The sequence below is a fragment of the Silurus meridionalis genome, chromosome 7 (genome assembly GCF_014805685.1).
Source record: "Silurus meridionalis isolate SWU-2019-XX chromosome 7, ASM1480568v1, whole genome shotgun sequence".
NCBI lineage: Eukaryota > Metazoa > Chordata > Actinopteri > Siluriformes > Siluridae > Silurus > Silurus meridionalis.
This window is the reverse complement of record NC_060890.1, coordinates 4853155-4907630: the sequence shown is the minus strand read 5'-3', so window position 1 is coordinate 4907630 and position 54476 is coordinate 4853155. Positions and strand designations below refer to the sequence as shown.

The window sequence follows — 54476 nt, the reverse complement described above, 5'->3', positions numbered from 1 at the left end:
ATCAATAAACCGGAAAGTAGCCGTGTATATCAAAACAGTTGTGTTCCTCGTTCATACACAATGTCATCATAAAGCTATTAGCATCCTACCACCAAATAACCAAGTTTCTCCATTATCCTTATACATAATTTAATGACTGATAATATAATCTGCATTTTTTAATTTAAACTTTAACGTATAATAACTAACAGTAGCGTCACCCTTAGGCCTTCAGTGATTTCCTATCTAAATCGGTCCACCTCTAAAAGGTGAATTTAAAATTTCAATTTGAATAATACTATAATTATGATGCCACAGCTACAGAAACCATCAATATTATAGATAAACGCAGTATAACACTGCGCTGCATCACAGACAGTGAGAATGAATGCCATTACTAAAGCAAGAAACCCAATGAACACAATTTAACAAGTATCCTTTCACTGAAACCTCTAGCAGAAGCATCGATATTAATCTTATAAAATGATTGAGAATAATGAGATGTTTTTCTTTTTTCCTTCTTTATATAAAGGCAAATTGTGTATTTTGGTGCAAATTCTACAGGAACGCAAACGCAAAAATATAAACCGTTCTTGAAAAACCCATCTTGTAAATGTCTTTGTAAGTGTATCTGGGCCCGAATCAGTTTCTTCTCCTCTGTCAGCCATTGTGAAATGAAAAAAAAAAACAGCTTTTAAACTCTATTATATTTCAGCTTGTGCAGTTTGCTACAGATGCTGGTTACGAGCGCTAATTAGCGCACTTTCAGACCATCTAATCAAAGAACCTAAAAAAATGCCAGCGTTGGACAGCTGCTAGAGGGCCCTGGAGTGACCGAATCGCAATCTGATTGGTTAAGGCCAAACATGGAATTTATTGTGAAAATTTTTTTTTTTTATAAAAAAGCCGATCCTGAAGGCTCTTTGGCAAAACCTGATGTGCCAAATCCGATCGGATAGAAACTCTTAACAAATTTCTTAACATTTCTTAAAAAAATCGTTGATGAACATTCCTCAGGACGACCGTGACACTTTTTATAAAAGGATTTTTAGAAGTAGCACGAGTTATAGTAAAAAAAAAGTGTTGGAAAGCTGTTATATTTGTCATCTAGATAGTAAATAACTAGTAAAAGCTATTTTAAAAGTACAATGAAGAGTGACTACAAATAAAAAAATACAATATTGGAATGTGAAAGAAAAAAATATATATAAGAGCGGAATAAAGTCTCCCAGTCTTATATAAATTTACCGAGTAATTTTTCCAAAGATGGTGACATTTAACATGCATTTAAAATACATACAATAATTATCCGACATCCTGCAAATAAAAACTGTTTCATCACCATGAGCATCAGAAAGGCGCCTACCAGACTCTTGATGAACAGGTTGTTCTGAGCTGGATGAATGCGTTCTCAGTTGTGTGAGACGTCCTCAGGCAGCATGTTTGGTAGTCTGCTAGATGTCCTCAAAGTTCTCAGAGTTTGCTGCCTGTAATTCGCTCGGCTGCCTTTTGCTGCTCGGGGCCTCGTGATTGGCTGCAGAACCAGACAGCAACACAGCCACTCATGGGCTTTTGGTAGTGCAGTACTGGAAGTTTGCGAGGATGTTGCAAGGCAGACCAGGATTCTTGAGAGATCCTTCTAGGCTGAATGGTCAGGATGGAGATTTTTTTAGGTGAACCTAAATCTTCGAATGGATATAAAGGAGCATGTGCATAAAACGTGCATACTATTATTAATACTAATACACACAATAATAATAGTAATAATAATAATAAAATCCAGACACCTGCTTATCATCCTAGAACATCTCGTTTCATACCATGGACATGTAGAACCTCCACAGCTTTTTACTACAAGCATAGGATTTGTGCTTATTCTTCTCCAAGAGCATTAGATATGTGTGCTTCACGTGTTCATTGGAAAGGTGGTCAGGGTTCTTTGCACGGTTCTTCCACGGTTTTCCATCCACAGACTGAACAGCGGCATAATCAGACCGGGACAAAGATTTTAATTTTGCGAAATTACAGGAATTTTTAAGACTAGAAACTTTACATGGGATTTAATAGCAATATATGGGAATTAATATGTGAATTACAGGTTAGCCTCTAACTAGCAACTCAAATGTAGTTTAAAAAATCTTGCAGTATAGTCTTGGTTAAAACAACCAGATTTAATGCAATTTCAGTCTAATTTTTACACTGCATATTTATCAAACACATGCACACTTACTGCAGAGATACTTAGGCCACACCCCCCTACATGCACTGCACTGTGTCAAGCTATTGTGCAACAAAATTATACTAACAATTAAATCAAAGTCAAACACTATTGCAGTCAGTTGCTTCCATATTGGCACAAGTAGGGTTGAAAAATTCCAGGAGTTTTCAAGACTGGAAACTTTTCTTTTTGTGAGAATCAATGTAAAAATGTAGGAATTAACAGGAATTAATAGGAATAAACTGGGAATTTACAAAATTGCAGGTTAGCCTATGATGGGGAACTTAACTTGAATATGTTCTTTATAAGTGTAAGTTTGTCCCTGATGAGCGAGCCGGTGGCGACTGTGGCAAGGAAAAACTCCCCGAGATGGCATAAGGAAGAAACCTTGAGAGGAACCAGACTCAAGAGGAAACCCATCCTCATCTGGGTTGCACCGAATGTCCATTTATTTCAGATATATGATGTTGAAGGGTACAGTGATGATGATCAGAAGCGTACTGTAGTCCTGAGTCAGTGTAGGAGACTGTTGACATTAGCTACAGTCCAAATCCATCCTCAAAGCTCCCGTTCTTACTCCAGAATTTCATGGAACCACCCAAGGCGTTAATGAGAAACCGTCCCCAGCTGCACAGAGTGGCCTTCAGATGAAGAGAACACTATCCAGAGGCAGGCCTGGACGAAGTGGGAAGATCCCCTCTGCTGTCCGATACTATATTATACTCGACCAAGAGAGAGAGAGAGAGAAGAGGGGTGACAGGAAGCAAGCTATTGTGAATGAATTTATACAACTACATATACAAAAAACAAATACACTGATTGAGCAGATATTTAATTCAGATTATAAATTTAAAAAACTGTCGAAAAAAGTAATCCCCTACAAGCAATCCCCAGTTGTCATAAATGCTATGCTAAATGTAAGCGAACACATTTCATCGTCAATTTATGAAGTTAGCTAGCTCAAGCTGTGATGCTCTTTCTTCTACCTTCTGCTTGCCAGGTTTCTGTTTTCATACAGAACTACAGTACTGGTCAAAATGTTAGACATATTACTATTATTTTATGTTTTTGAAGGAAGTCTCTTCAAGCCTGCATTTAGAAAATTAATTTAGAAAAACTGATCGAAAATACTGAACAAAACAACAATATTGTGAAATTTACATTAAGAAATATCTATAATTGTTCTACAGTATTTAAAACTGAATCAAACAAAAAAATTTCAATTTTCTAAATTTGTATTCCTTTGCATGTCAGCTTGTGACCAAACAATATATCAATGTTTATGTTTGTACATGATACAGTTTATATAAATTTCCCGAGATTTCTGATAAATTTCAATAAATTCTGGGTAAATTTTCAACTTGGAATATTTTTTAAAAATTCTTCAGATGAAATTCCCATAGAAATTTTCCAGAAATTTACTGCGCCTATATGCAACCCTATATTCAACCATCTTCAGCTGCACGGAGTGGCCTCCAATGAAGAAGAAACTATCTAGAAAGAAGAAAGGAAGAACCACTGATACATCAAGAGCATCCAAATATCTCAAAACTTTAAATCCATGACCCCTTCAGATCTGCTCCTTTACCTCAGAGGAACCTTCTCATAAAAGACTTGACTAAATAAATCTGGATTTAATCTAAACATTGAGACTGAGTCCTGAACACCGATTGGATGGTGGATTTATAACAAAGGTTTTAAAAAAAATTTCACAATAACTTAAAATTTTTAAATGTTTATTATATTAGAACCGTGTTTCCCCTTTACAACATACGCTTTAGTGAACTTGTGGTTCTGGTATACGGAGAACGAAGAAATGAAGAAGAGGAGCATGCACATGCGATATTCTGAAGGTCGTTCCAGAAGAGAAGGTAAAACCTGAAGCATCAGGTATTAACTGTTGGTGAACTGGGATTGAAGAACCAGTGATCCATGTTGTCTTTTGTTTGGGATGCACCTGATTCCCTCTCAATGAGTTCTCCTCTTAACTTGGTAGTTACTCGGATTAACTTGGGACCTTTAAATTTTTATTTTAGAAACGATTCATTTCTATGTGGTACAAATGCATAATAAGTTGGTAATAACACAAACAGAGTAGGTTCTTCGGGCATGCATGAAGCTGCACCAGAAACCTGGTTGCTACCAAACATCTACAGCACTTCCAGGTAGATACATGCACAAGTGGCCGTGGTGAGTATTACTCAGAAGGGTAGGTGTTGCATGTGGTTTTTGCACTTCCTCTATCGACCTAGGGCTGACTGATACCCGGCTCTTTCTGTGGAAGGGCTTTTGGGGGAGTTGCATGCAACAAGCAGGGCACATCGACTTGGAGCACGAGCGCACGAGGGGCGGGAGGGTAGGAAGGAGGAGGAGGAGGATGGAGGAGGAGTAGGGGGAGACGAGCTGCAAGGCCGCCTTCAAAAATGGCGTCTTCGAAGGGGGGAAAATGACTAATATTATGAAAACATTTTTTAAACCAAGCAGGCCCGAGGTATTGACGTGAAAACCGAAACCGGCCATTTTTTGTTGTTGTTGTCGTGCATATGTATATTTTATTTATTTAACGAAACGAGCCTGAGCAGGAGCCTTTTTGGGTTTTTTTTGGAGGAAACCGTGTTAATTTTTTTTTTTTGGATGTTGCGTCGACGGGAGCTAGCTTTAGCCTCGCGCGCCGCTCACGAGCCTCGCGTTTTCTCTTCGCTCCTCTCTTTTTTTTCCTGCTCGTGAAAAGCGCGAGCTAAATGCGCGTCGCGCGCGCCTTCTATTCTTCGTGTCGTCGTTGCTATTATTATTATTATTATTATAATAATCATTATTATTATAATTAACGGGGGCGGAGGAGGAGGGGGTGAAACGAAATGTAGCGCGCGCGCACCGCGGACGTCGGTGTGCGCCTCCATTTTTCTCTTTTATTTCTTTCTTCTCTCCCTTTTTTTATTCCAATAACCCGAACGAAAGGGGTGAAAAGGGGGAGGAGAAGAAGACAACCGAAAGGACGTGTACGGTCACCCGCGTGCATCATCCCTGCGTCTACAATCCGGTAAACCGACTGTCCTTCTTTAATTTCTCATTCTTTCTTTTTTTTGCGTTACTTCGGCTTGTCGTGTGTGTGTGTGTGTGTGTGTGTGTGTGTGTGTGTGTTGAGGGGGGGGAGGCATTAATTAGGCTGATTTTGAAACCGAAAAGGAAGTGAGGTGCGTGCGCGCGCGCGCGCGTGAGTGAGTGTGGTTTGCTTTTTTTTTCTCTTTTTTTTCCTCTCTTTTATTTTTTTGGAGGTGGTTTGGTGAACACCCCCCTGTATCACGCACTCTCACTCTCCTCCCCTCCATTTCTCTCTCTCTCTCTCTCTCTCTCTCTGTCTCTCTCTCAATATGCTATTTTTCCCTCCTCTCCTCTCCTATCAAGGTAGAATGATGAAGGCACATTAAGCAGCGATCGCGTCGTTGCACGAACACTTTCTGGATCTCTACATAGATATCTGTTATTTATTAGTAGTACTGCCCCATCATCCTCTTCCCCGGGGGGCAGAAATGGACAGGAATTACCCCGGTGCAGGATTCGGGGATTTGGGCGCAGGAGCCGGATGGAGCTACGAGCGATCGGCGAAAGCGAGGTAACAAAATATATATGTATATGATAATAATAATAATAATAATAATAATAATGCATGCATTTACAAGCGTAATGTCGGTGTGTGTGTGTGTGTGTGTGTGTGATCGGTCTTGATAATGAACTCGGCGCTGTGTCTGACGACGCGTTTGCGTGGGATGTCACAAGCCGCCCGGTGTTTAGTGTTGTGCACGGGGTGGGGTGGTGGGGTGGTATTGTGTTAGTATGGGGATGAGAATAGAATAATGCATATAAATGTATATATGTATATATTTGATGGAGGAGGAATAGGGGTGAGAGGAGAAAAAAGATTAGGGGGGGTCTGGTCCTCCTGGATTCATGAGTGATCGAAATGTGTGTGTGTGTGTGTGTGTGTGTGTGTGTGTGTGTGTGTGTGGGGGGTTGTGCAAAGCAATGCAATGCATTGGTGATGCACCGTGCATGGAAATGCATGAAAAGAATGTTGAACCTGCACGAGAACCAAGCCGCATTATGAAACATGATATTTCTTGAAGCATGATGATTATTATAATTGTTTCCCTTTAATTGCAATCAAGCACCGTTTCATCACATTTAAACCAGAATGCATCCGAGCTAGCATAGCTGTCCTGCCTCGGTGTAGCCATCCAGCTGACGTTAGCCTTTGCTAACAAACATCATGGTGGCCGCTGTCGCATATAGGCCTGCAAGAGGAGCATCGCACGAGCCTTTTGTTCGTGCCGGACGAATCGTGCGCACGCGACGTGTTAAAAACCGTGTGCATATCATTTATTTCCATAAAGAACTCGAAATTAACTAACCAATTTTTTTTTTAATTATCATCCTGATTTGGACATGCTAAGCTGCTAAGCTGCTAGCCATCAACCTCCATTCCAGTGTTAGCTCCTCTGTGTGTGTGTGTGTGTGTGTGTGTTAGGCCATCTGCTCGTAGGATATTCGATTGAATGCAAATATTCAGGATGCAGCCATGTTTGGGGATACACGAGATCCTTCTTTAGGAGGATGCTGTGCAAAAAATAATAATAATAAATGAAATGCTGATGCAAATGCATTGGACGAGTTCCTGTTCCCAGGCTCTATTCAGGTCATGTATGAATATTGCCAGGGTTTCAGACAGGAATCTGCTCAGCATGAAGTGCCTGGTTTGCTGGCTGAAAGTTGCATAGTCATAGAACAATAATAACACTTTTGGAGATCAGCGTTCCCATGACAGAAACCTGTGAGATTGTGCATCATCTGGTGTGCAAACATGCACTTTTTAAAATTTTTTTGCCCACAAATTTGTTTCGGAGACACGTTGGCTTTCAGTATTATGGATAATCGCTGTGCAAAAGTTTGGGAACATGCCCACCACATTGGTATGTCCCAGTTACTGATTATGTCCCCACTTTGCTGTTATTAATCCGATTTTACGACCCTGAAGGTTCAAGGATGTTGGGTGTCCATTATTGTGATTCTGGAACTGGATCGGACCTCCTATTGGAGGAAAAAATACAAGGATATGGCACATATAGCTGAAATAAGCAGGCGTTCATAAACTTTTGCTGTATATAGCTATATACAGTAATAGTATCTGTATTACCTGTATTTCTATCTGTTGCAATTATTATGTAAGCAAAATAACTTAATAACATAAGTTTTGTGAGTGAATGTGGTTAATGAGCAGGTTTAACACACACACACACACACACACACACACACACATATATATATATATATATATATATATATATATATATATATATAGTGTATATAGTGTATTTCAGTAAGTTATACAGTATAATAATGCAATTCGAGATTCTTTGTTATAATTAACCTTGGTCATAATAATAACGAGGGGTGAAACTTGAAAATGTGTGTGTGTGTGTGTGTGTTTGTGTGTGGGCATACTTTTATAAGTTTAAAATTGAAGTGAATCGGACATTGTTGCACAAATTGCATGACATTAGAACAAATTGTTTAGATGTATGTCAAAATTATATCATACTTTTTTCCCCCTCTGCAGTTTAGTGTATGGGAGCTCCAGATCTTCCCATCCGGAGTCTGAACTCCTCCACAGACAAGCCTATGCCACTCCTCATCCCCTACAAGGTTATGCAACCAATCACCACCCCGGCAGCTCTGGACAGGGCGGGGCGTGGGGAGCGGCCGGGAGGAGCTTGGGTGAGTGACATTGCATTTATACTTGTCGAGCATCGTAAGTACCCTTGGAGAATGGGGTTACTCTTGATGGCCAGGTGTGGTGAGGGTGGAGGCAGGACATAGAGGTGGAGAATCTGATTAATGTCTCGGGGGTGAACTGGTGTAATAAACAGGATAATGATTGAGGAAAGAAGACTAGTCAGGACACACAAGAGCACCGCCGTTTGAGTTTCAGCAACAGATTCGTGGCATCCTTTATCCAGAGCAACTTACAACGATCTCCTCATACCACTGAGCAGTTGAGGATTAAGGTGCCTTGCTCAAGGGCCCAGCAGTGGCAGTTTGGCGGTGCTGGGATTTGAACTAACGACCTTCTGATTAAAAGTCCAAAAAGTTTTTTTATTCACGTATATCGGCACATGTCAGTGGACATTCAGCCATTAAATATTTATGACATTTGGCAGAGACCCTTCTCCTGAGCCGGTAAGGGTCAAGGACCTATCAGTGGGAGCTTGATGGTGGGGCTGGGATTTGAACTTGTGACCGTCTGTGCCAACTTAACCACTTGTCTACCACTTCCGACTCTGGGCCGCAGGTGTTACATTTTTTTAAAATTATTATTATTAACGTATATTGGCACACGTCGGTAGATGTTCACATTTACATTTATGCCTTTTGGCAGACGCCCTTATCCCGAGTGACTTCACGATGAGCAGTTGAGGGTTAAGGTGGTGGTGCTGGGATTTTAGCTCACAACCTTCTAATCCAAAATCTAGTGCCACCTCCAAACATCTAAATAAACGAACATCTTAGACTGCTGACTAAAAGTGAAATTTCTGTTGCTTTGTTTTTTGGGTGTGTGTGAATTTCCTCACGCTTACTAATTCTTTTAAGTGGAAATTACACATCAAATAAGAGTTTTGTTTTTCTTTTGACGGTAGCTGAGAGGTTTATGTAAGCAAGAGTAAATATAATTAATAGAGACCAATACAATATAACAATGTAATAAAAAAAAAAAAGATACCTGATAATAAACGCTAAGAATATTACAGGGGAAGCGCAAGATGAATGTAATAAAATAAAAACAATAATAGAAAGAATATGATATATATATATATATATATATATATATATATATATATATATATATATATATATATATCGAGAGAGAGAGAGAGAGAGAGAGAGAGAGAGAGAGAGAGAGAGAGATAGGTAGTGCCAGAGGCTGAAGAAGGAGCAGAATAGGGCTGCCATGTGCAAGCAGGAGTGGTGATGTGTTGTGCGATGAGTACTATTTAGTCAGGAACATTCAGAGGAACCTTGTTATATTATACACGTGTTGCCTGGACGGATAGTAATGGGTTTGTGAGACTACAGTTTCACAGTGCCATGTGCAAGCTACTTTTGTTGTTGCATTGGCTTTTTTTTCTGTTATTTGTGGGAGGTGATAGCTCAGTGGTTAAAGCTTTGGGTTGCTGATCAGAAGTTCATGAGTTCAAATCCCAGCACCACCAAGCTGCTGGGGCCCTTGAGCACAACCCCTAATACTCTGTGTTCCAGAAGTGCTGTATCATTGATAACCCTGTGCTTTAAAAGTGCATGTGACAAGCATAAAAATCTCATGTTTTTTTTTTTTTTTTTGTGACTCATCCAATTACTGACAGCAACAGTGATGTTGTCAGAAAATTTGTAATTGTGCAGTCACATGACCTTGTATAGTAATTTTTAATCCTACGGTGCAAAAAAGTTATACGTCTCGCATTTATATGCAAAGTATCTGCATCTGAACTTTCCATCCCATTCCCTAGGCCTATCGGGGCTTTTTGACGCCGGGCTTCACCATGCGAGTCCTTCAGGCCCAGATCCTTCTGTCATGAACTTGATCTCAGCTCTGGAGTCCAGAGGACCACAGCCACCACCTTCTGCTTCTTCTCTTCTCTCGCAGTTTCGCACTCCATCCTGGCAGACCGGTAAGTTCTGACACGATCGACGAGTGCCAAGTTCAAGCGTACAGATATAAATAATGCACGTTACTGAACGTTTAGACACAGAGGCTAGCGCATGGTTACCATAGCAACAACTTTGAAGGCATACAAATGACCATATCCCTTCTGGATATGCTGCGGTTCCACTCTTTGATTATTTAGTGCTCACCAGGACTGGAATTTTTTTTGTTGATTTGTTTGTTTATTTAATACTCAATTTATTTTGTGTTTTTTTTTTTTTTTTTTTAGCAATGCATACACCTGCACCTGCAGAGCTTTTCATCTCTGGTGCTCTTTCTGGTTCTGGATCATTCCCATCATCATCTGCCTTATCAGCCTACCAGCACCCAGCTTCATTCTCCGGACGCTCTTTCCCTGGGGTGACCCCCTCGCTCTCATTACAGGACACTCCTACGTTCAGCCCCACCTCAAACGGCCTGCTGTCTCCGCACGATCCTCTGCTGCACATTAAGACACCCTCGCAGTCAAGTCTGGGCTTCGATCGCTTGTTGTCATCTCAGGGTGCTGCTGCAGCCTACCGTGGGAGCCATGATCCTAGTGGCGGTAGCGGTGTGACTTCCGCTCAGGCGTCCTCAGCAGCTTCGGCTTCTGCACGCCATCTGCAGTCCCACCAGTTTAACCTGCTGTCCTCGCAGCTTCAGGACCAGTCCTCACAGTTGTACAGTGCATCAGTGTTCTCGCCTGCTCCAGCTCCACCTCAGCCGGCCTCGCAAGAGCGGACCATACCACGACAAGACAGCGTCATTAAGCACTACCAGCGTCCCTCACCAGCACAAGCTCCCTCTTCTACACCTCATCCCCTTCAGCATTACCTCAGCTGCGGCGTGTCTGGGTATCAGCAGGCCCCTCATCCACGTCACGCTGGTCTCTCGTGCAGTCCGTTAGGAGAACACAGCCCCTCCTCCGACCACAAGCCTTCCCCCAGGACTGAGCAGTACCGACCCATTATACAGCCATCTTATGGGTCCTCCTCATCGTCATCTACTGGCGGGCCTGGGAAGGCGGCGAAAAGCAGTTCCAGTAGCGGCTACTCTTCCTCCGGCTCTGGTTCGTCCTCCAGAACTCCCCATACGCCACCTTCTGCTTCCTCTGCTTCATCGTCCTCCTCTTCGTCTTCTTCCTCCTCTGCGTCTGCCAGTGCGCGCCAGTCAAACTCTATTCCAAGCTCCACGTCTGCATCCGCATCCTCTCGGCAGCAGCCTCCGACCCAGTCTGTGCCTCCTTCGCAAACACATTCCCAACCTGCTCCGAGTACCAACTCCTCTCAACAGAGCCTTCCGAAAGCGTGTCTCTCAGGCTATGGCTCTCCAGTAGCACCAGTTAAATCATCGAATAATCTGACAGGCCAGACCCCACCCCAACAGCAGCCACAATCGTTCTCTCCCAGCCAGCCCCCATCACACTTATCTCAGTCATATGCAGGGTTCAGTTCCCCACAAACTCCACATGATCTCCCTTCGGCTAGGACTTCTGGAGTAGCTAAAGGATACGGAAATCTGGGAAGCCAGTCGTTTTCTGCAGAATCAGTGTACGGGACAGATTCAGGTTATGGCTCACTGCCTCCATCGTTAGGAGGAGCTGGAAGCCCTTCAATGGGATATGGCGCCTCAGGACACTCTCCTGCGCTTGTACGTTCAGGAGGAACAGCTGGCGGAAGCAGCAATGGAGGAAGCACGAGTACTGGAGGTGGAAGTAATGTTGCCAGTAGTGGAGGGTCTTACCATATCCCCGATTCAAGTCCATCTCCATCAGGCAACTCTGGAATTATTCGCCCAGGTCTGCATTCTCCTGCACCATCACGACCTGCCCAGTCACCCGTTGGAACAGGATCCAACAAATACCTGTCGTCTGTTCTCTCCCCGTCTTTCTTACCCTCTCCGCAAGGCTACCCAGACACCAGAGGACCTCGGTCGCAGTCGTACCATCCCTCCGCACCTCCCAAAACCAAGTCTGATACAAGCCTGCTTGGTGTGACCGAGTCTCGACCGCAACAAGACGACGATGACGATGATTTCCTAATTCAGCATTTACTTCAGGCGCAAAGTCCTTCTCCTCAAGCACCCCCCCATCATCATCCCCCTCAAAGCCATCATTCTTCACAGTCGACACAACAACAACAACCAGTCCTTCCAACCCAAGATGGAGGCAAGGGTTTGTCCTACGAGATGGGCAAGAGCTCAGAGGAACGGTATCATCTTCAAAGTGTTATTCGAACTCACAGCGCTACATCGAATGCTGCAGTGTCAGGAACGGGGAATGGAGCAGGTCTGGACAGTCAGTTGGAAATGTCTTTAAAAAAGCAGCAGCAGCAGCAGCATCAGCACCAAACGCAACATCAACAACAACAACAACACAAACATCAACAACAGAAGAACAGCAGATCTGTCACAGATGGAGGAGGACGAGGGAACCCAGATCCAACTCATTCGCATTCGCATCATCACCACGATTCAATGGGCTCTGTGGTCCATTACGGCCGGGGTGATCCTTATTCCCAGCATTCTATCGCACAACACCCTTCTTCTCACCATCAACACACTCCACACACACCAACACATTCTCACTTGCACTCCCATCCGCATATGGATCTTCAGAAGAAGCCTCAAGAGTCGGCCGATATGGCTTACATACGCAAGACACCCGACCTGCAGCAGCACCACCACCAACAGCAATCGGGGCATCACCAATCTCATCAGCAACAACACCAACAGCAGCAACAGCAGCAGCATCAGACGCAATCACAAACCTTGATGGAGTCTCCAACTGACCAGTCCCGCCATCCTCCGCATTTGTTACAGTCGGTTCTCTCCCACACGACCCGCAACAAAATTGACACCCAGCAACAGCAACACACTGCAAGCCAACAAACGTTAATGGAAGCAGCAGGTGGAGTAACAGCGGCAGAAACCCATTCCCAGCCTCAAGCATCTCAACTCCAGATTCAACTACAGACCCAAGCTCTGGAAGCTGCCAGCCACTATAGCCATAGTTCTCAGCAGCAGGACCAGAACCATTCAAAATCCACCACAGTGTCTTCTCTGGACATGCTGGAGCGCTCCCTCTCTCGAACCTCAAGTCAGGAAGGAGGCATGGTCGACGATCGGGCTGTAAACGAAGGAGGAAGAGGAAATTCTGGAGCTGGAACTGGAGCAAGTGTTGAGAGACACAGATCGCAGGATCAGCCGAGACTTTCATCTCACCATCCTTCTCAACATCATCCTTCTGAGTTGCAGTCATATCTTTCTGAGCCTGATTTGGGCTTGTCTGCTCCTTCTCATGGGCATCACCTTTCCCATCACCACCACCAATCACAGCAACAAACTCAAGCCCAACACCAGAACTCCCACCACCATGCTCACCCTCAGCATCAAACCCAACCGAGCCATCACCACCTCGCTTCTCAGTCCGCTTCAGCGACAGTGCAGCAACAAGAGCAGTCTCACTCCTCTCAGCTTCCTCCCAATCAGCTTGACCAGCAGCATCAAGGAGACCATCACTTCGATTCGAGGGGCTCAGCAGTGAAGTCAAATATGAATCAAAACCAGTCCCATCAGAACCAGAGGTTTGTCCCGTTAACATCGATCTGTTTCCCGGACTCTCTACTTCCAGACGAAGAACGCTCGTTCTTTCCTGGTATGGAGGACATGTTCTGCCCAGAGGAGTACAAGTCAAGCTGCTCTGGTGGAACAGGGCAGGTACAAGATGGAGTTTCTCAATCCCAGACAGGTCAAGAAGGTATGGAGGGCATCAAATCAACTGCAGAAGGTGGAGGAGATGATTCAGGCGCAAGCTACGACATGCTCGGCCACCCAGGAGATCAAGATTATGGGCAGTACTGCCATGATCTTGCAGAATCCGATAATGGAACCATGCACCTTGACCTCGACTCCTTGAAGACACACGAACTTCCATCAACAGTCAATACAGAACAACTTGGACTGATACAGTCTCAGCCTGCAAGTCTTGTAATGGCAAGTGGAGCGAATGTTGGGGAAGGATCTGGTGCCAAGATGGTGAGTTCCGGAGGTTCTGGCTCCGGATCTGGAGGACTTACATCTCCAATTTTCTGCTCATCTCGTCCCAAAAAGCTTCTAAGTCCAGTTCTTTTCACTTGTTAAAGGAAAGACCTGATCCTAATTCTCTTCCAAAAAAGAGCTATGCACAGGAGTATGAGTTTGAGGATGATGAAGATAAGGCTGACGTTCCAGCTGACATTCGACTAAACAGCCGAAGACTTCCTGACCTGATTCCTGACCTTGTTTCCAGCTGTCGGAAATCTGGCAGTGGAACGATGAGTCCCCTAATGGACAACTTGGATTTTGGTTATCCCTCTCTTGGTCCACCTCCACAGTTACTTCCCCACGAAGGACCCAAAAAGAGAGGCAGGAAGCCCACCAAGCCCAAACGCGAAGGTCCTCCGAGGCCTCGTGGCCGCCCACGCATACGCCCTTTGCCAGAGCCCCACCATTCCAGGGCCATGATGGGAGAATGCGGAACGGGGTATATTCCCGAGAGAGGTAGAGGTCGAGGCAGGGGCAGAGGCCGAGGGAGACGAGATGACTCGATGATGGACAATAAAGATCAGAGTCAGATGTATCACATGCAGCAACAGCAAATGCATCACCAGCCACAACAGCAGCAACAGCACCAAGAGCCAATCAAACCTATCAAGGCAAGTTGGGAAGGAGGATTTACCCCATGTACCCTTTAAGTACTTATTTAATAACAAGGAATATTAATATGTGTACATCTGGTGAATGTCTAATCTTATGTTTTATAGATCAAACTTCCTATTGGTACCATGTCATCTTCTGACGCCCTCTTGCGCACGGATTCTTTGTCTGGTACTGACCCAGCCCTCTCAGATGGTTCTGTGGGCTCTGCCCCTTCCTTGGGTCTGAGTCCAGGGACACCAGGAGTGCCCGATATGAACAGACCTATCGACAAGAACAAAGCCAAGACACAAGATGTGAGAGAAAGGCATTTTTTTTTTTTTTTTTTTTTTTACCCATGAGTCTTAGTTTACTCGTCTTTAATTTGTGTATTTTGGTGTTTTTCAGATGGAAGAGAAAGATTCTGAGAAGACTGGTTTCGTGGCTTCTTTTTTGGATTTCCTAAAATCCGGAAAAGGCCAGGAAGCAGCTCCGGGAACGACGATTCATCTCCAGGAAAAAGTGGAGGAATACATCCTATATCTCCTCAACCACCTCCTCCACCAGCACCTGCAACATCATCTGGTTATGGAGACAGTGAAGGTGATGGAGGCCTGTCTTTGGGTGGATGCCCAAGTCCCTGCAAGCGTTTGGATGAGGAACTGAAGAGGAACCTGGAAACGCTTCCGTCGTTCTCTTCAGATGAAGAAGACTCGGTGGGGAAAAACCAAGACCTCCAAAAGAGCATCTCCTCGGCCATCTCTGCTTTATACGACACGCCACAACTAGCACCCCTTCAATGCAGCCGCCTTCTCTCCCTCCACCTCCTCCTCCACTTCCTCCTACACCGCTGACCCCAACGCACCCACCACCTTCTCTCAGCCCACAGACCCCAACACCTATGCATACGCAGTCTTCTTCACATACACAGTCCATGGAATCAGACATATTATCCAGAGATGAGCAAGGCGAAGAGATCGAGGAGGAGAAAATGAAAGACGAGGATGAGGATGAAGACGAGGAAGAAGAGCAAGACAAACGAATAGACGAGAAAGTCCCAGAAATGGAGTTGCTGAGTGTTCCGAAAGTAGGAGGTATGTAAAGAGGGCGCAGAATTGTGTCATTTGTTATATTGTTCCTATATTTTGCGGCTCTACTGAGGTAAATATTCCTTTTTTAAATTGCAGACTCACCTAAAGAAGCTTCTCAAACAGCAGCTCCTCATTCACTTACACCCCTCTTTCCATCATCCCCTGGGTCTTCGTCTTCACCCTCTCCACCTCCTCTTCCTCCCCTCTCTCTTCCCTCACCCCTTCCTGACCTAGAGTACAACCCGTCTCCACCACAGAAACCCCCAGTTCAACAGTCTTCACCTCCAGCCAGCCCTCCTGCCCCCTCCTTACCCATTCTGTCTCCTCCTCACCCTCCACTCGTAGCCTCTCCTCCACCCTTGGAGACGCCCACACCCCTGAGTCCCCTTCGACCTCAGCAGCCCGCTCCGGCTCCTCCATCTCCAGAAGAACCCCCAGCGCCCCAAATCCTGCCATTGCACCTGGCGCAAAAACAGAGCGGAGCTGCCATTACAGGAGAGACCGACGAGGACGAGAGTGAAAGCGGGGGAGAGGGTATCTTTAGGGAAAGAGATGAATTTGTGGTACGGATAGAAGACATCAAAACTCTCAAGGTACAGTGTACATCATACCAACTGCATTCCGCTAAAACAATTTTATATATCTATCTATCCATACATTCATCCATCTATGGTACACACAAAAGTCACAGTTTGGTACATACCTCGGGTTTTTAAGTCATAGTTCAGTTAAATTTCGGTACAGTTTGGGAGAAGAAATGCAAAACATTTTTAATTAACGTTGTTTAATATTATTTACGTTTGTGAACATCGACAGTTTACATTTTTAAAACGATTAAAACATTTTAAATAAAATATATAAAAATACAATACAATAAATCGAAATTTGCAATACAATTTTTATTATATTGATTACATTAGTTAGTCAGTTAAATTGCACAAATAAAAATAAAATAAATATTAATAAATAATTAAATGCAAAAATTTCATTAAATAGTTTACATTTGTTAGACCCCATTTGGGTAATACAGATGTGTACATAAATATGTATTTGTTTGGGCTTTACATTTAATATAAAATTTTTCTAAAGATATGTTGTACTTAACGGTTCTACTAAATGTGTCCGTGAGGAAACTTAGATTTTAACTCAGTTCCACAAGTAAGAAGGCTTGCAATCTCTACACATGTGCACCAAATAGAAAACCATGCATTGACACGGTTCGGTTTAAATACGTGTGCTGTTACATGTTACACCCTTGTTACATATACAGTATATATAGGGTAGTGAAGGGAAACATGGGATTTTGGAACCAGTTTTGACTTTGGGGCATTGGGGAATTGTTTGGAACCAGTACAAGCTCGTTTCTAACCACTTGCTGTTGAGTTAGATAATATATAAAAAATAAAATAAAATAAAGATATATATATATATATATATATATATATATATATATATATATATATATATATATATATATATATATATATATATATATATATGTATATATATATATATATATATATATATATATATATATATATATATATATATATATATATATATATATATATATACATATATATATATATATATATATATATATATATATATATATATATATATATATATATATATATACAAATATGGATGCTTTATGCAAATATATGTTTATTATTATTAAAACCATACTTAACATGCAGCATGAAGACAAAATAAATGGATTAAAGTAATTATGGTGTATTAAATTACGTAAGTCATCAGGACACAAAACGGAACTTTTTCTGTTTCCACACGGACGGTTTTAATTGCCAGATGTGTGCGTCAAGGCGGATTTTGGTGCCTGATTTGAGACTTGGCGCATCAGTAAAACAAATGTTTAGTGATTACAAAACATTTTTTTCATGTCTGAGTAAAGAAAGGACGTTGTGAATAAAGGTGTGTTGCGTTGAAGGTTTTAATTTTGCCTCTTACATATTTATTTATTTATATTTGTAAATAAAAATGTTCAAAAAAACATGTGAACTGCATTATTTGCGCGTGAATAAAATTTGTGGCGTTACAATGAATTTGCGTTTACGTGTTTTATATATATATATATATATATATATATATATATATATATATATATATATATATATATATATATATATATATATATATATACAGTGGAACCCGGTTATGTCGATGTCCTAGGGGGACGCCAAAAAGCATTGAGATAACCGATGATTGAGATAAACGAAAATTAATATGGCGGCAATATGTTAACGTGCTTGAAATTTCTTTATGTACATGATGTGCGTTAATAAATGAGAAAGTGCATGCACGTGTTTTTGGAGGGGTTTTTACACAACAGCGTTGCCGCGATTTGTTTGATGAAGGCATGCTATAAAAATTTACATACATGTTTGTTACTGTCAGGAATCCACCTGCCACGCCCCCTTCGGCAGGTGCTTTCTCGGCCGCTTTCTCTGAAGCTCCCGGCTTCAATCGCGCACATATGGTGCTCGTTTATCATCATCACCAGCTCCTATTTAAACTTCCACACTCTCACCGTCCGTTATTGTTGGTATATGTTGGTTCACGGCGGTCGTTGTTATCGCTCATGTGTATCCCGGTACGTGCCTTCCCACCGGCACTCTCTCAACGACTGCGCTTTTCTTCCCAAAGCGCATCGCGGATTCCCCCCCCCGATCCTGCCGGTGTTCATTCTATGCTTTTGCTGCTCATCCCGTTCTCCGTGTGCTGTTCAGCGCCGTGCTTCTACTTTCGCCTCCCGTTCATCGCATAACATTTAACAACAAAAGGCATATGTGCACTAACTAACAGCAGAGATTTACCAGTATACAATACAACACCTGTAGCATCTGTAAGGTTTGATTTTTCCCCCACTTTCGCGAGTTCTTCTGCGGCTGCACCGAGATAACCGGCGTTAAATCCCCCCCCCCCCTTGTGCTCGAGATATCAGGGTTCGGCGACATAAAAAAGATAAAAAATGCTTAGACAAAGCGAGAATTTGGCGGTTCCACTTCAAACACGTCGACTTAATAGGGTTGTCGAGTTAACCGAGGTCGAGATAAGTGGGTTCCACTGTATATATATATTTGTATGATATGTTGGGACGCTGTCAGCATGTAAGCATCTCACGCTCACTTTGGCCAGCGGATGACAAGAGAAATGTATAAATTATAATTTTTTTATTAAGCAACTAAGACAGTTGGATGTCTGTGTATTGACGCGTTCGTTAACGAGTACTATTGATCTGATTTTGACTCTCTGTAACCAGCTGGCGCTGCAGACGGGTCGAGAGCCTCCACCCATCTGGCGTGTACAGAAAGCACTGCTTCAGAAGTTTGCACCAGAAATTAAGGATGGGCAGAGGCAGTTTTGTGCGACTAGCAATGTAAGTCGATTCCAAATGTGAGACTTAAATGATCAAGCTGGTAAAAGTGTCAGAACCAATAAATCAGACCTGTGCATTAGATGAGTGCGGGATTAGACTTTTACATTATATGTAATTAGCTGTTATGCTCCTGATAGCTGATCTCACTTGAGCTGTTTGTTGATCGATTCTCTTCCCAGTATCTCGGTTACTTTGGTGACGCTAAAAAACGGTACCAGCGACTTTATGTGAAATTCCTGGAGAATGTGAACAAGAAGGACTACGTAAGAGTTTGCTCTCGCAAACCCTGGCACAGGCCATCCGTGACACTCAGGTACGTCAATTTCCTTAAAATATCACTGACGTCATATCAAGAAGTATGTATTTTTCAGTTACTTTTAGTATTGCACCTCAATAATCCTTCTCCTGTGACCGTACAGACGCCAGTCACAGTCTCACCCAGTCGCAAAGATGACCCCGCCCCCTAACAACCAGACATTGCCTCGCGTTGCAAGAGATGAGAAAGAGAAAGATCGGGAAAAGGCGAAAGAGAAGGAGCAGTGTGGTGAGGCCCGAGAGAAAAACAACATTAAGCAGCAAGACAGGGTGACCAAAATGAAGGAGCGAGAAGAGAGGAAAGACAAAGAGAAGAAAATGCCACCACCTCCGGCGCCCCATAAGGCGGAGAAACGAGCAGCTGCAACAGAACACGCAAAGAAGGAGGACAAAAGGACAACAGGGGTGGACAGGAAGGTGGAGCGGGCCGCAAAACAGCAGCCCACGAAAGTAAAGGCCGAGCCCCCGCCGAAGAAAAGAAGAAAGTGGCTGAAAGAAGTGCCGTCTTCATCCGAGTCCGATTCTTCAGCCAGCGATGATGAGAGTGAGCGCCAACACTTTAGTACTTCTCTATATATGTGTGTGTGTGTTACTGTAACCTGGTGTGTCTTTGCAGTTTCTGTCAGAGCAGGCCTCAATACTCGATCCATGCGTGAGATGTACCGGAGCTATGTGGAGATGCTAGTCAGTACCGCTCTGGACCCGGACATGATCCAGGCCTTGGAGGACACAGAGGGTACGAGGGTTCTAAGAGTACAGATTGCTTTGCCGTGTCAGTCTAAACTAGTTTAATATCACCCTTTGCTCCTTCTCCAGATGAACTCTACCTGCCTCCGATGCGCAAGATCGACAGCATTATTAGCGAGCAGAAGAGGAAGCTTTTAAAGCGAGTCAACATGAACCCCCAACATCAGGTATCACTGTGACTTTACAAAATTCTTTTCACATTATTTAGCCATCTGTGCACTAACCTTTCTCCCTCTATCACTCTTGCCCTGAAGGAGGCCCTAAACACCTTTCCTCAGATAACAGCAGAGCCTTTGGACTCGGGAGCCGTGAGGGTCAAACTAGGTGGGGAGTGCTATAACCGGAAAACTCTGAACCGGGTCAAGAAGAGTGTCCCCAAATCACAGGTACTGTGACATGTGGTGCAAACCTGAATTCTTCTCATGAGGCCACTCCTGGGCCCCTGAGCAAGGCCTCGAACTCCATAGCTTCTCAGTTGTATGAATGAGATAAATCTAAGGATAAGGGCATCTGCCAAATAAAGATCCCAAGATCTTAGGAAGCTGGGGTCAGAGTGCAGGATCAACCATGTTACAGCGCCGCTAGACAACGGATTGTAAAGGTTTTTGCTTAAGGGTCCCAACTGTGGCAGCTGGCGATGCTGGGATTTGAACCCCTGACCTTTTGATCAGAGCCTTTTTTACTGAGCTCCATGTTCCCATGCAGGCACTGGGTTTGCTTCATAGTACAAGTATCAGGTAGAGATCAGCATTCATAATTCACTATGGATTAATGTACCCAATATCCAGTTACTGTTCTGCCACACAAAACAGGACAGAAATTTGCTGCTCGAGGCCCAGGTACTCTCCAACCCCGTCTTCTTGTCCATGCTTCGTCTTTGTTCTAAACTAAAAGTCAACACGTGCTGCGAAAGGTCCAGCCCAGTCCGATGTCTGATTTTGACTCACGTTCAAATCGTATACAAACATACACATGCACAGTGGTGTGCAAAAGTATTGGAACAAAACACAGTAAGTCCAAAAAAGATGCCGAGAAACAAATGAGATATCCTCAGTATCCGGTGCAAATTGTTCTCTTCCAAAACATAATCAGCCACATATAATGGAACGCAATTCGGTGGGATTATCATTTTCTTTACATTATTACGAGAAAGGTTACAGCAAGGAAATGCTCCAATACATGCGATTTGAATGATGCGGGAAGCTTTCCAAGTTCAAGCTTATCTGCTAGCTGTTGTTGTTGACCGATCTACACGTGAACACATGACTGCTCTGTGTAGTTATGAAATTACTTAAAAAGCAATATCGACAGCAAAAAGAACTCTTTCATTCCACTGTGATCGTAAAAATAATGAAGATAAATCGTCAAGTTAAAAAAAGTACATTAATTCGCGGTTTACGTGTGTGCCAAACTGTATATATATATATATATATATATATATATATATATATATATGAAAATGTAATTTAAAATAATGCAGAATCAGTGCAAGTTAAATTTATCGTTGCACTCAAAGAACAGCTGCAAATCAAAGAACTGTGGGAAATTGGCACACACGAAATGTTTTTTTCTTTTCTTTTTTTAATAAAAAAAAGATGTGCGATATTGCCAAAAAAAAATATCTCTATATTTTTTTTTTATTATTTTATCGATAATGATGATTACAAGATGTGCTGACTTTTCAAAATTTAGTACCATCTTAATATTCTATGTGGTGGTCAGTTCACAGCAGTGACAGATTAAGTTTCAATTCATTTGCACCTTTTATGGGCATTTATTTTACCTTAATAAATCTATCTTTCTAGTCAAATACGTACATTTTATCAGTCAATTAGAATAACAACATTTTGGTTGTTAACAAGTAAATGAAACCAGTATCAATAAAATTGATCAGAAGCTGCATCTGAAGTGGTGTTTAGATGCATTTGCACTGTTTGATGCCTTTATTCGTCACATATACATTACAGCACAGAGAAATTCTTTCTTTGCATATCCCATTTTGCTCAGAAGCTGGGGTCAAAGTGCAAAGGCAGCCATGATGAGGAGCCTCTGGCGCACAGAGGATTAAGGGCCTTGCTCAAGGGCCACAGCTTGGCAATGCCGGGGCTTGAACCCCCGACTTTCCAATCCAAACACAGAGCCTTAACCACTGAGTAACCACCCCGGCATGTCATGCCTTAACTTGCAGTTTCAAGTGCATAAATAATGTTTTAATATTTTAAACATAAAATGTTGAATACTGATATTTGAGATTATTGAAAAAAAATAATTTAATTGTGAAATTAAAACCGACAGTCACTGTTAATAAGTGATTCATTGCGAATGAATGAATCACCTGTTTAAATTATTCAGTTCAATCACAATGACTCACTAACGATTGCTCAGAGATGCGAAGCAGTACTGTGGCTTTGTTCGGAATCGTTTTTGTTGGGGAAATCGATCTAAAACAGGCAGTGTGGTGTTTAAAACAATGTGGCGTTACAGTCTCTTAATATTTATTTCTTGTTTATTGAAATGTTGAATAAAATAATTATCACATTTGTAATTATGCAGATTTTTGGAGAAAAATGTCAGTTTTCATGTGATACTGATTAACTATAAAGTGATATAAATGTACACATTTTCTGTGACCATCCTAAATGCGGTGAAAGAACACACTCGAAATGTGCACGAGTCTAACCTACTAGGCTTCATCACGTAACGTAAGCATGCACTCTGTAGGTGTGTTTCGGTTGGGGTTTCACGATATACTCGATTACGTCAAACCGTTAAAACAACAATCACGATATTATCGTGGACAAAATATTGATTATACAGCCCTAACCACAGAACACGAGGGTCAAAGTATTAAATGCAGTCCACGGCCTGGTGGTTGCAGACCCCTGTTTTAGATGTTGGACTCCTGAGTTCAATTCCCAACACCGCCAAGCTGGGCCCTTAACCCTCCACTAATCAGTTGTGTACGTTGGTTAAAGGTGTGAATGTAATTGGGTATATTTTGCGCAGCTTCATGAAAATGTTGTCAGGTAAATTTTTGAATGGTTGATTTCTGCCACAGTTTTTCTAAGGCCTTTGACTGTCACACGTTTCCTCTGTTTAAGAAGCGGTCTTATGATGTATGTTATTTTTTTATTTTCATTTTGCTGTAATATTTTACATTATTTGTTTATTTATCCATTTTTTTAACTGGCCTGAAATTAATATATAAAAAGAAGACATGCCACAGATTTCTGCACAAACCTGACAAACACACACACACACACACACACACACACACACACACACACACACAGCGTTGTTGTTTCGTTGACCCGAATATAGAAGTGGGTACAGGGGGGTACAGGTAGTCCCCGAGTTGACAATAGCTATATGTATATGTAGCTGTCAGGATGTACGCATCTCTCACCATGTACGATGATGTCAGTTGACAGATTTCAGTTGTCTTGGTGCCAAAGTGGGGACAATCTACAACACTTAACGGGAAAAATGCTTAATGTGGCTTAATGCGATCAGACAGCGTTTTTAAAAGACCACACTCACATTATTAATAAAGCATACTTTCTAGAGACAAATACTTTTTTTCATTAACCTTTTTCAAGGGATAAAAAAAAAAACGCTTAACCAGTAATTAAACGTGTTACCTTCGTATTCCGGACTCATCTGCTTGTCTGTACATAGTATGATTTAGTATTAACGTGTTTGACTGAGTTTTGTCTTTTAAGAACACCGTCTTTTCCCATTAAACCACGTTAAGTGTTTTAGAATGTCCCCAAAAGCAAGTATTTTTTGTTTTTGGTGTTTCAAAGCCTAGTTTAAGCTCTTGATTCGACACTAAAACATAGCACACTTACTGCTTGTTTTTACTATATAAACTATATAATTTATATATAATACATTATATATAATAAAATATATAATTTATATATTACAGTACTTTAAATTGCTCTGCAGTGCTAAATATTGTCCTGTACTTTGTAAAATTAATAACATATCACAGTAAACGTCCTCATACTGATCACCATTCTTTAAGACTCCTGGATAGGCTAGGCCATGTCTCGACGATATTTTTCAAGTTACGATGGGGTCTCCATCATAAGTCAGGGACTAGCTGAATTTCGTTTATTTCGATTTTTTTATAATTATTATTTATTTTTATGTTTACAAAAACATAGTGTAATAGGACACGAGAAAATCAATTAGCTGTTTTTAAAACTTGACTTTTAATAGCATTCTTCCCTTTTTTTCTCACGCAGGACATCAAGCTGCCGACCGAGACATGTCGACTTTACAGCTTTTACCATTCTTTGCACCATTACAAATACCACACCTTTCTAATCTGCAAAAAAGAGGTAACTGCACCCACACGTTGTCTAATATTTCGATAGCGAACGCAAACATGGAATCACGGGAACTTTATTTATTGTTGTTTTTCTTTTTTTTCTCAGACCAACACTATAGAACAGGCGTCAGAAGATCCCGGGCAGGAGGAGGTGGTTCAGCAGTGCATGGCCAATCAGAGCTGGCTGGACACACTCTTCAACGCCTTCTTAGAATTGATGACCCACAGTGCCAAAGCCTGACCTAACGAAATCATTCAAGATGGAGTGGGGGGGGGGAGCAAAGACAGACAAAGGACAAGCCCTGAAGATGCAGCAGAGGCTCTTGTGGGACAAAGGATTTGTTTTAACCCCCCACGGTCCTCTCCTATTGTTTTTTTCTCAAGGCGTTTCTTAAGACAATTGTGATACATGACCAGGCAATAGAGGCTCCTCTCAGCAGGTAGCTTTTGGCAAGCAAACTAATCAGAGCTTCATTGAGAGCATGGGTTTTTGTTTCGTTTTTTAGGGAAAAAGAAGAACATATATAGATGTGGCCAATTTTTTTAGATTGGGGCAAGGGCAGAAAGGCGGAGTAGTTGGCCCCCCCTTTTGCCACAATGAAACTGACCTTTGACGAGAAACCGAATATGACTGAAAGTAGGATACTGTACAAAGTTTTATCGTTGATAAAAAAACACGGCAAACGTTTGGAATTTCAAGACATCATGAGGAGGAAGTCTGTTACAATTTTACACAGATTATTTTTTAAGACTGCAAACTTTTATTCTGCATTTTCTTTTTTTTTTTTTTTTCCAAGAGTCGAAGGCGTGCGACAGTTGCGCTTTATATATATATAAAAACAAAAAAACGAGTGAAGAGTGCCGTGCCGGAAAACTGACCGCGGGAAAGGGGGGGGAAAAAAAGCTAAACACTTACCAAGTGATCCAAGAGAGCTATACGTGCATTTCTATTATTTATATAAAGACATTTCTAACAGGAGCTTGCACATACAATATAAAGCAGCAATGCTTCATTATTCATTTCATAACTGATGCCAGGCGGCAAAAAAAAAAGAAAAGAAAACAAACATGTCGAATCCATAGCCGTCTTCCTGTAGGCTTGTGAAGAGTCGGCGCTCACACGTGGTGGCATCGCTTTTTTTTTTTTTTTTTTCGTCTGTAAGAGCATAAGAAAGAAATGAAATATCTTTCCGCTACGCAAAGCCGTATTATTATTTCAGTGCATTCTTCAGAAGATGGACATGAAAATAAGAGCTAATTATAGCATTCGATTCCCACTAGGGAAAAAATTTTATGTATTAGTAATATTTAAATAGGATCCTTTTTTTTTTTTTTTTTTTTCATTTTTAACTGTTTGTCCGTTGTCTGTATTATGAGTATTATTTTGGAACAATCTAATACTGTGCTTCTTTTGGAGGAGAAAAAAAAGCCTTTGTGTAAATACTGTACAGCTCTTCACTCAAAAATACAGTTCTTCTGTACATGGACTATTCCTGTATTTGACAAAACGAATAAAATCAAGGAGCGTATAATGTCTCGTAAAAATATCAGTTTTGCTTTCGTGATTATCGCAGCGAAGACCTCATCCCACATGTGTTTTTCATTATACAGCTGGTGAATTGAATTTGTTTTCAGGTTTTTTCTACAGGGTTCCTATTAATTTTGGAAAAGTATGGTTAGAATTTTAAAAGTAAAAATTTGTAATTGAATTTGTCTGGATTAGTATTGGAAAAAAAAAACTAACCATAGTGTTCCCCTTACTATTTCCCTATTCGGTTTTCTAAAATCTTAAATTAAGAATTTGTAATAAACATTTTTTTTTAAAAACAAAATCTATGTCTAGACTAATGTGGATACATTTGAAAAGGGTGTTTTCATCTAAAAACGGTCCACGTCCAAAGCCGTTTCCCAAAAGTTGCTCATCCACACTGAAACGTCTGAAAGCGCTCACGTACTGCACTTGAGCAAAACCTAAGATGTCGCATCATTTCGAGAGCCTCCATTTTCACAGTCTACATTGCAACGCGAAAATGGTGTTTTTTGAATTGATATACTTTGGAGAGCATTTTCAAAAAGCTACGTTTTTGTGTTTCCAAAAAACGCCATCTCAGTGTGGACAGAAGGCCAATACGGAGAGAAAAATATGCATTGTCAAGCAAAAACATTTTAATTTGGACATATTCTTCAGATTTGCTCTAAATTAGAGGTCGACCGATTCATTGGTCTCCATCTAGACACTTACTAGCGCCATTTGGATACCTCTTCATGTAGAGTTTAGACATTGGACCTCTTTGAATGTTTAAAAGCTCTGGCATGGAGAAGCTGGTGTTGGATCTATGATGATGGCAAATGGTATCTCCCAGTTCCATAATCTGAAATGACAGTATAAGACTGTAGTTCTCACTCTCCAGTGTTCTGTATTGGTGTAATGATTTTTTTTATCATACTCTTGATGTCACCCAAATGAGGATGGGTTTCTCTTTTGAGTTTGGTTTCTCTCAAGGTTTCTTCCTCATACCATCTAAGGGAGTTTTTCCTTGCCACATAACTGCTCATCAGGGATAAATACACATCGTTCACCTCAACTCTTAAATTCTGTAAAGCTTCTTTGAGACAATGTCTGTTGTATAAAGCGCTATAGAAATAAACTTGACTTGACTTTTTATTAATTGGCACCAATAGCTGATTGCTGGAACTGCATCTGCAAAAACGCTTTGAACTACGTAATTTCCGCCTGTCATTTATTTACTTTCGGCCTCTTTATAAAGTCGCAGCAATGACTAAAAATCAGCGTTTTCAAATGTATCAACTTTGGAGAGAGTTTTCAAAAAGCTACCTTTTTTGTTAACTGAAAACGCCTTTTTTAGTGTGGACGGAAGGCTAAAATGGCGAGAAAAATATGCGTTTTCAAAAGAATGCGTATTAGTGTGAACAGGGCCAACTGCTTTTTCGTGGAGTTGGGAGCAGACTCTCATCACTGCCAAAAGATCGTCGCTAGACTGGATCTGCACAGCTGTGATTGGTTGTTATGTTGTGAGGCAACAGTTTCCATGACAGTACAGCGTGCCGACCGTGCGACTAAACACATGGAAAACATCAGATATTTTGATTCTTACAAATCAGAGATTGTAACTTAATGCATATTTGAGTCTTGAAAAGTATGAAATTTTGAAATGAAAAATGTGTAGAAACCCCGACTTTGTGATTTACTGAAATATGTCTGTTTAAAGATATGTTTTAAATTTAATTATTGAATTAAGTTTTATTTGTAGAGCCCTTTTAACGGTAGGCAGAACAGCTTTACAGTGATAAAGAGCGTATAAAGTTGGAATGTACAAGTTTGTTTCTAATAAGTTGAAAAAAAAAAAGGTAAGTGCAGCGGTTAAAGTGTTGAACTTCAGATAATAAGGTCGTGAGTTCAAATCCTAGCACCACCAAGCTGCCTGTGCTGGACCCTTCAGCAAGTCCTTTAACCCTCAACTTCTCAGTTGTATAAACGAAATGATTGTAAGTCACTCTGGATAAGAGCCTCTGGCAAATGTGAAAATAGATGAAAAACTCCTGACATGGCATGAGGAAGAATCTTCGAGAGGAACCAGACTAAACAATTAACCCATCTTAATCCTCAAACATGAATGCCCATTCATTACAGTTCTATCATTGTTGAGGTTCAGTGATGGACACTTGGTCTTTAAGGAAGGAACTCCATCCAGAGGTAGGGGGTCAGGATGAATCAGTGAAGAACTGTTTATATCTTATCTTTTTCTCATCAATGATTTAAAAAACAAAGTTAGTCAGTAATTCATTTCAAAAATACCAAAATGCTAGTAATAAAAGTCCACGCTTGTTCAGGGACTTTGTGAAAAGGTCAAACAGAAAAAGACTTTTCCTCCATAATGACCTAACTGTAGTTAGTTTTGGTTAAAAACATGGTATAATAATAGTCCATTTCACTTCCAAGTTGTAACACACCGGCATTCTGGTCTTCAGTTGAAATCTTACATAACTTCCTGTCTCTTGCCTGGAGGATTCCAGTTTTGCTCGGGTATTTCCACCAGGCTCCAGGCTCGAATCGTCCTCTGTAAACAAAGGCGAGGCTGATTCAGCAACATGGATAACGTAGCAAAAGCAACGTGGAAGCTACCTTTGTCTGGGAAATTTGGGGGAACTACAACATTTGGGAATTTATGGAAATTCAGCCTGTGTTCCTTCAAACGGACAGATCTTGTACATTTTCTCAGTGACTTTCCAATCCATTTTGAATCTTCAATCTATATAAATCTCCTTCTCGAGACCACAGGTCAGAGATTTACGCCTGTAATGCACATCTGAGTTTCTTTCCTATAGTTTTTTACCTCAGAAAAGGCTATGAGAGGAATCAGGATTCTAAAGTACAAGGTTTCTACCTCAAGGAACAGACCTGGGACCGTCAACTTTGTCCAAAAATTGCCTTCAATTAATACTACTGATAACGTTTAAAACAATTATAAGCGCATGTCAGGACATGGAACGAGTTGAAAATAAGCAATGAGAAGATCGCTTTTCGAGTTTGGGATCAAAGCCCTGCACGAATGACTGTTTCCCTCTAACACAACAGCAACACGTCATTATCTTTTTGGTATGGGTTTGTTATGAGAAACAACTGCGGCTAGGAAGTGGTTTTATCTGTGTACTTGGTTCCTAGTGACAGCATTGAATTAAACAGCTCCTGAAATATTTTATTCCACAGCAATTTGGACATTAAATGTTACACTTTTCATTCATACATAGTTACATTTATAAACACTCGTTTGTCCATGAGTGTTTAAGAAAGATTTTTATAAATGTTATATATGTCTCCTATTAATACTTTCTCATGACAGAAAGCCTCCTGTTATTGCTGTCACTGAATTCCTTCCCAAAAAAAAATCATATCTATGTTTTCAAGTTTTTAACAGAAACTATTACAATACAAATATAATTCTAATAATTAATTAATACACGCCATGTCTGGCATTTAAACAGCTGATTGTTAGCGTTAACCACAAAACATTGCCCTTGTCTGCATTTTATATTAATTCCACCCTTTTTTTTTACATTCATAATTATGTTTAAACACGCTTGGTCATCATCAATAAAAAAAATATATGTATGTTTTAGAGATACTAAATTCTCTGCTATGAAGACTCTCATGGCAGAAAACATCCTGTTAGTGCTGTCACACTAACAAACACACATTTATATAAATGTTTCACATTTTTTGTAAAATAAAACCATTATAATACAATTATAATTAAAATATTTGAATTCTGTTGCACAACTAAATAGCTAATCGTTAGCTTTAACCATAACTTGCACTCATTTTTCATTTAGTATTAAATGTCATGCTTTTCATTCATACATAGTTAGGGTTATAATCACTTGTTCCTTTATCAGCATTTAAAAAATATATATATATATTTAATGAATGTCATATGCTATGAAGACTTTCTCATGGCGGAAAACCTCCCACTAGTGCTGCCACGCTAACAAACACTCATTCATATGAATGTGCTAACAAGTTTTTACTTGTTAAAAGAAACTATTACAACACTATTAAAATTACAATATTTTAATTGTTTAATAAACGTTGTGTCACACATTTTTATTCAAGATTATGGTCATATGTACAGGAAACCGTCTGCTACATCACACAAGGAAATTCTTCCTCTGAATCCTCCAAGCAGCCCGTGACATAAAATAAGGACTTAGTGTTATTTTAGGTGATGTACAGTATTCAACCTTTAGGCCTTCAATGCTGTCCTACCTGAATCAGCTCACCTCTAAATACCATCATTATGACACCAAGACTATAGAAACAATTATTATTATTAAGAAATGCAGTATAACAGAGCGCTGCATCACACACAGGAATCTCATATAGTAAGAATAAATGTCGTTACTAAAGCAAGTAACCCAAAGAAACACAATTCAACCTGTCTCCTTTCACTGGAGCCACAGCACTATACATTAACCTTAACCTCATAAAATGACCGTGCACTTCCCCTGCATTTTATTTTGTTTCGCATTTCCTCTGGCTTAGAAATGAAAGCAAAATGTGTGTTTTTGTGCAAATTCTACAAGAAAGAAAACACAGAAAAAATATATACAGTTTATAAAAAAGCTTGACAACTGTTTTGAACTGTTTTGGCCGACCTTTTCTCACAGTTCAATTCTATTCAATTCATTTTTATTTGTATAGCGCTTTTAACAATGAACATTGTCTCAAAGCAGCTTTACACAGATAATGTGGTGATTAAAAGTGAATATGTTCTTTATAAGTAAGTTCGTCCCTGATGAGCGAGCCGGTGGCGACTGTGGTGGAGGAAAAACTCCCCGGGGTGGCATAAGGAAGAAACCTTAAGAGGAACCAGACTCATGAGGGAACCCATCCTTATCTGGGTTGCACCGAATGTCCATTTATTGCAGATATACAATGTTGATCAGCTGTACAGTGATGATGATCAGAAGCAAACTGTAGTCCTGAGTCAGTGTAGCAGACTGTTGACATTAACTAAAATGTCCAGTTTCTCTTGAAAAGAGTCCATTCTGTAAATGTACATGTATCTGCCACCAAATCCATTTCTTCTCCTCTGTCAGCTGTTGTGGAACAAAAGACAATTATAAAATCCACAAGAATAGGTTTGAGCTTGTGCAGTTTGCTACATATTTGGTTTGCGAGCTGACTAGTGCACTCTCTGACCATCCAATAACAGAATGTGAAAATGCTGAGGTTATTAGGTGCCTGCTAGAGGTCCCTGTAGTGAGCAAGGCCAAATCTGATTGGTTAAAGCTGCAGGATCTCCGCAGTGCTCATTTCTCCATTAAGACAGTTTTCTTTGAACAAAACATGATCTAAAGGCTGAAATCTGATTGGATAGAAGCTCTAACATAAAATTACACCTGGATAAAGAAGCACACCCGAGAGGAAATGTATGAAATAAAGAAAAAAGACTATTGGTAATAATGTAATACATATCCATGAGCAAAAATATAATAAAACGTAAGTCTGTGATTGTGATAAAGATTAGGCCAGCGGAGAAGGCCTTGCTGGTCCTGATGACCTTCCACATTGCAGAAAGGCATGTGCAGAGGGAGATGATTGGGCTCATGTTGGTATTAAATGGATGTTGACTTTAAACACAACAATTTGCAACAATGTAGTGATAAATATCACACTTTTAATTCACACATAATTTGAAAAAATTAATTTAAAGCTCAAACACTCAAAGTGTTCCGGAAAGTTTCCGGAAATTCCGTTTGGAACACTTTCTGATGGCAGAAAACCCCCTGTTAGTGGACTCCTTTCAGAAAAACATACAAACAAACATACAAACAAACAAGCAAAGAAAGAAAAATAGAAACAAACAAACCTTAAAATAAACGTTTTTACCAGAAAGCTTTTACATATCAATAATTTCATTTGTTTAAAATAAACTCCTGCTTCCTTTTTTTCTTTCTTATTTATTGAAGTAATGAGTGTGTGTGTGTGTGTGTGTGTGTGTGTGTGTCTGTGTGTGTGCACATGCGTGGGTGGGTGTGTGAGTTTGTGTGTGATGCGGCAAGAAAAATGCCATTTTCCACTTATACCGCAGCAATCCGTAATCGATCACATTTTAATTGATTAATTAACGATTATAAACTATTAATTGTTTTATTAAGTGTTAAACACTGTTGATAGCCCTGACAAGGCCGAGGGACAAGTAGTTCCTGAGTCGTGAAAAGGCGGTGACGTTGAAACCCGAAAGCGAAACTAACACCGACGCACTTCCAGAGAACCGCGGGCTCGATCACCAACCGCGTCCCTGCGCACTAAACCTGCGCACTACTCAGATCATCCAAGAACTCTCTCCTGTACACTTGATACCGAGTGCCCTTGGTGTTAAAGTGATTTGTTACCCAGTCACAAGAGGGCTCGGTCAGTAAACCGGCTGGAATCCCCGTCTTTTTCTCGCACAGGTTCAGCTCGGTTGGTGTGTTCATCAGCACTCCAGGCCTGGTCCTTCACCCTGATGAGGTAAGTTTGATGGGTCGCTTTGTGCTCGAGTATTTCTGGGTCCATGAACCAGGATCAATGAATGAATCAGGTTTGAAGGCAGGGTTCGGGTTCAGGTTCGGGTTCCAGGTCCAGGTCCAGTTCCAGGTCCAGGTTCCTCTTCGGTTAGAAACAAACAGGAAAGTTAATAAAGATTTATGTGTAAATGATAAATGAGTCTGATGTCTGTATATTTTGTACTTTTATTTTATTTTATTTTTATTTTTTTACACATTCCTAAAGTGCACTGTAAACAATTTATGAATCATATTTCAGTACAATGTGAAATATTGTACTGAATATGGTTATTACTACAGCAACAGGGCTGCCGAGACTTAGTTTACAGTATTCGGTATAAAGTATAGATTTAACAATTAAACAACAACAAAAAAAGATTATTTACAGTAATATTAGTGTAAATTTTTAATAACTGTAAAGATATTTATTATTTACAGTAAAGTAATGTTAACAGCTGTAAAATGTAAATTATTTACAGGACAGGACTGTAAACAACTGTAAAATATATCTAAACCATAGATTATTCATGGTAAATGGATGTAAACAACTGTAAATCATAGATTATTTAAAATTAAGTAATGAAAACAGCTGTAAACCGTAGATCATTTATAGGAAACTGTAAAAAATAGATTATTTATAGTAAAGTATGGTGCACAACTGTAAAATCTATGTTTATATGGTCAAATAATGTAAACATCCGTTAAACCACAGATTATTTACAGTCAGGTAATATAAACAACTGTAAAAAAAGATTATGTACAGTAATGTACACCACTGTAAATTATAATCTATTTACAGTAAAGTACTCTACCTATTTAAAATATAGATTATTTACAGAAAAACACTGTGAATAATTGTAAAATATAGACAATTTTCAGTTAAAAACTGTACACAACTGTAAACTATATCTTATTTACAATAAAGTACAGTACACAACTGTAAACCATAGATTATTTACAGTAAAGTAATGTAAATAACTTTATACTGTGGATTATTTACAATAAAGTACAGTATAAAAATGTAAAATATAGATTATTAACAAAAACAATGTACTGTAAACATCCGTAAACCACAGATTATTTACAGCCAAGTAATATAAACAACTGTACAACAGATTATGTATGGTAATGAACACAAGTGTAAATTATAAACTATTTACAGTAAATTACTCTATACCTATTTAAAATATAGATTATTTATAGTAAAACACTGTCAGCAATTCTAAAATATAGATTTTTGAAATCAAGTGATGCACACAACAGTAAACCATAGAGTATTTACAGTAAAGTAATGTAAATAACTTTAAATTGTGGCTTATTTACAATAAAGTATGGTATACAAATGTAAAATATAGATTATTAACAAAAACAATCTACTGTAAACAACTGTAAACCATAGATTATCAACAGTAATGTAAACAACTGTAAAAATTAAGATTATTTCAAGTAAAGTAAACCTTTGCATCACCTGGCCAGAAATAAATATTATTCTGGACCAGTAGGGCCTATGAAATGGGCAGCTTTCATTTTTTGTAAGGTACAGGCCGGTTTTAGAGCAACTTATACGTCTGTCCACAGCAAGACAATACTAATCCGCATACTACATCTATTACAGTTTGATATTAGCAAATGATATGTTTTATGTTCTATTGCAAATAAAATATTTGCTCATGAGAATTGCAAATCATGGAATTCTGTTTTTATTCATACTTTTCCAAGCGTCTCAACTTTTGGAATTGGAGCTAAAGTAATCTAGATTTTGTGATTTTTGCCTTCTCCAGATATTAACTCACCACAATATCCCAATGGCTCAGCCCAAACCACTCTTCATCCCCTGGTTAAAGGAGCAGATCGATAGTGGACGATACCCTGGCGTTCAGTGGGTCAACCAGGAAGGCACCAAATTCAGCATTCCTTGGAAGCACGCTTTGCGGCAGGACTCGAACAGTGATGACATCCTTATATTCAAGGTCAAATGCTTTGCTTGGCAGTCTGTGGCATGCATGTTTACTTATATGAACTTTTTGATGCCTAGACTGTTGAATCAGTAGAATTACTAGAATCAGTTTATTATAAAAAAGGTTAGAGGTATAATTTTTTAATTAAAATTTACTTGCTTTTAGCACATTGTGAAAGTCAAGTCAAGTCAAGTCAAGTTTTTTTCTATAGCACTTTTCACAACAGACATTGTCTCATAGCAGCTTTACAGAAGTTAACAGTTAAGGTGAACGATGTGTGTTTATCCCTGATGAGCAGCCATGGCGACTGAGGCAAGAAAAAACTCCCTTACATGTTATGAGGAAGAACCCTTGAGAGGAACCAGACTCAAAAGGGGAACCCATCTTCATTTGGGTGATATCAAGAGTGTGATTATAAATCTTAAACAATACAGAACACTGAAGAGTGAGAACTAACATGAGCACCGGAATGTAAGATTATGAGTAATGTCCTTTCTACAGTCTCCTACAGTCATTTGAGATGATGGAACCAGGAGCTACTGAGCAACTCATAAAATAGCTCAACATTTGCGATAATCACAGATCCAACACCAGCTTCTCCTGCCAGAACCTTTTAAACACATTTAAAGAGGTCCAATGTCCAAAATCCACATGAAGTGGGATCTAAATGGTGCTGGTACGTCTCTAGATGGTTCAGGATGTTTTGGGGGTCGGATTCTACTTCTTAAAAGGTCCATAATCTTCATGAGGTGGGACGTGACTGGGGCTGGAGCAACCTCAGGATGCCTCGGGATGGGTAGAGAAAGAGAAGCAGTGGAGAGGAATTAGCGCAGCTGCTGTTCATGATATTAACAAGCACAAGTTGACAATGTGCATGTGATCAGATGTTCTGGAGCACAAGGTTATGATGTGATGTGTGTTATGTGTAGGATTTGCTAAAAAGATACGTCTTTAATGTGCGCTTAAACTGGGAGAGTGTGTGTGAGCCCCGAACACTGTCAGGAAGACTACTTCAAAGTTTAGGAGCTAAATGTGAGAATGTTCTACCACTTTTAGTGGACTTTGCTATTCCAGGAACTACTAGAAGTCCAGAGTTTTGAGATCTCCAGGAGCGTGAGGGATTGTAGCTCGTTAGAAGACTAAAAAGATAAATGGGAGCTAAACCATTTAGTGTTTTGTGGGTAAGAAGCAGTAGTTTGTAGTCGATTCGAAACTTAACAGGAAGCCAGTGTAGGGACGATAAGATTGGGGTTATATGGTCATATTTTTTGACCTTGTGAGAACTCTTGCTGACACATTCTGGACAAACTGTAGCTTGTTTATTAATGATGCAGGACATCCACCTAGTAATGCATTACAATAGTCTATTCTGGAGGTCATGGATGAGCTTCTCTGCATCAGATATAGGCAACATGTTTCTTAGTTTAGCAATATTTCTAAGGTGAAAGAAAGCTGCTTCTGTAATATAGTTGATATGATTTTCAAAAGACAAGTTGCTGTCTAAAATAACTTCCAGGTCTTTTACTGTAACTAGTAGTTACAGAACATCCTTCTAAATGCAGGTTGAGATGCTGGAGCTTCTGTGCACTGGTTATTGGGCCGATGAGCAAAATCTCTGTCCTATCAGAATTTAATAATAAAAAGTTATGAGTCATCCAATCTTTTAATTCTTTAACACATTCATTTATCCGAGCTAATTGAGCTACACTGGAGATCAAAATTAGAGAACAATTTATAAACAATTGAACAATTCTGAAATAATGTCATCTTCACTGCTCAAAAGTTGAAGGAGTTTTTGTCCTGTCTATACCATGCTACCAGAACACCTTTTCCACAAATTAAATTTCCAAAAAAAAAATTATTTTGCAGAAAACACACTGATCAAAATTAGAGAACAACAATGACTGTAGCATGGAAAAAGATTACAACAACATTTTCTGAAGGTTACAACAGTCAGGAGGAAGTGTACAGGCCTCTGCTCTGAATGACTTCAGCACATCTGCAGCTACAGGACAGCACTAGTCTCTCACACTGCTCTGGTGTGATTTTGGTCCACTCTTCTTCCAGTCTCCTCCACAGTTCGGTGACTGTAGTGGGTTTCTTGGCCAAAACTTTGTCGCCAAGGATTTTCCAGAGGTTCTCTATTGGATTGAGATCAGGACTCTGGGCAGGCCATGTTATTATTTCAATGTTTTCAGTTTCAAGGAACTGCTTTACTCGTTTGCTGTGTGACATGGAGCTTTGTCCTGCATGAACACTGCGGGCTGATTGGGTGATGAACGCATTGAAGGACCCATATGTTGTTGAAGAAGGTTCTGATAAACATTTGCATTCACTCTGCCATGTAGCTGTATAAGAGGCCCAACTCCTGCTGCAGAAAACATGCCCCAAACCATGACACTTTGAAATGGTGATAGTGTGTTTGGATCCAAATTAGGTTTCCTAATGAGGGGCTTAATAACTGCTAACTTGAGGGGTTTAGGGACATCATGCGGACATATATATATTTTTTTCTGCAGGTTTGAGTACCAGCTAATACATCCAGTACTTTTTTAAATGACTTTATAAAAAAAAAAAAAAACAGCTTGCACCAATCAACTGCACTGAAAAAATAAAGCATTTATAAAAAAGAAAATCAAGCAAAAGAAAATCTCAATGAAAAATTGCAAACATTACATGTAAATATTTGAAAAGATTTTATTACAAAATATTTAGTAAATATATTAAAATAATTACATGTTAAAAAAAAAAGCTTTTTACAAAATGATTGTTATTTTTATTTTATATCTGATCCATTATATTTTGCTGTTATTAAATCTATTATTTTTATTTATTTATTTATTTATTTATTTATTTATTTATTTATTTATTTATTTATTTATTTATTATTTTTTTAGGAGGAAATCTCACTTGTTAAGGCTCTTGGTTACTGATCAGAAGGTTTGGGGGTTCAAGCCAAAGTATTGCCAAGTTGCCACTCTTGGGCCCTTGAGCAAGGCTGTCATGGCTGACCCCAGCTTCCTAACATCTCTGGGATATGCAAAGGGAATTTCACTATGCTGTAATGTACATGTGACAAAAAAAACCCCTTTATATTATTATTATTATTATTATTATTATTATTATTATTATTGTTGTTGTTATTATTATTATTGTCACTATTATTATTATTATTATTATTATTATTATTAATTATGCCTGTCAATGGAGAATAGGACATTTTCAACAACTTAATAACAACACACACACACACACACACACACACACACACACACACACACATCTACAGTATAAGGCAAAGAGGGCCACAACTAAACACAAGGGCTGGAGGAAGACCTAGTACTCAAGAATGCCACAAAAACAGAACGATCTTTCAAGCCATAATAAGTAGTTATTTACAATTTGGTTCATTTTGTAATTTGATCTTAAATTTTTAAAATTATGTCTGTCTTGACGCAGGCATGGGCACAGACGAGTGCTGGCACCAGCGGCCAGATTTCAGGCGACCATTCCGTGTGGAAAAGAAACTTCCGAAGTGCTCTCAGAGTCAAAGGCTTCAAGATAGTGGACGATAACAAGAACGATGCTGCGAACCCGCACAAAATCTTCATGTGGCCAGAAAACGCACAGTCTGGGGGTGAGGAAAATAGACCACATTGATATGCTTTTAATCTGTACAATCCTTGTGTCTTCAGTAACTGGTCTTCTTAGTTCCCAGATGTATTCAGACTGTTATTAAAAGACAGCGGGATGCTACACAGTGGTAAACATGGCCCTGTCTGAAATTTTTTTGGGACGTGTTACAGCCATCAAACTCAAGAACTCACATCAAAAAAAAAACACGACAAAAAAAACCCAGGAATGTTGAGCAGCTAGAATCCGGTTTCAGACACATTTAGGACAATATTCCTCTACAAAAACTTCAGAAACTGGTCTTCTCAGTTCCTGGATGTATCCCGACTGTTGTAATGGCCATCCAACTCAAAATGACCTCATCTCTTTTGTTAAAATGGCATAAATTTTCAGACATTTGATATGGTTTTCATGTAAGTATGTCAATGGTCTATGCCTTGTCTTATTCTCATGCATGAATGCTTAGTTTGTGAAGATATAAGTAAATACTGACATAATAAATATTGATATTAGGCAGCTTTTATATTATCAGTTAGGATGGTGGTAATAAGGGGTATTGAAGGAGATCCTGGTGTTCTGTTACAGCTCACCACCATAGTCCTGAAGGTTTTAGATATTTGTTCTGCTCTTGACAAATGCTACTAAAAAGGAAAAGGAATGCAGTTCAGGAGTTTGGGTCCATATTGGTTTTTCCCTGTGGTCCAGGCATCTTCTTGGTTGCAATGATGTTTGCATTAACAATAACTTCATACACCGGTATATGGCTTTTATAAGGACAGTACAAAGTCAGACAAGTTCCACATTTTCAACTGAAAAAAAAACAAATGTCTGGATTTTTTTTCACCACGGTTCTTTGTTTCACTTTTGGAATTACAATAAAAAGCAGCACTGATGGGGGAAACTACAGTGAGAAATTCCTAAACACAACATTTACCATCTATTTGCGTCTATTTATTTGTGCCTTTATCCAAATCATCCAATCATAGATGTTTAAACTTGCATTCTACTAGTTTTTCTACTGTTTTACAATGGTATTTGCACTTGGGTTCTTTTAATGTAGATGTTTGAACTAGCATTTTACTAGTTAGCGCATATGTTCTACAATAGTATTTGCACTTGTGTTTTTTTTAATGTAGATGTTCATGTTAGCATTCTACAAGCTAGCACTAAATTTCTACAATACAATAGTTATGCTTGTTTTTTAATGCAGCTGTTTAAACTTGCATTTTACTAGCTAGCAATAAAGTTTTACAATAGTTATTGCGCTTGTGTTTTTTTTATGTAGATGTTTAAACTAGCATTCTACTAGCTAGCATGTAAGTTCTACAAAAGTTACTGCTCTTTTGTTTTATTTGTTATGTAGATATTTAAACTACCAATCTACTAGCTAGCACTAAAGTTCTACAATAGTTCTTGTGGGTTTTCTTTTTTATGTAGATGTTTAGCATTCTACTAGCTGGGAGTTCTAACCTAGTGGTTATTGCCGTTGTTCCACCTAGCATGTAGTAAACTAGCAATATTTAAAACTACCCTATTGATGAAGTCCATTCTATTCTCTACAAATGCTAATCATATTCTTTTATTTTTCTTTTTCTTTATAATTGACCATCTTCAGCATCTACTGAAGGTTCACCAATTTGCAATGTGAGTTTGGCCTTTCCACCTCCACCTTATCTACGTTTTTCTTCATTTATCGGTCTCCTACTGTTATGTATTATGTTTGCGCTGTTGTTTTCTTTGTCTCTATGACAAGACTACAATTTCCCTCGTGGATACTATGTACCTGGATGAGGACTTGTTGTTGGCAGGTGAGGAGAGCACTGTTAGTGTGATGCATGCATGCTTTCTGTTTGCACAATCAACTTTTCCTCATTGTAAAACTTTTGGCCTTGTTTCCGCTTCCCAGGTGGAATTACACAGCCTGACGTGTTGGACCAGTGCCTCATGAAGCTGAACATCGTTGAACCTCAACCAGGTACAAAAGGTTTATGCACTTGCATATCATGACAATTTTACTTTGTCTTTTTCACTCACTCGCCCCACTTTATTAGGAATACCATATTTAGATGTAGTAGAAGTTCTCCTTTTGCTCCATAAACAACCAAATGTTTGGCGGAATCTGGTCTCTGGACTTTGTGATGCATGTTAAAACTCTGTGATGCATGTTAGAAAATAACATGAATGAGGTACACTGGAGGACCTCAGACAGCGTGGTGTAGTGCGAGATGTGATGAGGTCTCTGAGGTAAGATGGCGCTGGTCCATTTTTAGCCTTGTAGGCAAGCATCAGTGTTTTGAATCTGATATGCGCAGCTACTGAAAGCCAGTGAAGGGAGCGCAGCAGTAGGGTGGTGTGGGAGAACTTGGGCAGATTGAAGACAAGTCGTGCAGCTGGATCATTTGCGGTGGATGAATAGCGTTCAGAGGAAGACCTGCCAGCAGAGAGTTGCAGTATTCCAGTCTCGAAATGACAAGAGACTGAACAAGCACCTGGGCAGCCTGTGTGGACAGAAATGGTCGAATACTTCGAATGTTGTAGAGAAGAAATTGACAGGAACGAGCCACATTAGTGACATGTGAGAAGAAGACAGTTGATTGTCCATAGTTACCCCAAGGTTGTGAGCAGTGGCCGAAGGGGAGAACAGAGAGTCATGAAGAGTTATTCAGAGATCTTGACCTGGAGATGAATCACCTAGGATGACCAGCAGTTCTGTTTTGCTGGGGTTACAATTTGCATGTATAAAATAAATCAATCAATAATTCATTCAATTCATTCAATCATCTTGATACAGTTCCACAAACATCCTGAAGATCAGAGTATGATAGAGTCCTGTTCTTTAAATAATCCAGGGTGCTCAAGTTGTTCACTTGATTGAAAACAGACAGACTCTGATTGGACCTTTAGTTATCAAAGATGTCTGTCAGTGACCGTCAGATCCCGGTCGTGGTGGTTCCCTGGTGATAAAGTGAAGCAAGCTGTCCTTGGATGGTCAAATTTTTCAAAATGGCAAATTTGTCCAGGTCTTAGTTAAATGCTTGGATGAGTGGATAAAGGTAACAGGGGAGTATGTAAGAAAAAAATGGTTTCCATGCCTTGAAATTATTTTTTATTTTATTTTATAAACTCAAACGTGACTTGAACGCTCATCGTAAACTTTTCTGCAAAACTGAATATGAATATCTTACTTTTGTCTCTTGAAGGTAGTGCTGATGAAGCCAGTGACTGTAGGGCAATCGAAGAGTTCTGTGTTAACTATATGTTCAGATTTGAAATCAACTAATTTTGTTAGAAATGATTGTGAAATGTGTTCCCGGTGTTTCATGTGTTTTCCAGCAGGTGGTAGGATTTATATTTATAACAAATCCCTACAAAAAAAGCTTCAGGTTCAGACCACAGCGAAGAATCCAAATCCAGATATGGATATCTGGAGGACTAAACACGTACAGATTCAGGTGTCATTGTCATACACTTCTAATACATAAACACCAGGCAAACTGTAGACCTTAAAATACAGGGAAATTTACTAGAACTCTGATTGCAAAAAATACCCGTCTAAATATAAGAAATAAATGCATGATTTAAGAAGATAAAGACTAAAAACAAGTCATTTGATCTTCCAGTGCAGTAAGATAACTACACTTGGTAAGATTTATTGAAATAAGAAAACATATGTAGCTTTAGTAAAAAAAAAAAAAATATCTTAGAATAACCATGAAAACACTTATTCCAACATAAAACTAGCTTGCTAATTTTTTAACAGGTTCAGTGAAAATATCTTAAAAGCAGGCCTACAAAAACAAGAGAATTCCTCTTAATTTTAGAATCATCATTATATATTCTGTCTTTATTTACTGCTTCTCGAAATACTTAAACGTATTGCAACATAAAAACATTATTGAATGTATTTTGTCATTATTGAACTACAGAACAACTTATGAATAATAAGCCATAAGTACTTTGTGTAAAGAACAGTTCCGAAAAATAATAACCATACTGGATAATGTTTGGAAAGAGTATGGTGACTTAAAACAAGCATTTGGAATAAATATTACTAATGAACAAGTCGTAAGTGTGATTATTGTGCTTTTTTTTTTATGTTTCTGATGCTAATTAAGTTAAATTTGCCTGTAAACGAACTAACTTAAAGCTTTACTTAATAAACTCAAATAATCCTAATAATCCTACACAATCTGCTTTTGCATAGTACTTAATTTTAAAAATAAGATCAATAAAATTTTTATGCCTAGAAATAAAATTGTAGGTCTTGACTAAATGTGGAGTGTTTGCAGTGCTCTCAGGTAAATTATTATCAGCTTAACTTCCAGGATTTAAACTCAATAAAGGAGTCAAACAAGGGACTTGATTATTTAATATGGTGTTCTTGTGTTCCCAGAGATACCTGTGGATCAGCCACTGTTCGTAATCGAACCGGTGAACCAGCCCTTGATTGGTGACGCTCGGTTTCCCGTTCAGGAGACTTCTCCGGCTCATGCCACAGGCCAGGTTTCTCCTGCTGAAGGCACGTTGGCGCATGGCCAATACTCTCCACTAGAGGGCGCATTCATGCTCCCACACCAGCAGGAATTGCCTGTTCAGGCCACTTCTAATGACACAGGCATGAGATCCTTTTCCAAATCGTAGTGGTTTCACCTTCTGTAACAGTCAGCTCTGAGCTAACGGTGTCTTTTTGGCTGTTGGTCTGTTTTCAGGCAACCAGTTTGGGACCCATTTCTTGGTGAATGTTTATTACAGAGGGAAGCTGGTGTTAAATCAAGTGGTAGAGAATGAGTCTGGGTTCTATTTAATGTTTAGGTAATAAAGATTCCCTTTTTAATACACATATTATTAATTTATTTACTGTTCATATTTGATCTGTTTAAACTAAATATATATAAATATTAAATATATATAAACATTAAATAGTATATATATTCAATTTTATTAAATTGTTTACTTTTTAAAGTACATTAGCTTGTACAAGTAAATCCTTTGATACTTTTACAGGCAAGACCCTAGCCTAAGATCAAACCTTTCTGTTGTGGAGCTCCCTGGGACTGAGTCTATCCTGGACCAAAATCAGGTCTTGTCAACCCAGGAAATATTAAAAAATCTGGGTGGGTTGGAGGTGAGACGAGAGGGCAACATGCTGTTGGGTTATCGTTGGGGAGACAGTCGTGTTTACTGGGGACTAGACAAACACGAGAAAAGGACTACATCCAGAGCACTATCCAAAAACGTGCCTGAGCGCATCTATAGCATTAAAGACTTTGTGTCTGGTGAGTAAATTATGTTTCTATGTTAAACTTGGGATAAGTCACAACACAATTTGTTTTCCTTTTTTTTATGATGCAGTGAAATCCTATTGGGCAATGAAGATTAAAGTTATATTGTGTTTTTCCATTAGGCTTGGTGGGGTTTATTCAGGACCGTGGACTGTCTCCTTCCTGTACGCTCTATTTCTTCCTGGGACAGCAGTGGCCCGACCCCAAGAACAAACCATGGGAGAAGAAATTGATCATGGTAGAGGTAATGACAAGACTTTTCTGTTTTTTATTCATTAGCATGAGGGGCTTTTTACTTGTCACATGTACACTATAGCACAGTGACAATTTTTTTTCGCACATATCAGCGATGTTAATAAGCTGGGGTAAGAGCACAGTGTCAGCCATTGAACAGCAACACTGGAGAAGAAAAGGTGAAGGGCCTTGCTCAAGGGCCCAAGAGTGAGCTTGAGGATGCTGGAGCATAAATCCTCGACCTTCTAATCAGCAATCCAGTAGCCTTAACCACTGAGCTACAACTTCCCCCCTTATAGGCGAGTTGTTACAATTGAAAATATACGACAAACAGAATGTGCACATTAATATAAACCCATGAGCTGAATGACATCAGAATTCAACTGTGACAACAAACAAGGAAACCATTCAACGGCATGTGACAGGTGGTGTAATGCAGCTAGCTATGATGGAGACACATGAATGGACTATTTTGAAGCATGACAGCTCAGTTTTATCAGTGCTGGAGATGAGATTAAATGTTGTTTAGATTCAACGAGAGCTCCAGTTCAACCGCCGTGTTTGTTTCCGTGAGTGTCAGTCAGTACTCAGCAGCAGGAATACACTAGTTTGCTGATTGATGAGCCTGAATTAAAAAAAAAACAGTCCTTTAGGTGTCAATATGTTTCAGTAATCAATCTGAAATGTTTAACTGTTTTTTGGCTTTGCAGGTCATACTCACAACTCTGGAGAGGCTGAAGGAGATGGCCTTGGCAAATGGTGCAACCTCACTGCAGTCATCGGTGGACCTGCAGATTTCCTTAGAGCAGATGATGGAAATGTGTTAGAGATGTGTTTCCAGAACACATAGTAATACATATTTATATTGGGGTGTATCGGTACACAAAATTCACCACGGTTCGGTACATACCTCGGTTCATAGTTCGGTTCGGAAATGCAAAACATAAAATTGCTTGTTAAAATGCCTGCTTGGTTCCATAATATGTAAAATAATATTTAAATATATTTTAGAAAAATGGAATAAATCAAATGAATGCAGTAAACTTTATTATACTAATTAAATTGATTCATTAATTAAATTTAAAATTGATTAAATACAATTAAATATATTGAAAAAATGAAATTAAATTGTTGACATTTGTTTGACCCCATTTGGATAATGTGTGAAATTGTCAGATTTTTCTTCTTTTAGGAGAAAAATGCTAAAGAATCAATAGCGCTAGCCACTAACTAGGAAGTGTCTCATGGCTAATGCTAGCGCTATGGATTCTTTTTTTAACTTGTATGTAAGTTGTGTCCTGCATATAACTATGTATGTATCAAATAAAAAAATCTCGAATCTTGAACTACTTTCTGTTTAGCGGCTAACGCTAGCGCTACTGATTCTTTAGCATTTTAATGTATTCGCAAAACAAATAGTATTTCTGGTACAGAGTAAGTAGTCACAGTGACACGACACTAACTATAGTTTCTCTTATTTTTATACCCTTGGCCATTTGAAGTTTAAAAAAAACAAACAAAAAAAAACAAAAAACTTAAAATGCGAGGCGGAGACTAAACAAACTTTCGGTCTGCAACTTAATACATTCCTAAAGAAACTTGAAGGATTGAGCCGAAAGCCCTGTACAACTAAAATGTTGGAATATGTGTACCGTTACACCCCTAATTATATATATATATATATATATATATCAGCAAAAAAATAAGTGTAATGACTAAACATTTGTTTTACTGATGTGTCAAGTTTCAAATCAAGCACAAAAAACTGACATCCGGCAACTAAAACCATCCGTGTGGAAACAGCAAAATTTCAGTTTGAATTACATAATGTAAAACATTTAAAGGAGTATTTTTACGAGGTGCCCTGTCATCTGAAAAAGTAAACAGGAATGTTTAAATTGCTCAGTGCAAAGAAAGAGAAATAATTGGGAACCTGGTATTTCTATGTAAAATTCTTTTTTTTTTGTGTCTAATAGACATTAATGGATTCTTTAAAAAACATCTATGACCTTTGAAACATGTCTACTTTTCATTCTCTATATTTGCTCATGCCTATGTTGATTAGAATATAAAACATAAAAAAAGATTTATTTAAGATACATTTAGAACAGATAAAAATGTGCGATAAAGTTGCGATCCTGATTAATATTTGAATCAATTGACAGCCTTGACAGCACTGGAGCACTGTTTTCTTTTGCTAGCAGGGGTAACAGGAGTGGTCTGTACAAAAATACTAACTAGCTCAACAGCGTAACTTTTAATATTTTGATTTAACGATGGGAATAAAATGCATGCTGCTGCATTAATAGGATTAATATTTGTCATCATAGTGTGAAATACGGGTGAAAACTGTGAGCTATTTGTAAAAAAAAGTGATGCAGCTTGAAGAAATCCATGCTGTATGATATTAAGTCACATGCTCTGGATTTTTTTTATTTGAAAGATTTGTGGTTGGAAATTGGTGGAAAGTTTTGTCCTACAATCTAAGAGGTATAGCATTTATAGTGGTTTTATCTCTACCAAGTCGGTAGGGTTAATCACTGATCAAATTATTATTATTATTTTTTAAATCTTTACAAAATAATGCATTGGGGTAATGCTAATAGCAGAAAGTGTTTTTTTGCTGCTGCGAACTAAAAGCCAGTAATAATGCACTCCTTCTACAATGCCTTTATCTTAATGTGTTATTATATTAAGGAATGAACTTGCTATCCAAGTAGAACAACACAAAGCAGGCTATGTGTGTCTCAATGTACAACTTAATCTAAAAACACTGTGGGATGCATTGAGAATGATCATCTGTGTACAATTGGTGGGCGAGAAATTGGAAATTCAGAGCATTTCTTTTTTTTGTTCAGGAAGATAGAGAGAAAAAGTGTAGGTGTGTAAAAAGTGTAAAGATCAGCTATTTTCCTCTCCCTCAATGGAACCCCGAAGTCCTGACTACCACATGATGTTAACCAATTACTGCTAATCACTTGTGCTAGTTGTTGTAGTGATGCATGTCGTCCACATGAGGCTGCTGTTTCTCAAAAGTAGGCGATCCACCAAGTCTTTATCCAGTTAACGCTGTATGTTAAGGATGTGAGTCTCCATAACTAAGACGATGCATTGAAGATACATAGCAGCTGCGATGCAATATAATTCACCCCTATTACACTACGATTTAATTGAAAAAGTATGATGCTATGCAATTCAATATGGTACAGATACTTTGCATTTATTTCTTTGCTTCAGACAGACAGCAAATCAATTTATTTTAGTGCCTTCTAACTTCTAACACATGGCCCTTCCACAAACAAAACCCCTTTATTTACGGAATGTTAAAAATTATGCATCGCCATACAAATGCCAACTTGGCCTAAATCACATCATTTAGTTAACTTTTTGGCTAATGCACCAATGCGAATCGCTGAATTTTACCATCCCTACTGTCGATTGTTGTCATATTGGGTCTTTCGTTTACATTATGCCATGGGCTACATTTCCCTATCAGCCCCTGCATGTCACATGACTGAGTCACATGTCAGCGATCGCCAACATATATTTCTTGTAATTAGCTCTTGTATATAAATACTTACAGTTGACTGCATTATTTCATTAGTTGTCCCATGATTTAAAAATTGTATTGCTTCTTGTTCGGGCTGCGTTTTCTTTTTTTTATTGTTTAGTATCATTTGAGGGTTTTTTCCGTCTTCTTTGTCCTTGTTTGTATATTTGCACCCTGATTAAATGTATCTGAACCTGCATCCGTGTTTTGAATTTCCATCATTTTATGACACTAATTTTCAGCAACTTGGTCATTGTTGCAGCATCATACAGGAACACACACTGCAAGTAAGACAGGACACTTCACACACATTTCCACCCTCTTAAAATGAAAGAAAATGTTAAAGGAGTATAAAATATGTTTTTAGGAGCCGTGAGGAAACTGGGGGAAACTTGTAATATAACAAATATTATAGAGAGTAATGAGTAATGCAGCAAGTGTGACTCAGAAGGTCATCAGTGATAGTGTTTCTACGTCAACATTTCCAAGAACCATGTGCTTTTAGACTAATCATATCTGTGGGCCGCTGTGTGTTTTCACAACACACACCATTTAGCTATGCTGTAGGATAGCTGAATATAAGAGCTAGTTGTATGGATATGGGACTGATGCAGAAACTGTATTAGAATATGACAATCTTTTATGGTTTTTGAGTGAAACAAGTGTTCCTTTTGTTTCTATTCAACAAACATGTAACATGTCGATCATGTAACAATATAAGGATTTCCTTTGCAATATAAGGATTTCCTTTGACAAAATAAATATATAAATGTCCAGATGTTCCACTTTATTTACATTGAAAAATCTTTCCTTAGCATAAAGGACAGCTTTACACAGTTTCAGCACCTGGACAGTTCTTTTCTATTAACATTCAGCTAAAATACTTTACTGTTGCATCTTGTAAAACTCTCTTTACTAGTTGGTAAATTCTTATTGAGCTCAGAGCAGTTCAATAGGATTTATGTGTGGTGACTGGGCAGGCCATTCCATGTTACACTATATTGGCAAAAGTATTGGGTCACCCAGTCATAAGTATTGTATGTGATTTCCATATTTAGTCCCAATTTGCTCTTATAGTTTCTCCACTCTTCTGGGAAGACGTTCCATTAGATTTTGGAGTGTGCTTATGTATATTTGTGTTCATCAGCCACAAGGGTGTTACGAAAGGCAGGTACTGATGTAGGTGAGGAGTCCTGGGGTGCAGTCAGCGTACCAATTCATCCCATCATCCTCTCCAAAGCATGTGAACCAGATCTTCAAGGAGCTCATTTCGTGCCCAGGGCATTGCCATGCTGGAACAGGTTTGGGTTTCCAAGTTCAAGTGAATGCAAAATATTATTATAGCGCATCTAAAGACGTCCTGTACAATTGAGTACAAATCAGGTGACCCAATACTTTTGGCGATATTTTATAGATAACACTCCAGACGAATGTTTGCTCTCTAAATAATGCTTACAGAACTTGAACGTTTGCTTCATATTCTTTTTGTAGTCAATTCCAATGAACTGCAGTCCAGACAAAATAGCATTGTGTTTGATAAAGTATAGAATTGTAGCTATGTTGGTATTGGGATTCCTTTGACTTTCCTTAATAAGTCTCATTTGGACTCCACAGAACTTTATTCCAGTCATTCTCTTTCCAATTCATGTGTGTTCTTAGCATCTTTTAACAAGTTTGTTGCATAGAAACAAAAGAAACATCCATAAAAGAAACCATAGAAGATCAGGTGTTTCCACAATTTTTCAGAAATTCATACATACGACAGAGAGATATGCAGATTCATTTTGTCTTAAATTTTTACATAACATTTAATCCTGGAAAGTCTTGTCTAGAGCTGAGGAATTCAGAACACTCTAGGAATCTTTCCATGAACAATCTACGCCTTTATTATATAACTTACAAACAATACATGTGACATTATTATAAACCAGAACAAAGTCACATTACTGTTTTTGGACCAGACAGAAGCCGACAGGAAATTCTGTGCTGGAAAATAGACAAGGCATGATTTTTTCACTGTGTTGTGCAAGCCTTCAGTGGTGCAGAAAAGGCACACCTGTCTCACGAAAGGAAACAAAATAGCCTGCTAATCGCCTGAATGTTCTGCAATTGTGTACACAGAGCTATTAATAGCAGCATTGACAGAGCAACGAATAAACATTGCACACTAAAAACGCTTGGCAGACAGGATAAGGATGGTGCCATGCGTGGAAACACACAGATCGGGTCATGTGCTGGACGTGAGCTTCCTTCCTTCCACAAGATCCAGCATTGCAGGCAGCTTGTAAGACCAGTTCCACCTGCTACAAACTGTTCCAGTTGATACCATCTGATATGGGGGTTTGCAACCTGAGAGTCAGAAGAAGCTGACACACACGCACACACACACACACACACACACACACACACACACACACACACACACACACACGTATATGTTTACCTAAGCATATTTAAATTATGTATTGTCAAATTCTAATATATACACAGAATCTGTTTCATATTTCTTTACTCTTCTTTCTTGCTTGATATCTGAATGCGTTTCTCTCTCGTCTCGTCTCGTCTCGTCTCAACTCACTAGTTAGATACATGCTACACCCAAAGATATTGGGACAACCGACTTTTTCAGCCATATGTGAGTTTTTTTTCCCCAAACTTTTGCCATAAATTTCAAGGCACACAATTGTATCGGACGAAATTCTCCCTTCTCTCAAACTAGGAAGACCGAAATATCATGACAATGTCCATGTGCACAAAGCCAGCTTCATGAAAATATGCGTTCCATGAGTTGAATGATGTGGAATATCTCCTGATATAAAGCAGAATCCATGTCCTGCTGTATCTGTAGCTGGCTAGCTAGATGCTACACAATGAATGTACATTATAAACCTCTTGAAACTTGTCTCTTTTGTGTCGTATTTCACTTCTTATTCTTCTTTTAGCTTCTCCCATTAGGGATCACCACAGCGGATCATCAGTCTCCATACCACCCTGTCCGCTACATCTGCCTCCTCACCCCAACAACCTGCATTTCTTCCCTCACCACATCCATAAACCTCCTCTTTGGCCTTCCTCTTTTCCTCCCTCCTGGTGACTCCATCCTCAGCATTCTCCTACCAATATACATCAGGTCCCTCCCCTGCACATGTCCAAACCATCTCAGTCATGCCTCCCTCACCTTTTCTCCAAAACGTCCTACATGTGCTGTCCCTCTAATAAACTTGTTTCTAATCCTGTCCATCGTGGTCACTCCCAAAAAAAATCTCAGCATCTTCAGCTCTGCTACCTCCAGTTTCAGTCCTTTACTTAATGCCACTGTCTCTAAACCATACAACATTGCAGGTCTCACCACAGTCCTATAAATTTTTCCTTTCACTCTTGCAGATACTCTTCTATCACAAATCACTTCTGCCACTCTTCTCCACCCACTCCACCCTGACCGCACACTTTTCTTCACTTCTCCAACACACTCTCCATTACTTTGCACTGTTACCTGAACTCCTTCACCTTCTTCACCCCTTCTCCCTGCAACCGCACCACTCCACTGCCCTCCCTCTTATTCACACACATGTACACTGTCTTACTCCTACTGACTTTTATTTACCTTCTCTCCTGCATGTACCTCCACCTCCCCAGGCCTGTACATCACCACTGCAAACAGGAAAGGGCTCAGAGCCAGTCCTTGATGCAATCCAACCTTCACCTTAAACCAGTCTATCGTTCCTACTGCTCACTTCACTGCTGTCACACTGTCCTCATACATGTCCTGCACCACCCTCACATACTTCTCTGACACACCTGACTTCCTCATACAATATCACAACTCCTCTCTCGGCACCCAGTCGTATAATTTCTCTAAATCCACAAACACACAATGCAACTCCTTCTGACCTTTTCGATTAACATTCTCAAAGCAAACAATGCGTCTGTTGTGCTCTTCCTCTGCATGAAATCATACTGTTGCTCACAGATGGTCACCTCTTCTCTCAGCCTGGCTTCCACTACTCTTTCCCATAACTTCATGGTGTGACTGATAAACTTTATTCCCTTGTAGTTACTGCAGGTCTGCACACCTCCCTTATTCTTAAAGATCGGTACCAGCACACTCTCCATAATAAACGCCACCTGGCAGCACTCAGCATACAGATGCAGCCTTGGTCATTCCTAAACCATGGCGTTCAGCCACAACGGGCATGGAGGAGTAAGTGAGAAACAGAGGGGACAGTGCGACGTCTCTCGAGACGCGAACAGATCCACCTGGGATCTTCCGAATTTCTTCTCCATTCCTCAGGCATCCTCTCACCTTCCAGAATCTTGTTAAACAATCTTGTTAAAAACTCCACTGCCATCTCTCCCAAACATCCCCATGCTTCTACTTGTATGTCATTTGGTTCTACCAACTTTCCACTGTTCATCCTCTTAATTGCTGCTCTCACTTTCTCCTTACTAATCCTATCCACTTCCTGCTTCACAATCTCCACACCATCCAACCCTTTCTCTCTAATATTCCTCGTTTATCAGCTGCTCAAAATACTCCCTCTATCTTCACAACACACTCTCCTCACTAGTCAACACATTTCCATCTCCATCCATTATTGCTCTCATATGCCTTTTCCTTGGCTTTCGCCACATCCCTCTTTACCTGCTGCCACATCTCCTTGTATTCCTGCCTACTTTTCTCATCACTCTGTTGATCCCAATTTTGTTTTGCCAACAGCTTTCTCCTTATGCTTTCCTGCACTTCCTCATTCCACGTCTCTTTGTCTTCCTTTCTATTTCCAGATGTCACACCAAGTACCCTTCTAGCTGTCTTCCTTATCACTTCTACAGTAGTTCACCAATCATCCAGCACCTCTTCAACACATTTCCACATCTCCACCCTAATGGCTGGGTTAATTGTCGTGTGATTTTAAAATGTATTAAAATTGTATCGCACAGGCTAATTTGCATATGAAAATGTTACCCTGCTGCAGAACGACAATATGTTGTGTTCTGTTGTGTTGGGTTGGGACCTACTTTTCTAGTAAGGTGTAAGTCACACCTATTTATACATCGATGTCCATCGATATGTGGAATTATATGAGGCTTTGTGTCTGTATATAATCTGTATTGTTTGTCATGCTTAATAAACTTGGCATAGACTTGGGCTATGTTTACACTTGGCATAAACAGAACCACTTATTTTATATAAAGAATTCACATTTTTCCCACCACAGCTGGCAACGAGCTGGTGTTTCCACAACGGAATCTATCCACCTTATTAGAAACTGCAGCCTCCTCATTTTGTGGAATTTGATGGGAACAGAAAGTCAGAAGGAGAAATCATGTGTTCTTGATAGAGAAGTCGGTTGGTGTTGCCAAATCTAAACATACCATGTCCTGACTAATATAAAAAATGTTATATATATATGTTATAAATATATATATATATATATATATATATATATATATATATATATATATATATATATATATAAATATATATATATATATCTCTCAATAATTAATATTAATAATTTCTTAAATCCACAAGAACTTTGCAAGGATGCTTGCTTCAGTGTTACCACCCCTCATAATTCTCATGCCACCCCTTGTTTCCAGATAAATTATTTTGCCATGTAAGTTTACTGTAGCTCTATGCTATAGATGCAAAGGTTTAGCCAGTTCCCGGGTTTCCAAATAGGGAGGGAGACACTGTTGCAGCAGGCTTTTCTTAAGACATAGGTGGTGTGAAGGATATTTCAACACAGATTATAGGAACAGTTACCTAGGCAACAAACAACAAAACCAAATCAGGAGCACTGTAAGCAGCCACCCATATCAGCGTACACCAGCATTAATCTGCTAATTTATTGTGATTCCTGTCTTGCTAAACTAGAAAAGCTTGATGGTAGGCCTCAGGGGTGTCATAGTTTATTTTTATAATGGTTTGTGTATTACCACATACCTTACACAATTCCTGTACTACAGCTTTGAACTTGTCATAAAAAACTTATCTAATGTGAGTCTTAGCCTTAGGTCTTAGAGGTCAACTCAGAGGTTAAACACACGAAAGAGATGAACAGAGCAGGCAGGAGAAAGGTAAGGTATTAAAGGGCTATATAAGAACTCATGGATCATTTTAAAGCTGAGAATCACCTTAGTAAACTAAAGTCACTGGTAATTGAAGTGGGGTTTTGAAAAATAATTTCCTCATCTATTTATATTGACAATCTGCCAGTGTCTGAAGGATTCAACAGTGTCTACATGATCTATGAAATGCATACATCATCAAATCTGACATGGAAATGAAAAATAAACCAGCTTTTTCAACAACAGCAGAGCACTTTGAATATATACACTGTGTGCACAATTATTAGGCAAGTTGTATTTTTGAGGATTTATTTTGTTATTGTACAACTACATTGCTCTTGGTCAATCCAAAATGTTAACAAACCCTCAAACCTGAACATTTAAGTAGTAAAAGTTAAGTTTTGGCTTTCTTAAGAGAATATCTACATGTACATGTATTAGGCAACTATTAGTGTGCAGAATTATTATGCAACTAAATGAAAAACAAAGATTTTCCTATCTCATTGTTTATTTTCACCTGTTAAAGTGAGAATAATAAACAAACTTAAAATGAACAAATAAACATTTCTGAAATTTCAAAAAGAAAACCTCAGTGACCAATATAGCCACCATTCTTTTGCATAACAGTCACAAGCCTTCCATTCACGGAGTCAGTCAGTTTCTCGATCTGGTCAGAATCAACTTTTTGTGCAGCCGCAACTACAGCCTCCCAGACACTGTTCAGAGAGGTGTACTGTTTACCTTCACTGTACATTTCCTGCTTAAGAAGGGCCCAAAAGTTCTTAATAGGGTTTAAGTCAGGTGAAGAAGGGGGCCATGTCATTAGTTTTTCATCTTTAAGGCCTTTACTGGCCACGCAGTGGAGAACTTTAATGCGTGTGAGTGTTGTCTTGCATAAAAATCAAAGTCTTCTTAAAAGATGCAGACTTTTTCCTGTACCAATGCTTGAAGAAAGTGTCTTCAAAAATTGGCAGTAGGTCTGAGAGTTGATTTTGAGTCCATTTTCAACCAGAAAAGGTCCAACTAGCTCATCTATAATACTCCCTTCCCATACCAGTACCCCACCTCCACCTTGCTGGTGTCTGAGTCGAGGTGGAGCTCTGTGTCCATTACTGAGCCAACCACGGGCCCATCCATCTTGTCCGTCAAGAGTCACTCTCATCTCATCAGTCCACAAAA

The 54476-nt window shown here is 39.3% G+C and overlaps 2 protein-coding genes across 2 annotated transcripts; both read left to right on the top strand.

Moving 5' to 3' along the window:
• Positions 1–4397: 4397 nt before the first annotated feature.
• On the top strand, positions 4398–26043 carry prr12a (proline rich 12a). Its single transcript, XM_046853596.1, is given in 19 exon segments — positions 4398–5237; positions 5603–5810; positions 7812–7969; positions 9757–9918; positions 10183–14043; positions 14046–14626; positions 14735–14923; positions 15015–15081; positions 15084–15394; positions 15397–15700; positions 15794–16290; positions 18981–19097; positions 19277–19410; positions 19517–19956; positions 20029–20148; positions 20229–20326; positions 20414–20545; positions 24413–24508; positions 24605–26043. Coding segments are annotated over 18 exon segments (7485 nt in total). The 5' UTR covers positions 4398–5237; positions 5603–5727; the 3' UTR covers positions 24740–26043.
• A 6352-nt stretch (positions 26044–32395) lies between these two features.
• Positions 32396–47424, top strand: irf3 (interferon regulatory factor 3). The gene is made up of 11 exons (XM_046854458.1): positions 32396–32533; positions 34350–34538; positions 37986–38163; positions 39775–39803; positions 39913–39967; positions 40066–40134; positions 42553–42774; positions 42869–42971; positions 43164–43435; positions 43564–43685; positions 44386–47424. The coding sequence occupies exons 2-11, from the start codon at positions 34374–34376 to the stop codon at positions 44500–44502; spliced, it is 1332 nt and encodes a 443-aa protein (XP_046710414.1). The 5' UTR covers positions 32396–32533; positions 34350–34373; the 3' UTR covers positions 44503–47424.
• Positions 47425–54476: the final 7052 nt, after the last annotated feature.

Coding starts and splice junctions, on each gene's coding strand:
- irf3 (XM_046854458.1), top strand. CDS start 34,374: ATGGCTCAGCCCAAACCACTCTTCATCCCCTGGTTAAAGGAGCAGATC. Junction 40,135..42,552: donor CATCGTTGAACCTCAACCAG/GTACAAAAGGTT, acceptor TTGTGTTCCCAG/AGATACCTGTGGATCAGCCA. Junction 43,436..43,563: donor CATTAAAGACTTTGTGTCTG/GTGAGTAAATTA, acceptor TTTTTCCATTAG/GCTTGGTGGGGTTTATTCAG.